The sequence below is a fragment of the Chenopodium album genome, chromosome 19 (assembly GCF_948465745.1).
Source record: "Chenopodium album chromosome 19, dcCheAlbu1.1, whole genome shotgun sequence".
In the NCBI taxonomy this organism is placed as follows: Eukaryota; Viridiplantae; Streptophyta; class Magnoliopsida; order Caryophyllales; family Amaranthaceae; genus Chenopodium; species Chenopodium album.
The window spans coordinates 33,343,309-33,415,397 of NC_137852.1; the positions used below are offsets into that span (position 1 = coordinate 33,343,309).

Genomic DNA, 72,089 nt, shown 5'->3' on the forward strand with positions numbered 1-72,089 from the left:
TTTAACTATTAATAAAAAATAAAAAAATCAGAAAATAAATTAAATTTTTTTATCACGAGATAATTAAATTGATTTTTTTTTTATTAACATTTAATTATGATTCAAAATATTGTGAAAATTTATAAAGTTCTAAATTGTAAACCGTTCTCATTATTACTTATTAGAATATTATAGTATTGATAAACAAAGGAAAAATTAAATGATGAGTAGTGGATTAGTAAGTTAGTAGTATATAAATTGTATGAAAATGTATGAAAATGTTTACCTATAGTTCCCATTCCAAATACGCCAATGACATTAACTTTACAATCATGTAACTTTTTAAGTATTTCCTCCATAAGCACGACTGTACTACTCTGGAACTCAAGCTCGTCATGAATTCGTTAGGGGTGGATTTCAAATCTAATCGTGGTTCCGTGATCATTGAATCATCTGGTTTATCTTTGATTACGGACTCGATTTCATTGACCTTAAGTTGAGCTGTTTTGCTCATCTCATAGCGTCGTTGCAAATTGCAGTTAACACGGCCAAAGCAGCATTGATCCTTGCCTTTTCTAGTCTTCTCGTCAATTAGATGCTGCGAAGTGTCGACGAGGTTCTGCATCTTGGCAAGCCAACTATCAGTGAGCTTTGCACTCTTGTGTTGATTTTCCAATTGTCACTGCTCTACTTTGTTAGTAAAGGTGTCTTTGTGATTGACCAAGTCATTGTACTTGTTTTGAAGCTCTTTCATGAAATCGTGGTAATTCTTTATATAAGAACACCATTCTTTTTGGGTATCGATGATCAAAGACTTGCTAACTCTTTGGCTGGATCTAGGATGGCAATGGATCTGGACCCGACCCGGATCCGTGGATCCAGATCCGTTTTTCACGGATATGGGTCTTCAAATTTTGGACCCGACGGATCCGGGTCGGATCCGGGTCCTGCTGACAAAAAAACGGATCTGGATCCGGGTCTAGCTCCAGACCCGGATGCAGATCCGTTTACCCGTTTTTTATTTTACATATTAAAAAAAAATTTGTTTGTTTCTTTATTTAAAATGTTGATGCTGTTAGTAGTGATAAAGATTAGCCCTTTCAAGAGATGAATTTCGGATGCTCATATTGAATATATCATCGTATATGTAGCATCGTACTTTTTTCCGTTGTTTATAATTTTTATTACAAAATATAAGAGTATTAGTTAGTTACTTTGTGTTTTTACATTAGGTGTATAACAATAATTAAGGTTGAAATTAATAACCCCCAACGGAAGTTTAAAATAAATTTTTTGACCCAAACATTACATTTATTGCAAAAAATTAGGCAAAATATATTGGACCTGTTTTGGACCCGGATCCGTAGACCCGTCGGATCTGGATCCGGGTCTTCATTTTTCAAACCCGACGAATCTGGGTCGGATCTGGATCTTAGATACAAAAACGGATCTAGATCCGGGTCCATCCGGACCCGGTCCAGATCCGACCCGTTGCCATCCCTAGCTGGATCCACAATTGCACTTCCATTCTCAAGCTGGATACATATATTTGACAAGGAAATTTATTAGTCAGGAGACAATCACAGGATCATAAATTATCGAATTATATTACAAACAATGCTCAAATTAAACCCATATAACGGTACAACTAAAAAAAATAAATGTAATTCAAAGAACATAACCAAAATTGAATAATTTTTTATTTACCCTACCTTATAAAAAGTAGAAAACTACTCTTATGAATAGTGTTATGCCAATTATACCCTTCAAAATGTGTATTTACATACATACCTCATTAATATGTACATGCTATTTTTAATGAATAGTATTTTGACAAGTATACCCTCTAAAATATTTATTTACTTTTATGCTTTCATAAATGTTAGTTGTCTTGAACATTTATACCACCTAAAGTTGTTTATATATTTTCTCTTTTTTTTTCCTTTTTTTATTTTTTTGAGGAATATTTCCTCTTATTGTTAATTTAACGAAATTTGTGATTTAAAAGTCAAACCAAAAAACCTTCAAGAGCTAGCAATGACGCGCGCATAACGCGCGCGTTAGCTGCCCTAATTAAAAAAAAGTTCAAATCAAACCCATAAATCACACAACTCAATTAAAAAACTAAATAAAAAATAACTTGCACCTCTAGTTCACTAGATTGCACCATCTAATTTGTGCATCACAAATTTTTTTTTTACATTTACTTTTTCAATAAAACCACAATTAATAACTAGGTAACAATTTATCGCCTAAATTATGTGCCTTAATAAATGTCGAACGAAAATTGAAACGATAACAAGAGACAACTTAAATATGGAGTAACAAAGTTTAAAATAATTTGCATAAAAAAAAAGAAACAAAAAAGGTCCAATTTCGATTATCTCCAATAACACGATCAATTACTAGTAATACAATATGTTTCTTAAAAATGAAGATTGTATTTAATAAGCTCATATATATATATTAAGACTACTGGACTATCAGACTATTATGTTTTGTTTATGCTTGTGCTATACATGTTAAAAGCAGCATCACATGATAACATCCATAATTAAGTTTTTAGCTTAATGACGGTATGCTCTATATTAATTAAATGAACATTTATTTTCCTTCTAATGAAAAGCAATGTAATTTGTTTGAATTGTATAATAAGCTCATAAAAGAGCTAAAACCATAAAAGACATAAGATCATATCACCCAAATCTATTTATCTATTTATTATTACTAAAACAGAAGATGATGACATCTTCACTACCCACATGTCATTTTCTTGATAAAAAATTTCCCGCCTAAATGCAATGATGATGTCATCTCTCTTCTTTTTTTTTTTTTTTTTTTTTTTTTTTTTTTTTTGTAGAGTTATCATATTTAACATTTTTGAAATTTAAATGTTAGAAGCTTCTATCTTACAACTAAAACCTATCATTTATCGTTGGAAATTGAAACAAATTTTAATAACACACTAATAAATGATCTCATACATTGAACAATGAATTAGACGACATTGAATAAATACTATATCAAAGTTTTGAATCTTGATGAAAGTCAATGATTTATAATTTCAAAATATGCGTAATTCTTATTTATATTCATGTATAATAACGATTTACTATTATTAATGTACAAAATAAAAAAAATAGGTTTTATATAAACCGTGCATGGCACGGGTTCTAACCTAGTTAAGTACTATAAATAAAATTACGGGCTAATATGCATGCCTCTTGGGTTGCGTTAGGTTTGGTGGACAAGCGGGTTGATAAGTTGTTAATAAATCTATAGTTGTTCTTTTGTTTGTAATGTGAAATATTTGTACATTGTAACAATATATAACGGCAGCATCAACTAATTTATAGACAAAATCTAGAGGGCGATCCTGAGTCCTCACATTTGGAATGTAATATTTGCTTCATTCACAATTAAATTACTATGCTTTATCCTCCTTCACAAAATTATTACTATGCTTTGTCACTTTTGCCGTGCAATTGCAATTACATACCTTTTTTTCACCTTAAGATAATACTAATAATGATACGTACGGAGTAATATTGTTATAATGTCAAGAATTGAAATTGGAATATGGCGATAGTTCCATTGGGTTTTTGGTATGGAATATGGTATTGATTATATGTCAAGAAATTGCAATCATCTCCAATCCCTGAGGTTAGAATGTTGAATTGATTTTATGTCAAGAAATTGCAATCATCTTTTTGAAAATGGAATATAGAATTGATTTTATGCCAAGAAATTGCAAGCATCTCTATGAAATTGGAATATAGAATTGATTTTATGTTAAGAAATTGCAATAAAAGATTACCAATTGGGAGTATGGTATTGACTCTTAGCAAAAAAATTGGAACATGTAAATATAACATTTTCAAAATTCCATCTTTATAAAGAAGCAACCTAAGCAAGCTAAGCTAATCATCTTATTTTTACAATTTCCCAAAAATTGATACATTTTTTGTTACGCAAAACGAGGCACTTACGTTATTTTTTTTTTTTGCTAATTTTGAGTTTAAATCAGACCCTTAAAACCCTTAGGAGCTACAATGGCCCAAAAACCTTGAGTGAAGATTTTTTTTTGACATTTAAATCGGTGAAAAAGTGAATTAGGCAGCAATTTACAATTTATACGAACTTTTGGGCTGCAATTTGCAAAAATACGAATTTAAATAGCTGAAATTTGCAAATTTTCCTGAAAAGTATCCATAATTCATATCTTGTATAGTAATGCTTTCTTTTAAGATAAATTAATAAATTACATACAAGGAAATTGAACTTACCCACAGCCTCCTCGCCATATATACCAACAAGTTCAACTTGATCATCTTATAACTTCCGCAACACATCATCCACAACCTGCTTTCTAGATTCGCCATATATGGTAAGTTCCAAAGCAGCATTGATCTTTTTGTTTCTTATCTCCTTCATTCATAAGTTTCTTTAGCTTCTTGTCTTTGTTCACCAATTTGTCCATCTTCTGAAGCCAATTATAAGCTACTTCGCTCAATACTTCTCCCTCGAGTTTCCCCTACTTCACTTTCTCATTGGTGTCATTCCAGTGACTAGTTAGTTTATCTACTTCTTCTAGAAGTTTATTCACATTCTCTTCATAGTGTTTTATGTAATTGTAAATAACCTCTTTTATTTTATCTAACAATGGATCACTTAGATTCGTTGCACATTTACCAGCAATATCTGACGACATTTTTTTCCCTGTTACAATAAATCATCTACCATATTAAGAATTAGCAAGTGCATTATTTGTAGAATACACATAGAGGACACCTAATTTACTACATGATACAAGTTTGTTATTATGAATATAAACTTATAACATGAATAACAAACATTTTTTTGACTGAAATTATTAACATTATTGTACTTTAATTTGTAGTACTTTGTACAATTTAAAGATAATGAATGTATACTTTGTATGCTGTGAAAATATAGGAAAAAGAACAAAGGCATGTAAAAAGAAAGCATAATGAAAGTACAACATACGGATTTTATGCAAAGGATTGTCATAATGTACATTATTTTTATATAAAAAAATTAAATAAACATATGATTATAAAAAATAAATTTATATTATGCAGGTATTATAAAAAAGATGTAGAGGAATTCTTACAATAATTATTTTTATAATTATAAATTATGTTATGACATATGTCTAATGTGCTTATAATTAAAGAAAATGCAAGATCTGATTTAAAGTCCGTTATATAAGTTTTGTTAATCAACAATTATAGAACTAAATCATAGACTTGAATTTAATTCCCAATTTTCCAAATTGATGTAGCTAGATTAAGCTCTCAACAATTTCATAATCTAAGATTTAATAATACAAACGATTCCGATAAAGATTATTATGTAGGTGGATATTTAACGATTAACTATCACGAGATGCACATAAATAAATACAAAAGTATATCACATCACATTTTTATACTCTGTGCTAGAATAAATAGTATGTTGAAAAGTTGAAAACTACTACCAAATAATCTAATTATCAATTTATTAATAACCACAAAGGAATAATTAAATAATGAATGGATGAAGATATAAGTTATCTTAAGCTTATTTATCTTTACTCGTGTTATATATGTACTTAAATGTACGTACGTATATATGATACACTACATAAAACATTACATATGAATCTAATGTATTTGAAAAAACAATTAAATTAACGAATTTTCACTTCTATTGTAATGTAAAGAATTTCGTTTGATTCTTATATTATAAGCTTTAAGGGGAAATATAATAGATAAAACTACAAATTAAATTATACGTACATACAAGTACTGGAAATAGTTGACTGTTTTGTTCCTACGGCCGCCTCTACAATCCTCGCAATGGAGGAACCTGATACGACTAAGGAAGACTTCCGGTTCTGGGCGACCACCCCATCTGGAAGCTACTCGGTGAAAACAGGTTATGCAATGCTTCAACTGCAACTTTCTCCTGTTTCCACACCATCTAGTACTTATTCCTTCTGGAAAGTATTGTGGTCTCTCGGTTACAACCTAAATGGAAGCTTTTTTTTATGGAAACTGCTACATCAGACTCTTGCAGTTAAGGTACAGCTCCAGCATAGAGGTGTTCCGATTCAAGTTGTTTTCTATGACCTCTGTCATTCCAAACCGGAAGACTTGCAACATCTTTTCAGAATGTGCACTACTGCACGATTAGTTTGGAGGGGTGGATTCCTTGGTATCCACACAAAATTTAATGGAGACCTTTCTTTATCAGATTGGATCCAAGATTATATTTGACTTTTTATTAGTCTAGATGGTCCTTCTAGTAATCAGTTAGATAACTTTGTCAGTACGCTTTGGAGTTTGTGGCTATGTCGGAATTCCAGAATCTTTAAGGATTCGTCCGCATCTCGCCCGTTTGATTCACAGTTCGCAGAGGTAATGGAATCACATTCCATTTTTGTTGCTTCTAATTATGTGGGGGGTGATGGTCGCTCCCCTCATCCGCCAGGTTTTTAATTACGTTGCTCAGCTAGAAATGAATTCTTAGGGGAGTGCTCTTCTTTCCATGCAATAGATGGGTCTTGGTTCAAAGACTCTCAACATGCCGGTATGGGATGGTGCTTGGATAATGATGACCCGTTGGATGATCGAATCATTGGTGGAAGTAACTTTGGGTTTGTTCTTCGGCTGTACATGCGGAGGCATTGTCATGCTTGTATGGGTTACAATGGACTTTTGATAGTGGGTTTCATTCCATCGCAGTGTTTACGGACTCATGTAATCTGGTTCCCCTCCTACATGGGGATGGCCATGGTAATATAGCTTATATTTGGCTCATCCGCAAGATTCAACGTCTTGGCTCAACTTTCCAGTTTTGTAGTATACACAAGGCTGATCGTCAGTGCGTTCAAAAAGCTCATCTTATAGTAGGAGAAGCGGCGGTTAAATTTATTAGCTTTAGTAATAATATGTAATCGGTTTGTATCCTTTGTCAAAAAAAAAAAAAGTACTGGAGATATAATTAATTGGCGAACCTTTTGGGTTGGGTTGACAAGCTGGTTGCTTTAAATCTCCAAAACCTTTAGGTTTTTTTTTTTTTTTTTTTTTTTGTGATATAAATTAATTAATACTTGTACTTAGTAATAATATAATGGCACCATCAATCAATGTATAGACAAGATATAGAGTGTAAATTGTGATCCTTAGTCCTCACTAGGATTAAAATATTTTCTTTGTTCGCAATTAAATTATTATGCTTTATCACTTTTGCGCTCCAAAAATTTTGTATATACCTTTTCTCAACCATAAGAAATTGCAACTATGAGCCTGTTCACATTAACTTAATTTCAGTTCAGTTCAGCTCCAATCAGTACATTTAAGTTCAGTTCAGCTCTAATCAGTTCAGTTCAGCTCCAATCAGTACATTTCAGTTCAGTTCGGCTCTAATCAGTTCAATTCAATTCAGCTCTTAATTTCCCTCTCACATAAAATATTCATTTCAACTCAATTCAGTTCAGTTTAGTTCATTTCAGCTCCAATCAGTTCAATTTAGTTCAGTTCAGTTCAGCTCCAATCAGTTCAGTTCAGTTTGTACATGTGAACAGGCCCTATGTCCAACAAAATTAGGAATATTGTATTGATTTTATGTCAAGAAATTACAATCATCTCCTTGACATTAGAATATAGAATTGATTTTATGTCAGGGAATTGCAATATTTGCTTTGAAATTGGAATATATTATGCAAAGAAATCGCAATCATCTCTTTGAAATTGGAATATAGAACTGATTTAAATTAAGAAATTGCAATCTTCTCTTTGAAATTGGAATATAGAATTAATTTTATGTTAAGAAATTGCATGAGTTCCTGCAAATTGGATGTGGTATTGATTTCATAACAAGAAAATTAGACCATGCATATGTCAGTCACCTAAAAATATAAGGAAACATGCAAGACAAGCAATTCATCACCCATGAAAACCACTATTATTTCAGTTGCCGGCATCTTTTCTTCGTCGATTCTCAGCGTCGCCGCATATACTAAATGTCGTCGCATGACTTAACCTGATTAAGAATTCAGTAAAGTATATTGGGCTTGTGATGTACTCGGATCTGTCAATTTATGATCCAGCAAACAAAGTTTTGTGACTTGGACCATATAACCGAACTCACTGACCCGTTTATGTAAGGGTTCTTTAATTTTTTTTTTAAATACATTAATTGGAAATGAGAATCTAGTTCTTTGAATTGATTAATTGAGTTCGATAAAAATGCATTTGGTGGTTTTAATTATAAGTGAAGTGATTGAGTTCTGTATTTGGTGGTTCGATAGAAAATGCATTAGGTGGTTTTAAAAAACATAAAAAATAATAGAGTCCAATCCTAGCTAGATCAGAGGCATTGATGTTATGAACAAAGAGTTAAAGACATACGTAAAGTAAAATTGGTTCCAAGCTAAGTGTGCATACATTTCAAGATAAAGTACGATTATAGATTCATGTAACAAAACGTTGATGGCCAAATAGATTTATAATTGACATAGGATCTTATGATCACACTGATAATTGTCTAACCTCATTCTCAATATGTCCAAGAAACAATTCGTTTTCTTATTACATACAAATTTAATATTTACATAATATATACCAAGTATAAAACAAAACAAATAATCAAATAATACATGCCTGCAACTAACATTTCAAGTCCCTAGCTAGAAACCTAGAACAAATTATTGTATATTAATTATACAAAGGAGGAATTAGGTTCTTTGGCAACCATATCAAGTGAAAGCTTTCTACGATCAATGGCATTTGAAACTTGTACCGGAGAGTAATCTCTAGGTTCACATTTAGGCACTTTATGCTTGATAACTCCTACTCGTCTACTCGTTTCTTCGACAATCTCTTCACTGCATGAGCAATGTAACACTTAAAATCCAAAATGTATATTTCAAAACAAATATTTTATTATTAGAGTATTGCTCATCGCACGAACAATAAATATACACAATTATAAGGATGATTGTTATTTATACGTCTCTTACTTTAAGGGTATTGTTCTACACTTCATTACTATGGTAAATTCGTACACAATATATGTATATCGTATAAGTAGTAGAAGTTGGAGTGAAATGAAATCAAATCTATGGTCATTTCTTATTCAAAACGAACAAAATAGTAAACTGATGAAATTTAGATTATATCGGATTGGATGTAATAAAAAAAATAATAGATGAAAATGTATAAAGATAATATAGATAGTGAAATGATGTATGCAAGATGTTATAAGTCAATGCTTTTCTTTTTTGCACACTTTTACAAAAATACAAATTATATTAATAACTAAATGACACCCATTTTTAATTTATCAACTAAAATTGCCGAAGAATTCCATCATGCATTTTGTGCTGCATTTGGCAAAATTTTCAACATAGTACTAATATCACTAATTTACAATTTGCATGATTATGTGATAGAATATAAAACATATTCCTTAGCCTCAACAACCAGCTTAAATTTTTGGTTGAGTTGGTCCTTTAACATGGTATCAGGACAAACATGATATAAAGGTCAAACTAAAACTAATTAGAGTATAAAACATATTCTTGGGCCTCAATTATCAGCTTAATATACCCGAGTATATATTTTTATGATTTACAAAGATTATTTAGATGGTATTTTAGAAATTTTGTTATTTTATTAATAGGAAGTAAAAAGTTAAGCATAGAAATTTACACAGATAAAAAATGATAAACATTCATCAAGAGTAAATTACCTTGGGCTTGTTGTGACTTTGAAGAAAGGAATTAATGTTGTCATTAATCTTATCCTTGGAATACTCAGTCGAATCAAGTATTACTTTAATTAATTTGGGAGTCTTGAAAGAAGGTCCAACTGATGAGAAATAATCCATTTTCGGACAATCTTCAATTTTAAGTTTATGCAAAGATGGCAACTGAAGTATATCCTTAAGCTTTCCTATTGATATAAACATCTTCAATTCGGGGCAGTGTATTAGCTCAACACTTTCAAGGGACGGAAGGATTTTATCAGCAGATATAGGAGGCTTAGGAGCATTTATTTCCTCCTCCTCATTGGAACTTATGACTTCCTTTAGAAGTGGACACCACTTTATGGTCAATGTTTTCAGTTGTACAAGTGCAGTTGCTATGGAGAGGTATCCCAAAGTTTCAAGTTTCTCACATCCACCAATATATAAGCGGTGCAAATTGTTAAAGCTGGAATAGTAACTCATCTCCTTACAATTCACTTCCCATAATTGCACAATTTTATCACACATAATCAATGTGAAGTGTTCCAGCGATGGGAATATTGTCTGCAAGTAGTTGAAATGACATGTACTCCACATTAATTACAAGAATTGAAATTTTTCGAAGATATATATATATATATATATGTATATATATATATATATATATATATATGTATATATATATATATATATATATATATATACATATATATATATATATATATATATGTATATATATATATATGGCGGAGAATTAAAATGGTTGATTTAGTAAAAGGATTATCATATGTTATACCACAAATTAAAACCTGTATTTTACGTTTAAAATAGACATTAAAACAAAGTATACATAAAGACATACTACCTCCGTTTTTTATAAGTTGACACATTTTGACTTTAGCACTATTTACACATTTTGATTTTAGCACTATTTACACATTTTGACTTTAGCACTATTTATACATAATGAAAGATATAGCCATGCGTGGTCTTGTTAGATTTATCATATTGTGTAATTTCAAAATATCAACTTTTTATAATTTTTTATTTATCGTTAATTAAATATATAAACAGTTGAATTTGGATATTACAAACGTGACTAAAGAAACGTGTCAAATAAAAAGAAATAGAGGAAGTAATAAAATGCATATATATTTGGTACCTTGTGATTACCGAAAAGAATATGATGTCCAGGTTGGTGATCATCATTATTGGTGATAGGACCCCGTTTGATTAAGCCAGTTACACTTTCCAGTTCCTTAAGACTAGCAAGCTCCATCCGTTTCAAACAAGGAAATGTAAGAATAATATATGGATCTCCATGCGCATTATTCAGTTGATGATCAACATCATGCTCTATAAATATATATTTCATACTTGAGCATTTATTTATCTTTAAAGAAGTCAAGTTGGGTGCCTTGAAAGGTATAGATGAGAGAGACTGCATCTCTGGACATTCGTCAATTTCCAGGTGTTGTAAAGATGACAACTTAAGAAGTTGATCCTTGAGATATTCTCTTGGTATTGATACGAACATCTTCAATTTAGGGCATCCAAGTAAGCCAACAGTTTCAAGGGACGGAAGGATTTTATCACCAGCTATTGGAGCCTTTATTTCCTCCTCTTCCTCAGAACTTATGACTTCTTTTAGTATTGGACACTCCCGTATGGATAATGTTTTTAGTTGTTTAAGGGCAGTTGCTATCGACAGGGATCCCAAACTTTCAAGTTTCTTACATCCATGAATTTGTAAGTAATGCAAATTGTTAAAGCTGGAATAGTAAGTCATCTCCTTACAATTCACTTCCCACAATTGTACTATTTTATGACAATACGACAATCTCAAGTCTTCCAGCAATGGGAATATCGCCTGCAAGTTGTTGATATAACAAGTACTTAGCTCCACATTTTTGGAAGACATGTATAGGGGAGAATCACCTCAAGAGTAATAAAAGTATGAATATATATGTTATAACACAAATCAAAACAACTTTTTTTGATGGGTTAAATAGACAAAGTATACGATAAAGATATATTAAAATTCATAGTTAATTTGGTACCTTATGATTGAAAAGAATATGATGATCATCATTAGTAGTGGTGGAATGTTTGATTAAACCTGTTACACTTTCCAATTCTGGAAGAGTAGTAAGGGTGATTCGCTTCAAACAAGGAAATGTAATAGTAATATGTGGATCTCCTTGTGCATTATTCAGTTGATGATCAGCATCATCATGCTCCATAAATATGTATTTCATACTTATGCAAAATCCCACACGTAAATAAGTCAAGTTGGTTGCCTTGAAAGGTGTAGATGAGAGAGACTGCATCTTTGGGCATTTCGTAACAACCAGTTGTTGCAAATGTGGAAAGTGAATATTACTCAACTGTAGTTTGGTTTCGTCTTCTTCTTGTTGTTGGATGTCATCATTAATATGTTGGAGCTTCCCCATACGAGATATCCATACAAATTGAGTCTTCTCGAGTAATACCCTAACACCATTATTTTTTACAATTGATGACCAAGAATCATTGTCATTGAAGCTTAAACCACGAAAGTATCCTCTTGATGGAAATTTCCAACTATTTCCAAAAGATATAAGAAAATGATCAAGATTATTGAGAAATTGGAGTTGATCATCATCAATTGGCCAATCATTGTATGCCACTCCTAGCTCAAATAGTTTGAGGAAACTCAAATTATTTAACTCAGCAATACGGGCATAATATGAATATTCACCCTTTTTAGAATCATCATTATTATATCTCCATGGCATGCCATAATTAATAGCGTAAAGTCCTACCAACTGAGAGAGCTTAGAAAGGACATTAGCTGCTATTCCATTTCTCTCAATACTGCACTCTGTCAAATCCAACAAACGAAGATTGCAAAGGTTCCCTATTTCCTCTGGAAATTCCTCCAGTGATGATCCACTTAAACTAAGAACAACAAGGTTGGTCAACTCACCAATTACTGTTATATCTCCCAAGTTACATCTCTCCAAGAGCAATGTTATAAGACTCCTCTTCAATTTTCTTATGGAATTCGGCAAGCCTAGTCTAAATTTCATTCTTTTCAACACTAAAACCTTAAGATTTTTCATCCTTTCAAAAAAACCATCTGAAAATTGATCTTGAGGTAGGGTTCCATCTAATATTAGAATTTGAAGCTTGCGGGAATTCAGTCCGTTCAATCGAGAATGATCAGCTCCTGACATGAGAGAAATTGCATAGTACTTTTGGCAAGTCTCGGATAACAACCATCGAGGTAAAGCTTCTACCATCACCATTTTGCCACCTGCATGCATAATTGTTCCATTTTAATTTTCATATGCTCAATACTTTTTATGTTGTCTGTGCAACTTGCTTGTTCAGTTGTTTTTCAGTTGTTCAGTTGTTGAGATATAGATAAATATATCCTCAGTTCTTTTAATGTTGTATAATAGGGGATTACGTACAAATTTTGAATCGTATGTAGAAAAAAAGAAAAAAGAAAATTGAATAAAATGAATACAAAATTGTCTATATATGCACTACTACTAAAAGAAGAAAAAAAAAAACCCCCTCTTTTGAGTGTCAGTGGATATATGATCTAACGAGTCAGCAACTAAATGTATAGCTTTTTTAAATAGTAGCCTGTTAACTAATCAAATTTAATGTCCTTTGACTTCTCTATAAAAAAAGTCGCTTATTAGCTAGTTGTGAGGCGACTTCATATATATGTTAATCTATTAAGTTGTGTGTACGTTGTACTAAAAGACAACTCCATAATAAGTTAATCTAAAATTTCCACAATATTTTTCCACTAATTGCATATAAGTCATATAGTATCAATTTTATATTGCCTACCATGTTTGATATATATTTGGTTCTTTTGCTTGAAACACTAAATCATGCTATTTAATTAACCAAAGTTACTTTTTACATATGAGATTGTAATTATTTGAAATAAATATTTAATAACTCTAAACCTTTTGAGTGTCGTCATACGTATTAGGTGACATATTACGTGGTAGTCAAGCATGTTAAATTTAGAGTAAAAGACAATAGAGCACCTAACAGTCGCCTAATATGTATGAGACAACTTAATAGGCTTATGAGTTTCACCTCTTACACAAACGACTCCAAAAGTCCAACTTATACGCTAATTTAACTTCCTAACAATTTTGACTTTTAAAGTAAACTATATTAAAGATAGGACTCAGGTACCTATCATGTCACCTTAGGCGACTCATTAGGTGAGTTTCACCTCTTACACAAACGACTCCAAAAGTCCAACTTATACGCTAATTTAACTTCCTAACAATTTTGACTTTTAAAGTAAACTATATTAAAGATAGGACTCAGGTACCTATCATGTCACCTTAGGCGACTCATTAGGTGAGTGTCAAAGTAAAAAAACTACTAGAAAATAGCTTAATTGCAACGGAATTTTTCCGTCAGAAAGACCTAGTTTTTGTCGGAACGAAACCTTTTAACGGAAATTAAAAACAACAAATTCTGACAGAAATACCGTCAGAAGCCATTTTCCGACGGGATTTAAGTTTTCGGAAAAGATTTCTCCCTGCTGAAATTTCCAACGGAAGTCATTTAAAAAAAAGGCCAGCCCGACCCCTAACCCGTACCTCCTCTCCTCTGAACCCACAACCTACCACCACTGATCCCCCCACCAACCCAGATCCACCACCGATCCCCCACTAAAACTCAAATCCACAATTGAAACCCACAACGCCCAGATCCATTTAAACCCACAACCACTACAACCCACCACCGCGGAAACCCCTACAACCCACAACGACCAAGATCCACCACTAGAACCCACAACCCACTAACCAAAACCCTTAACCCATTACTCGAAATCCTTAACCCACTAACCGAAACCCCTAACCTAGAAACCCACTAACCGAAACCCCTAACCTAGTTCCCACTAAGCCCCTAACCCACAAAGACCAACAACCTACCACCACCGAAATCCCTAACCCAAATCCACACCCACCACAACTTAAAGCCCACCTTATTTCACAACCCTTCATCCCTTCCAACCATCGCAAGTTAATCACACCACCATAAAAGTAAAGAAGAAGAAAAAACCCAAACAAAATTAAATGATAGGAAAAAAAAAGTACATCTCACATTCCATCAAAAAACCGTCGATTTTCCGTTTTAAAAGTCAAATTCGACCATCTAGAGTTTTCATGGTCAAATTCGAATTTGACATAAAAAACCTTAAATTGATGGTGTTCAAAATGTAAACCTCAAATTTGGCGTTCGTTAATAGTGAAGCGACCTGGTGGCGAGGAGAGAGAAAGGGTGGTGAAGAGAAGAGGAAAGTAAATAGAAGGAGAAGAGAAGAGGGGAGAACAAAGGAGAAGAGGGAGAACGAATTGGAAGGAGAAGAGGGGAGAGAGAAGGAGAAAGAGCATAATCAGATAAGAGGAGAGAGAAAAAGAGGCTAAAACAAGAAAGAAAGGGGGAAGGGGCTGCATTTTAGGGTTTGTAAAAAATGATATTAATTTTTTTTTACTTAAAATTTCGTCAAAAAATTCCGACGGACCATAAATCCGTCGAAAATTGTAAATTACGACAGAAAATTATGTCAGAAAGAACATATATTCTGACGGAATTGTTGAATTCGTCGAAAATATCCGACGAAACATAACACTGTTGAAAATTTCGCTATTTCCAACGGAATTTCGAGTCCATCGGAACTAGTCCGTCGAAATTTGCTTGTTTTCTAGTAGTGAAAACTCACGTAATAAGTTTCCTCATATGTATAAGGTGACTTGATAGATTTTTGAGTCATACCTTATATACATGCGACTCTAAAAATCCATGATGCGACTTGTAAACCTATCAAGTCGTTCCATGTATATTAGGCGACTCGTTAGATGTTTTGTTAACTTTGACCCTCAACTTAACAGGACACTAATAGGTATGAATAACGGGACGTGATAGATTAATGATTCATACATTTTACACAGGCGACTCTATAAGTAATGACTTATTAGGGGATTTTTTTTAACATAGTAATGATTTGATTGTAAACAATAAACTAAGAGCATCATTATTCATGAACAAAAAAAAAAAATTTCATGTTTACTATTCACAAAAAAAATATTTTCTCTCTCATATACATAAACCAAACAAATAATTTCCAATATCCTCCTCTTAACAATGAACCAATAAAAAAATTTAATCACGTTACTATTTACCTACCCCACCATAATTTATCTTTCACCTTACCATTTTTTTAAAAATAAAAAAAATAAAAAATTCACTTTTGGACCACAAGAAATCAGGAAAAGTCAGATGAACAATTTTCACAAACAGTTTGGAAAACCAAACCATTTACAATTGTTCATGTAACTATTCATCACTCCCTCATTTATTTAACATTATTTTATTCAAATAGTAACATAAATAATTTTAATTGTTCATTATTATGAATACTCTAAATAAACAAGTGGTAAAATTAAAGGCATGGTTATATTTGGTATTTGTAGTGTATACTGAGATACGTAGTATTTGTTTTCCTAATTACTCCATTGCGCCCTTTATTTTCTCTAGTAGGGGTGTGCAATGTTACTTTTCAAATCTTATTTGATAGATATGGACGAGAGAGAAAGTTGGTGGGGTTAGTTAATGGAGTGCTTGTGACAGGAAATGAATGCTCCCTACAATAAAAAGTGGAATGAGGCAAAGTTAAAGAGACAGACAAAAAAAAAAAGGAAAATGGGGAAAATATTAAGGGACATAGGGTGTAAAACACAAATGGTGCACCTATTTTTGTACACGCCCTCTATTACTTTATCTTATATATACCCACTCCCATCATTCAATAACTTCTTAAATTGCATATTTAGCTTGATCTATAATAAAGATCACAACTTTTACCCTTTTTATTGCCTTAAAAATATTAGGGTATAAGTCAAAAAATCCTTTTGAAACTTGTAAGTGGAATTTCCCTTACATGATGAGTACAATTTGACTAATTCCATACTCCTTCCATTCTCAAATGATAGTCCCTTATGGCCTATTTTTAGTCTCAGATTGATAGTCTCATTTACTCTTTTAATATCAATTTATTTTATCAAATTGCAACAATATTTGTGCAAATTTAACTTTCACATGTAAATTTTATTTTTCAATGTACTTTTATTACTTTCTTTCTCTACTATTTTACATATCCAATGTAAATTTATCTTTTCAATGTAATTTTACTATTTTTATTTAAGTTTCTTAATTTTCGTGATTCTTGCCCGTAAGGGACTATCATTTGGGGACGGAGAGTATTATATTTAACGGACAACATGAATCTAAAACTTTCTACTATAACATAATACAAATTAAGGGTATGTTCACTTGAGCTTATTTTTAGTTCGGTTCAATTCAGTTTCTAATTTCCTTCTCTCATAAAAATATTCAGTTCAATTCAGCTTAGTTTAGTAAATAAGAACGGGCCCTAAAGGCTTAACTAATTGATACACTTGACAATAACGTATGTATTATTTTTTACAAAATCCCCCAAAAATTACTTGCATTGCTTTAAAAACATCATTGTTACATATAAATGAATGTTTGTGTCTAAATTATGACATTCACTTCATATAAAATCTAAAGTAAACTTCCTAAATTATTTTAAATGAATGTTTGTGTCTAAATTATGACATGCAATGTTTAAATTATTTTCTTTTGCATGTATTTAAATTTTTATTATTTTAATATATTTCAAATTTTAATAATTAGTGATTGAATTGATTCATTAAATTTAATCCCTTCGTTCCTTAATGATAGTCCATTTTGGTGAAATTTCACGAAAAATTAAGAAACTTAAATAAGAAATAGTAAAAGTATATTTAAAAGATAAATTTACTTTTGGTAAAAAAAAAACTCTTTATATTAGTGGTAGTTGGAAAAGGCTAATGAGGTAAGCATTTTAAGACCAAAATTTCACAAAAAGCGACTATCAGTAGGGGATGGAGGGAGTATAATTTTTTCCATAAAAAAAAATTGTCGTGTTAATAATTCAATAGTTGTGCATTACACAACCTATTTTTATGAAATACAATCAATACTAAAAGGGGTGACATACCTTTTTCTGCCAGAGATATTGTAGATTCCCGAACTAAATCATGTATTTTTGCATAACCTTGTTTATCTTCTAATAACAAAGCTGATGAGATGAGTTCATCAACCCATGTTTTGGCTAGTTCCATGGCTTCAATTAGATTGTTCACATGCTGAAACAACCCCAATCCAATGCCGTATCTCATCATGTCTTCAACAGGTATACTTGCACCAAAGGGGAACAAACAAGCAAGCAAGAAGAACCTCCTTTTCTCCTTACTTTCCATCAACTTGTAACTTGTTTCCAAAATTGAGTATGTTTGACGATGTACACCACTAATTTTGGCTTGACTAATTGACATAGGTTTTTCCAGTTCAGTTGCAAAATGTCCCCAAGCTGACAACTCTTGATTCTTAAGCACGTCAGCTAACGCCACAATAGAAAGAGGCGGTCCTCCACACTTGCTCAACATTTTCTTCACCACCTCTTCTTGATCATCGGCTTTAGCTCCAACGCGTGCTTTGAAAAGTAGCCTCGCTTCATCTTCATCCAATGGGTGTACCTCGAATATGTTAACCGTTGATGCTCCTACAACTTCACACACATCCTTCTTTCTACTTGTCACCAATAGTTTGCAGTTTTCATTAGGTTGAGGTATCCCCACTTTTCCCAAATCAAATTTCCCCCAAATGTTATCCAATATAACGAGTATCTTAGTATCTTCCGTCAGAGTGGTGTACAAACGATTTGCTCTCTGCTCTATACTATGCAAATGCTCCAAGTTTAGCTTAAGTTGCTCTGCAATCTGACCTTGTATGTTTTCCACATTTGGGGATTCCGAAATCTCAACCATCATAGTTTTTTTAAACATATCTTTTGCTCCTTTGTTGGCTATTTCTTTTGCCAACGTTGTCTTGCCTGCCACATAAATAAAAACCATTCCAAAGCTAAAATTTACTATTTTTTTTATTAATGATTAATACAACTTTTACGACTTTTATTATTGGGGTAGTTCATCCCAAGTCCCACATGGAAGAAATAAGTAACAGAGGACTTTGTTATAAATGAGTGCATACTCATAATAGTATGAGGCTTGTTAGAGATATGGAATATCGGAAAATATATGTGTGATATATTTTCCATATTAATCTTATTAGGAGAATAATATATTTACAATATCATACTAATGTGGAGTGGAGTGTGCATGCAACTTGACAAGGTGGGTGACCAGGTTGTAATTTAATGATTTTTAAATTATTTTTGAATGTTAAATTTTAATTTTACTATTTTCTTGTAAAAGAAAAATCATTATTCTAGAAACTCGGCTTAAATTTTGAAAAAATAAATATTCTAAATTCAATTTTTTTTTTTCAAATTATTTTACGAAGTTCAGTTTTAACTATTACGAGTAATGAAAAAATTAAAAAATTAGATTATAGAGTAGAGTATAACTGTGAAATAAATGTTGTGTTTGACAATTATAACATAAGTCTAATTCTAGGAAAAGGTAAATATCAATTAATTTTAGTCTATTTTTTTATAAATTTTTCATGTTTATTATAAATTCATTCATAAATAAGTATTTGCTAATATGACCAGTTGGCCACTAGACTTGATCAAACCAAGCCCCGCCTGAAAAAACTTTAGGGTTTAGAAGCCCAATTTTCCATTTATGTTTAATATTCTGCTTGCCTATTAATCTAGATCATGACATTATAATTTCTATATTTGATGGTATGTTTTATCAAATTTTATCTGTTAGAAATTCATACAAAAATTAGACTTATCGTGCATGACACAGGCCTTAAGCTAGTAAATATTCTAATTTTAAGATTTTCTTTTCAAATTATTTTACGAAGTTCAATTTTAACTATTAATAGAAAATAAAAAAATCAGAAAATAAATTTAATTTTTTTATCATGAGATAATTAAATTAATTTTTTATTTGAATTAAAATATAAATATGATTCAAAATATTTTGATAATGTATAAAGTTATAAATTGTAAATCGTTCTCATTATTAGGAGATAATTAGTATTGAGAAACGAAGTAAATATTAAATTAGGAGTAGTATATAAATTGTAATATATGCATGAATGAAAAATGTATGAAAATGTTTACCTATAGCTCCCATGCCAAATACGCCAACAACATTAACTTGATCATCACGTAACTTTTTGAGTATTTCCTCCATAAGCACTACTCTGGAACTCAAGCTCGTCATGAATTCGTTAGGGGTGGATTTCAAATCTAATCGAGGTTCCGTGATCATTGACTCATCTGGTTTATTTTTGATTACGGACTCGATTTCATTGACTATAAGTTCAGCTGTTTTGCTCATCTCATAGCGTCGTTGCAAATTGCAATTAACATGGCCAAAGCAGCACTGATCCTTGCCTTTTCTAGTCTTCTCGTCAATTAGATGCTGCGAAGTCTCGACGAGGTTCTGCACCTTGGAAAGCCAACTATCAGTGAGCTTTGTACTCTTGTGCAGATTTTTCTGTTTTTGCTGCTCTACTATGCTCGTAAAGGTGTCTTTGAGATTGACTAAGTGATGGTACTTGTTTTGAAGCTCTTTCATGTTATCGTGGTAATTCCTTATGTAAGAAAACCATTCTTTTAGGGTATCGATGATCAAAGACTTGGCTAACTCTTTGGCTACATCCTTTACTCCATTAGCCATGCTCAAACTGGATACATACATACTTATATATATATATATATATATATATATATATATATATATATATATATATATATATATATATATATATATATATATATATATATATATGACAAGGAAAATTAATCAGTCAAGAGGCAAATATAGGATCATAAAATATCAAATCATATCCCTACCGTATAAAAAGTACAAGATTACTCTTATGAATAGTGGTATGCTAATTTACCCTTCAAAATGTGTATCAGGATCATAAAATATCAAATTATATTACAAATAATACTCAAATTAAACCCATACATAGCGTACAACTAAAAAAAAAGTAATTCAAATAACATAACCAGAATTGAATAGAATTTTTTTTTTAAAAAAAAAATAAATTAAACCCATAAATCACACAACTCAATAAAAAAATTAAATAAAAAATAACTTGCAATTCTAGTTCACTAGATTGCACCATCTAATTTGTGCATCACTAATTATTTTTACATTTATTTTTTCAATAAAACCACAATTAATAACTAGGTAACAATTTATCACCTAAAATTATGTGGCTTAATTAATGTCGAACGAAAATTGAAACGATAACTTGAGAAAATTTAAATACGGAGTAACAAAGTTTTAAATAATTTGCATAAAAAAAAAGAAACAAAAGGAACAAAAAAGGTCAAATTCGATTATCTCCAATAAGATCAATTACTAGTAATACAATATGTTTTTTTTTTTTTTTTTTTTTTTGATGAGAAATACAATATGTTTCTTACAAATGAAGATTATATTTAATAAGCTCATATATATAAATATATAAGGACTACTCGACTATCAGAATATTATGTTTTGTTTATGTTTGTGCTATAAGTTCTTTTCTTTCTAAGAGGTGGAATAGAATAACTCGATTGAAGCGTAATGATCATACGTCTGTAATGCCTACATGTCAAAAGTAGCATCACCTGATAACATCCATAATTCAGTTTTTAGCTTAATGACGGTATGCTCTATATTAATTAAATGCACATTTATTTTCCATCTAATGAAAAGCAACGCAATTTGTTGAATTATATAATAAGTTCATAAAAGAGCTAAAACCATAAAACAACTAAGATCATATCACCCGAATAAAGTACTACGGAGTATAAATAAAATTACGGACTAATATGCATACCTCTTGGGTTGCGTTAGGTTGGGTGGACAAGCGGGTTGATAAGTTATAAATAAACCTATAGTCGTTTTTTGTTTGTGATGTGAAATATTTGTACATTGTAACAATATAACGGTAGCATCAACTAATTTATAGACAAAATCTAGAGTGTGATCCTTAGTCCTTACATTTGGAATGTAATATTTGCTTCATTCACAATTAAAGTACTATACTTTATCCTCCTTTACAAAATTATTATGCTTTATCACTTATGCGGTGCAAAATTTTGCAATTACATACCTTGCTTTCACCTTAAGATAATACTAATAATGATACGTACGGAGTAATATTGTTATAATGTTAAAAATTGAAATTGGAATATGGTGATAGTTTCATTGGGTTTTTGGTATGGAATATGGTATTGATTATATGTCAAGAAATTCCAATCCTTGAGGTTAGATATAGAATTGATTTTATGTCAAGAAATTGCAATCATCTTTTTGAAAATGGAATATAGAATTGATTTTACGTCAAGAAATTGCAAGCATCTCTATGAAATTGGACTATAGAATTGATTTTATGTCAAAAAATTGCAATAAAAGCCTACCAATTGGGAATATGGTATTGACTCTTAGCAAGAAAATTGGAAAATGTAAATATAACATTTTCAAAATTCCAAAATTATAAAGAAGCAAGCTAAGCAAGCCAAGCTAATCATCTTATTTTCACAATTTCCCACAAATCGATACATTTTTGTTACGCAAAACGAGACACCTACGTTATTTTTTTCTAATTAATTCTAAACTTAATTCGGGCCCTTAAGAGCTAAAATGACCCTTAAACCTTAACTGTAGATTTTTTGACATGTAAATTGATGATAAAGTTGAATCGGACTGCAATTTACAATTTATACTTACTTTGGGGCTGCAATTTGCAATTTTTTTTAAATGACTGTAATTTGCAAAATATGTTTTTTTTATATGGCTGTAATTTGCAAATTTTCCAGAAAAGTATCTATAATTTATATCTTGTATAGTAATGCTTTATTGTAAGAAAAACTAATAAATTACATACAAGGTAATTGAACTTACCCATAACTCATATACCAACAAGTTTAACTTGATCATCTTGTAACTTCCGTACCACATCATCCACAACCTGCTTTCTAGATTCCAAGTCACTACCACATTTCTTATAGCCATCAATGATAGATTTGACCTCTTCAGGCGACTGAGGTCGAGTCACTGTATCTTTTGGAACATCAGCAACTCGTTCATGAAGTGAGTTAGCCTTAACTTCAGCTTTTTTGCTGCACTTATACCGGTAAAGCGGATTATTATGGCAAGTTCCAAAGCAGCATTGATCTTTTTGTTTCCTATCTCCTTCATTCATAAGCTTCTTTAGCTTCTTATCTTTGTTCACCAATTTATCCACCTTCTGAAGCCAATTATAAGCTACTTCCCTCAATACTTATCCCTTGAGTTTCCCCTGCTTCACTTTCTCATTGATGTCATTCCAGTGACTAGTTAGTCCATCTAATTCTTCTTGAAGTTTGTTCACATTCTCTTCATAGTGTTTTATATAATTGTAAACCTATTTTATTTTATCTAACACTGGATCACTTAGATTCATTGCACATTTACCAACAATATCTGACGACATTTTTTTCCTTGTTACAATAAATCATCTACCATATTAAGAATTTAACAAGTACATTATTTGTACAATACACATAGAGGACACCCAATTTACTCACACGATACAAGTTTGTTAATATGAATATAAACTTATAATATATGAGTAACGAACATTTATTTGACTGAAATTATTAACATTATTGTACTTTAATTTGTAGTACTTTGTATAATTCAAAGATAATGAATACTTTGTATGTTGTGAAAATATAGGAAAAAGAACAAAGGCATGTAAAAAAAAGCATAATGAAAGTACAACATATGGATTTTATGCAAAGGATAGTCATAATGTACATTATATTTATATAAAAAAATTAAATAAACATATGATTATAAAAATAAATTTATATTATGCAGGTATGGTAAAAAAAGATGTAGAGGAATTCTTACAATAATTATTTTATAATTATAAATTATGTTATGACATATGTGTAATGTGCTTATGATTAAAGAAAATGCAAGATCTGATTTGAAGTCCGTTATATAAGTTTTGTTAATCAACAATCCTAGAACTAAATCATACTCTTGAATTTAATTCCCAATTTCCCAAATTGATGTAGCTGGATTAAGCTCTCAACAATCTCATAATCTAAGATTCAATAATGCAAACGATTTTGATAAAGATTACTATCTAGGAGGATATTTAACGATTAACTCTCACGAGACGCACATAAATAAATACAGAAGTATATCATATCACATTTTTATACTCTGTGCTAGAATATATACTATATTGAAAAGTTGAAAACTACTACCAAATAATCTAATTATCAATTTATTAATAATCATAAAGGAATAAATATTGAATGGAAGATGATAAAAGTTATCTTAAGCTTATTTATTTTTACTCATGTTATATACGAACTCAAATGTACATACGTATACGTATAAACGAGATACTACATGAAACATTACATACATATGAATTGAATGTATTTGAAAAACAATTAAATTAACGAATTTTAATGTAATGTAAAACATTTCGTTTGATTCTTATTTATACAATAGGCTTAAAGGGAAGATCTAATGGATAAAACTACAAATTAAATTATACACACAAGTACTGAAAATATAATTAACAGGCAAACCTTTTTGGTTGGGTTGATAAGCTGGTTGTTTTAAATCTCCAAAACCTGTAGTTGGATTTTTGTTTGTGATATGAATTATTTTAAACTTGTACAAAGTAATAATATAATAGCACCACCAATCAATATATAGACAAGATATAGAGTGGAAACTGTGATCCTTACTGTTGGAATAAAATATTTGCTTTGTTCACAATTAAATTATTAAATTATTATGCCTTTTCACTTTAGCGCTCCAAAAATTTTGGATATACCTTTTCCCAACCATAAGAAATTGCAATTATGTCCTACAAAAGTAGGAATATGGTATTGATTTTAAGTCAAGAAATTACAATCATCTCCTTGAAATTGGAATATAAAATTAATTTTATGTCAAGAAATTGCAATATTCGCTTTGATATTGGAATATAGAATTGATTTTATGCTAAAAAATCACAATCATCTCTTTGAAATTGGAATATAGAATTGATTTTAAATTAAAAAATTGCAATCTTCTGTTTGAAATTGTGGTAGAGGGATATTCGGTCGTTGGACGATCACCCTAAAACCAACAATATTTCTACCTAAACCAGCCTAAAACAAGTCTAGGGTAAGTAGAGGATCGTATCCACAGGGAATGGGTAAGTACACCGAGAGTATGAAACGGTTGCAATCTAGTTCGGTCACAAATTGGGTTTTGAATGGTAAGCTACTATATAAAAGAACGCTAGGGGAAACGGGATTCAACACCAACCAAAGCCAAGGAATCAATAACAGGGACAAATCATGAATACACATAGAGGATAGAAAAGGAACTTAACATTGCCTTCTTTCGAAGTCACAACATAAGTACTCCCTAGATTAAGCACTAACACGATAAGGATTAAGTCTCAAGGATAGGAAGTGGGTTTCTAGCTCGAGTTTGTCTCTCGATCGCTCCGAACTAGCATGAAGCTCGGATAATTGGGATTTCTCACCTAATTACCATACTAAAGCAACCTAGTCAATGAAACCAAACATCCAAAATCATGAAAGTAGCATAATCTAATTACACAAGAAAAGACTCACTCCGAAGCCCCATCTTTCGATGTGAGAAAAGGGATGAACACATGGGCATAATGTGGCCAACAAAATACACATGCAATTATCAATTCAAGCATAAACAACTATCAATCCAAGGTAGCACATGAATAATTCCAAGTCAATTAACCATAGCTTGGTTGGGTCTTCACCCAACCCCTAACTAAAAGACTACTCACTAAACATGGTGGAAATTACTCTAACAATTAAATCTAGGGTTTTCATGAATTCAAATAAGCTAGGAAAGAGATGAAACAAGGATGGATTAAACATGCAAGAACAAATAAACAAGATTAAGGGAGAAATTATCAACTCAAAGCAATTAAAATTAAAAATTAAGAGCAAGAGATAGAGGAAAGAGATTACTTAATAAACTTCAAAGTTGGGAAAATTGTTGAAATTGATGGAACAAACTTCCAATAATTCTACTACAATGATTGAGTTTGAGAAGATCTAAGCTAATTAATGAGGGTTGAGAAGAACTAAGGGCCTAGGAAAACTAAGAGGGCCAAAGAAGATCCAAAACTGAAGCTAAGTCGTCCTATTTATATGCCCAGAAATTACATCGTAAAATCCGTCAAAATTAGTCTTCAGAACAGGAGGAGCGCCCGCTCCAGTAAGTAGGAGCGCCAGCTCCTGGGTGTGGAGCGCCCGCTCCTGGGCTCTCTGCACGCCCTCTCCTCTTGCACCAGTTTGAGGCAGTTTGTAGAGGATCGGGGAGGAGCGCCCGCTCCTTGGAGGCTGCACGCCCGCTCCTATATGTGCAGGGGGAGGCAGAATGTGGTGCTGGGATGTGGAGCGGCCGCTCCTCTAAGGGTGCACGCCCGCTCCTGCCTGATATTGCTCCCTCGAGAAAGTCTTCATGCTCACGCTACTTAACCATAATCTCATTGAACCTACAAACACGAGCACACACATAAAAAGAAACGGGAAACCCAAAAGATGCAAGTATGCACAGAAAGAGTTAGAAAAAGGGATTGAAGTAGGGGAAAGAGTACAAAATTGTGTTTTAAAAAGCCATGATAAGTGGACAAATAAAACACTTATCAAATTCCCCCAAGCTAGCCAATTGCTTGTCCCTAAGCAATTCACTTGGCGCAAAAGAAACCAATAGATTAGTCCGCTCAAAGAAAAGCACATGTACAGATAAAAGAATCCTTAAGCAATAAAAACTCGAGTATGAGGTATATGCCTAAGATCAACCACGGTCATGACTAGCCAAGGCCTAGCTAACCTTCCCGAATGTACTCAACTTTGGTCCATTCAACCAATCTTACCGCGTCCCCAACACAAAGTTCAAATTCCCCCTAATGGTAGTGTCTCATGACTCCTCGAAGGAGCCGGAAGAAAAATAAACAAAAGAAGGTTTAGAACACTCGACATCTCAATGATAAGTACCCTCTCCATATGCTTGTGAACCAACTCCCTCCACCGACTATGGCTTCAACTACTCTACTAACATTACAAGACTCAAGGATTACGGCACAAAGTTAAGGCATAGAGAAAACTAGAAGTGCTTTGCAATTAAAGTCAAGCTAAGATATATAACACTAAGAGCAAACCTAAAGAGGTTCCTAACTTTGACCCAAATTACAAACTATGAATAAACTTGAAACAAAAATGCACCCCCAAGCTTGTTTAATTGCTAGGGTGGTGGCTATTCATCACTTCTTTTTCTTTCTTTCTTTCTCTATTTTTTTTTTCTTTTTCTCTTTTTTTTTTTTTTTTTTTTTTTTTTTTTTTTTTTTTTTTTCAAACTTGGCATTTACATCACAAACTATTATTTATAACAACTTAAAGATTGAACTAATGAAACAAGAATGACATGCCTTAACTTTGTGCGAATGAACAATACATAACAATCTTCATGATCACTAAGAGTGGTTTAGGCCGCGATCTTGGGAGTTAAGACTCAAGTTCTCGATCTAGGTACTAAATCAAAGAGGATCCTTGCCACTCATTCAAAATGTAGTAGGCTTGAAAAATATTACAACCTCACTTTTGGGAACAATGTGGGATCAATTACTACCTTTCGGGGTTCAAATTCCTTCGATATGGGCGACACCTTCTTACCACAATCCTAGACTTTTGGTTTCGTACATTCGGTAAGGTTATCCTCACACTAGCCTAAACTAGCCAATTCTATGTTCAACCAAGGGCATCTAAACCATACTCGAAATTTTATTACCAAAAGAAGGCAAATATCCATCACATGCAATCCAATATCATCATTGAGGACTATTCTAAAAGCAAAAAATGTTTTTTTTTTTTTTTTTTTTTTTTTTTTTTTTTTTTTTTTGGGAAAAAGGGGTAAAGGGACTAAAAGGAAAATATAAACAAGAAAAGAAGGGAAGGAGTTACCATTGATCTTGATGTAGTAGTGTCTCTTATATACAAGGTGATAAAAGAGTAGTGATTAGTAGCAAAGCAAACAAGGACTATTATGAGTGGATCATACACATACGAGTTAAACAATCATTCCACAATTCATAAATAAATCGTCATTTGCAAAACTAGGACAATTATAACACAAGCTCACTTGAATTCATTTTACCATCAAAGACACTAGTCGAACCATCAAGCCAAATGACTACAAGCAAAGATAATATATACAAAGTCTAAACTAATTAAAGGAAACACAATTTTTTTTTTTTTTTTTTTTTTTTTTTTTTTTTTTTTTTTTTAGAGGAGGGGAAAGAGGTACTAGTTAAAGAATTTGGATTAAGGGCTTTGGATTTTTGGGTTTTGGATTTTTGGGAAGGAGAGGAGGCTCATCAACGAATATCATCATCAAAAATGAAGCACATAAACCAAACCAAGCTCATCAAAATGCAAACATTCAACCATTAACTAACCTATCAAGACAAACGGAGCATAATCAAATTAAGCACAAAACTAGCAACATCAAATCCCAACTCTATGCAAGGCCTAAATACTCCCCCAAGCTAGACATTTAGTCACCGTTTCAATGAAACAAAATAGGTAATGAAGTAACCTCCCCCCAAGCTTGGGATTGGCACCGTCCTCGGTGTCCCAAGAAGTGAAAAGGGGCAATGAAACGGTGACTAGAATGCCTAGACCATCTAATTATGTCGGCGTCCCGGCGAATAGTGATAATTGTAGTTAATATCTACATCACTAGAAGTGGCCGGGGCGTCTACATAAGGAGGTAGATCATAGTTGGGGCAAGTGCGGTAATGGCCAAAGTCCGGCACACCTTGCTCACCCCAACCACCATCATAGCCGGGTGGAAACCCGTAATGCCCCCTTAGGGGGGGATCGAGCACCTCCGAAGATGAACTATCTCCACTAACCTCGGGGACATAGTAATAGCTAGGGTCGCCCCTATAATCACTTCCCCCGGGTTGTGTGTAGTCATAAGGGGGAAAGGAGCGAAGCTCCTCAATTGAACTACGCGGGCCTTGCCAAAAGGGGTAGGTGGGTTGGCCATTGTTCCAACCCGCTACCGGCCCTTCTTGAACGGGACGGTTGGGATAGTTGAGGTAAGGGAGAAAGTCTCCCCTTTCAACTTGATGTTGGTAGCTTCTCTCCGCTACAAAACTTTGGTACTCATTTTGTTCAAGAAGTCTTTGATTGGTTAGATTTAATTGGTTGAAAGCAATTTCCACATCAAAGAGAGAAGAGGAGGAAGAGGAACCATCTACCCTAGATTGGGGAATGGAGGATGTACTCATACGACGGGGTACGGGTACATTCTCGCCACCACCGGCCATACCTCGTGGGAGTTGATCTCTTGGCACTTGCCATGTGTCCCCCACCGAGTTATTAACCGCCGGATTTGGGAGAGTGCAATAATGCACCCCATTGACCTTCCAACTAAAGCGAAGATTTCGGCCCGGAATTTCACTAAGGAACTTCATATCACTAAGTGCCTTAAGATCAAGCATGTTAGAACTTTGGACCGGGGTCATTTGGTCTAGAAAAGACCCAAACCCTAACTTCCTCGCAATAATTGAAATCATTCCCCCGCATCTAATCTCTCCGCTCATCTCTCCACTTTCTCTTATTTCAATACATCTCTTGATGAACAAGTATCCCATGTTCACATTCCCTTCCACATTTCCTTCGAATCTTGAAGCTAGAAAGAGGCATTTGATCTCCTCTTTAGTTAGCTTCCCTAAGTCTTGTTTAGAAAAACAAGCATAGCTCATGATTCGCATGAAGATTCGAAGGACGGGGTGGATAATGTGGCTAGCATGGCTAGACCGGGTTGTGAAATTGGGATACCCCGCAATGGTATTCCACCACACTTGCTCCTCATAACTTGAGAAGTAAGTACCATTGGGGTCATAGACTTGGTTGAGGGTGGGCCATTCAAAAATTTCGTTCAATCTCGTCAAAGTTAAGGTTTTTTCGACATTGAACATTCTAAATTTTATTTCGCATTCCAATGGCTCATCCTCAAGGTTTATGCGCTTCATAGAAACCGATGAGAGGAATTCAAGAGTTAGGGAAGAAAAGGTTTCTTCCGCAAGGTCCAAGAAGTCTAGCCAACCGAAGTTTTCGGCTACTCTTCTAATTCCCTCATCGACCCCTAGAAGTCGCATTGAATGTTGATGATAGAATCGGGTTGGAATAATTTTTCGTTTGGAAAGGTCATCGAAAGGCTTTTTAAATCGTTTATCGATTTTTAAAGTTGGTGGTGGGTTAGGGTTTTCTCGTTGTGAAGGGGATGAAGATGTTTGAGGTTCACTTGTTTTTCTTTTCTTAATCCCTCCAATGAATTTCTTCATTTTTTTTTCTTTTAGTTCGGAAAAAGGTAATTAGGAATAACACTCAACAACAAACAACTCCACACACACCCTTAACTTCAAACCCCCTTTAAAAATCCAAATGTACCTGTTCCACAACACAACCAACAATATATTCCAACACACAAATTCCCAACAACAATGTACTTCACTAATTTCACACAAATCACATTTACAAGATCACAATGTTTAAGCAATTTTCAATCACAATTTCAACTATTCTAAAAATCATTCACAATTTTCTCCAACAATTCTCCATAAACAACAATAATTGTTCAATTCCAACCAATCATGCAATCAACTACACAATTTATATGAAATAAACAATAATTATGAAAATTTGAAAAAGAAAGTTAAGTAGAGAAGTGGATTATACCAAATAGAGTATGAAAATACTCTAAAATCCTCCAAGGCTACCCAAATTTGCTCCTCCTTCAAGCTTTCACCTTTTTGCTCTTGTTCTTCAATGGAGATTTTGTGGGTTTTCGAATTTTTGACCAAATTTGTGAATTTTTGTGATTTTTAGAAAGAGAATTGGAAGGAGAGTAAGAATTTGTAAATTTTGAGTGAAAAAAAATGAAGGATTGATGATGATTTTGATGAGAGAAGGTAGAGAAGATGGGGTTTTTAGAGTGAGAAAGAGGTGGGTAAAGAGGAGAGAGAAGATGAATATGGGTAAATGAGAGGTGGAAAATGAGAGAAGGTAAAAAGAGATAAGGGGAAATCTCTTTTTTTTTTACACGGCAGGGGTGGAGCGCCCGCTCCTGCCTTCGGAGGGACCTACTGCCTCCATTTCGTCAGTAGGAGCGGGCGTGCAGGGTGTTAGGAGCGCCCGCTCCTACAATTTCTGGAGTTCCTGTCACTTTTTTTTCAAAACTCAATTTTTTATTTTTTTATTATTTTTTTTTTTTTTTTTTTTTTTCGAGAGCTGAATATAGGAGCGGGCGTGCAGGGTGTTAGGAGCGCCCGCTCCTATAATTTCAAGAGTTCCTGCCCAGTTTTGAGTATACAGGAGCGGGCGTGCACTCCTTCAGGAGCGCCCGCTCCTACATTTTCTGTAGTTCCTGCTTATTTCTTGATATAGAGGAGCGGGCGTGCAGGGTGTTAGGAGCGCCCGCTCCTACAATTTCTGGAGTTCCTACCTGTTTGCTGCTAGTAGGAGCGGGCGTGCACTCGGGTAGGAGCGCCCGCTCCTAACTGGAGTTTCCAAATCTGCCTCATTTTCTTTTCTCCAAGCAAATTACCTATATCAAAACAAAACACTAAACAAAACATTCAAAATGTTAAGTGTTAGTTTAAGCTCTTTCATCTCTCTCTCTCGCTTTAAATTTTTTTTTTTTTTTTTATTTTTTTTTTTGTAAAAGCAAAAATACTCGGGTTGCCTCCCGGGAGCGCTTCTTTAACGTCACTAGCTTGACGCCCTTCCGTTCACATTAAATGGAGACATTGAATTCCTTGACCTTGATGGAGTGAACCACACCTTTCTTGTCACCCTCATAATAAATCTTGAGGCGTTGACCATTCACTTTGAATGCTCCGGTGCTATCACTCCAAACTTCAATTGAGCCATAGGGAAATACCTTTACAACTTGAAAAGGACCACTCCACCTTGATTTAAGCTTTCCGGGGAAGAGCTTTAACCTTGAGTTGTAGAGAAGGACCTTATCACCTTCCTTGAAGTCCCTCTTGATAATGTACTTGTCATGAAACTCCTTAGACTTTGCCTTGTAAGAGCTTGCATTATCGTATGCGTTCATTCTCAATTCCTCTAGCTCATGCAAGTCTAGCATTCTTTTCTCTCCGGCAGTTTTGAGGTCAAAATTCAAGGCTTTAATTGCCCATTGAGCCTTGTGCTCCAATTCCACGGGCAAATGGCAAGACTTCCCATAGACCAACTTGTAAGGAGTGGTCCCTATGGGTGTCTTAAAAGCTGTACGGTATGCCCATAAGGCATCATCAAGTTTTGCCGCCCAATCCTTCTTACTTCTAGCCACGGTCTTCTCCAAAATGAGCTTGATTTCTCTATTTGAAACCTCCGTTTGGCCGCTTGTCTGAGGATGATAGGACAAACCCACCTTATGGTGTACTCCGTACTTGGCCAATAAAGCTTTGAATGTTCGATGAGAAAAATGAGACCCTCCATCACTTATCACAGCCCGTGGAACGCCAAATCTTGGGAATATGATCTTTCTAAACATCTTCATCACCACCTTGGAGTCATTCTTTGGTGATGCAAGAGCTTCCACCCATTTTGACACATAGTCCACCGCTACTAGAATGTAGAGATTACCGTAAGATGAAGGAAAGGGACCCATGAAGTCGATCCCCCAAACATCAAATACCTCCAATTCCAAGATCGGATTTTGAGGCATCTCATTTCTTTTTGATATGTTCCCGGTTCTTTGGCATTTGTCACAAGTCTTCACAAAGACCCATGCATCCTTGAAGAGAGTAGGCCAAAATAACAAACATTGCAACACTTTTTCCGCCGTTTTGTTTGCTCCCATATGACCACCACATTGTGATGAGTGGCACATATGAAGCACACTTTGAATTTCATCGTCGGGAACACATCTTCTCAAAAGATCATCTACCCCTATCTTGTACAAAATAGGATCATCCCATATGTACCTTTTCGACTCGTGCTTCAATTTTCTTCTTTGTTGAGGGGTGAACTCCGGTGGAATTGCCTCACAAGACAAGTAGTTCACTATATCGGCATACCAAGGCAATGACTTTGCTTGGATAGCATACAAAACATCATCTTTGAGATCATCATTGATTGGAAGTTGATCAACATCTTCATCTCGGATTTCCAACCTTGACAAATGATCCGCTACCGAATTTTCCGTCCCCTTTTTGTCTTTAACCTCTATATCAAAATCTTGTAAAGCAAGCACCCATCTCATCAACCTAGGCTTTGAATGCTTCTTGGACATGAGATATTTGATTGCCGAATGGTCGGTGTAGACAATGGTTTTTGAACCCAAAAGGTAGGAACGGAACTTGTCAAAGGCGTAGATTACCGCAAGAAGCTCCTTCTCGGTCGTGGTGTAGTTCTTTTGTGCATCATTCAGTGTCTTGCTTGCATAGTGGATCACGTGCACCCTCTTTTCTTTCTTTTGCCCCAACACGGCACCAACCGCCGTGTCACTTGCATCACACATTAGTTCAAAGGGGAGGCTCCAATCCGGAGCTTGCACTATTGGTGCCGAGATCAATGCTTCCTTCAACCTACAAAACGCATCTAGACAAGCACCATCAAATACAAAATCACACTCCTTTTGAAGAAGTGTAGTAAGAGGTTTGGCTATTTGAGAGAAGTCCTTGATGAAACGCCGATAGAAACCGGCATGTCCCAAGAAAGATCTCACCCCTTTCACATTAGTAGGGGGTGGGAGCTTCTCTATTACATCCACCTTAGCCCTATCAACCTCAATCCCCTCATGGGAGATCTTATGGCCAAGAACAATGCCTTCTTGAACCATAAAATGACATTTCTCCCAATTAAGGACAAGGTTGACCTCTTCACACTTTTTCAAACATCGCGTGAGATTAATTAAACAATCATCAAAAGAACTTCCCCCAACCGAGAAGTCATCCATAAAAACTTCCATTTCTTTTTCAATCATATCCGCAAAAATTGCCATCATACATCTTTGGAAGGTAGCGGGGGCATTGCATAAGCCAAATGGCATCCTACGGTAAGCATAGGTGCCATATGGACAAGTGAATGTTGTTTTCTCTTGGTCATCCGGGTGAATTGGGATTTGAAAGAACCCGGAATAACCATCAAGATAACAAAAATACTTGTGAGATGCTAGCCTTTCCAACATTTGATCAATAAAAGGCAATGGGAAGTGGTCTTTCTTGGTGGATGTGTTTAGCCTACGATAGTCTATACACATCCTCCAACCGGTAATAGTTCTAGTAGGGATGAGTTCACTTTTTTCATTTTTAATAACCGTCATCCCCCCCTTTTTAGGGACTACTTGCACCGGTGCCACCCATCTACTATTAGAAATAGGATAAATGATACCGGTGGCAAGTAGTTTAAGAACTTCCTTCTTGACCACTTCAAGCATTGGAGGATTAAGCTTTCTTTGTCTTTCAATTGATGGTTTAGCATCATCCTCCAATGAAATTCGATGCATACAAAGCGTTGGGCTTATACCTTTCAAATCATCCATTTTATATCCCAAAGCTTTGCGATGCATCCTCAATACATTCAACAATTTCGAGGTTTGAACCTCATCCAATGAAGCATTAACAATAACCGGAAATGTAGAAGATGGACCAAGAAACTCATACCTCAAGTTGGATGGTAGAGGTTTTAGCTCTACACTTGGGCATTCCTTACCATTGCCGTTCATGAGTTGCTTCTTCACTTCTTCTTTCCCAATTACTAGGTTTGCTTCTTCCTTGTCCATGGGGGTGGAGTCAAGAATCTCCACAATTGGCTCCATCTCCATGTTTTCATTGCAAAACCTATCTTTGCTTTCAAGTTCATACTCAAGAGAATCATTAGTGTTATGCAAATGCAATTGTATGGATTCATTAATAACATTCTCAACAATATCAATACTCATACAATCATCCATGTTGGAAGGACATTTCATAACTTGGTTCAATTTGAATTCCACTTTCTCTTTTCCAACAAGCAAAGACAATTTACCATGTTTCACATCAATAATAGCCCCCGCCGTGGCTAAGAAAGGCCTACCTAGAATTATGGGGACATTCAAGTCCTCATCCATATCAAGCACAATAAAATCCACCGGAATGTAAAGTTTGCCCACCCTAAGGGGGACATCCTCTAATTTTCCCAAAGGCATCTTAACCGAACGATCGGCTAATTGAAGGGAAATGTTGGTGGGCTTTAACTCTCCTAGGCCAAGTCTTTTGCACATAGAAAGAGGCATCAAGCTTATGCTAGCACCAAGATCACATAAAGCACGATCAATTACCATTTCACCAATAGCACATGGAATAGAAAAACTACCGGGATCTTCAAGCTTAGTGGGCAACTTATTTTGAATAATTGCACTACAATTTTCCGGCATATTAATCGTTTCCACAAAATCAACTTCTCTTTTATTACTCAAAATGTCTTTAAGAAATTTAGCATAAGTTGGCATTTGTTTAATAGCATCGGTGAATGGAATGTTAACATAAAGCTTCCTCAAGACTTCCAAAAACTTAGCAAATTGTTCATCAAGTCTAGACCCGGCAAACCTTCCCGGAAAAGGAAGCTTTGCCACATGTAGTGGGATTTCACTCTCTTTTTTTTCTTTTTCAACTTCTTTCTTTTTGTTTTTCTCTTCTTCTTCTTCTTCTACTCTCAACTCTCCATGGGAATCACTCATTTCAATCACTCTTTCCTTTGACTTCTCACCTTCTAAGTCATGTTGCATTCCCTTCCCTAGAACTTCCCCCAAGCTTTTTCCACTTCTAGTTACAATGGCATTGGCTTGCTCTCTAGGATCTAGACCTTGGCTAGGCAATGAGGTACTAGACTTGCCTTTAAGGGCACTAGCTATTTGGGCCATTTGATTTTCCAACATTTTATTGTGGGTTTGCATTTGCTTTAAGCTTTCCTCTAAGTCATTTGTCTTTTTAGTTTGGGAGTTCATGAATTGTTCCAACATGCTTTCTAGATTAGACTTAGGAGGAGGAGGAGCTTGAATTTGAAGTGGTGGTCGAGGGACAGGAGCTATGGTTGGTCTTACTCCTCCATTAAAACCGGGTGGGTTGTGAGTGGAAGAGTATTGGCCTTTTTGTTGGTATCTATTGTCATTTCTATAATTCCGTTGATTATTAGACACATAATTACCACTACCACTAGCTTGACCTTGACCACTACCTTGCCCTTGGTTTTGGCCACTTCTCCAACCAAAATTAGGGTGATGTTTCCATCCCTCGTTGTAGGTGTTGGAATAGGGGTCAAACCTAGGATTAGCATTCACGTTATTGACTTGTTCCATGGAAGGGGAAGGGGAACATTGCTCATTCAACAAATAACAATCGGAAGACGCATGGTCTTCACCACCACATACATCACAAGACATCAATTGCATAGACACATTATCATTCGAAGAATTAGATGCACGTGAATTAGGGAGGGGGGAGATAGGAGGGGGAGAAGATTGCATTTGGTCAAATTTAGAAGACAAGGCATCCAATTTTGAACTAAGCATGTTAATAGCATTTACCTCATACTTTCCCCCTCTCCTAGAGGTGCTTCTCTCATCGGGGCTCCAATCGGTGTAGTTTTGGACTACATCTTCTATGATCTTTAATGCCTCCGCGGGTGGTTTGTTCATGAGTGGCCCACCCGAAGCTCCATCTAAGAGTATGCGGTCCGATCTCAAGAGACCTCTATAGAATCCATGAAGCAAGAGCCAATCTTCCATCCCATGGTGGGGACATTGTTGTTGATAGCTTTTGAATCTCTCCCAAGCATCGTAGAGAGACTCATCGGGCTCTTGTTGGAAGTTTGAAATCTTGGACCTCAACTCCGCCGTTTTTCCAAGAGGAATGAACCTCCCAAGGAATGCTGAAGTTACCTCATTCCAGGTTGTCAATGAATTCGGAGTCAACCTATCGAGCCAATCACTTGCACTCCCCGAAAGAGAAAATTTGAACATGCTTAGAAGAATGTACTCCGGAGTCACCCCATTTGCCTTCACGGTGCTACAATACCGTGTGAATTGCTTTAAATGCGCAATGGGGTCCTCATGCTTTGCCCCGGAGAATTGATGACCCTCAATCAAGGTGATAAGGGCGGGCCTTATCTCGAAATTATTTGCTTCGGTAGTGGGAGTAACAATCCCACTTGCTTCTTGATACGGAGGAGGAACACCAAATTCTCTCAAAGTCTTATTTGGAAGAGCCATCTCAAATTGGTGAAGAGGTGGAGAAGTTGGAGAATTTGTCCTTGGTGACTCTAGTGGAATGGTTTCTCCACTAGTCTCACTAGAACTAGATTGATCGGACTCAACTACCAATTGTGGCTCACTTGATGTGGCACCACTAGCCCTCGCCCTCTTTTCCCTTCGATTTGCCCTTACTACCTTTTCAAGCTCGAGATTCAACGGCACAAGAGGAAGTGTCCTATTGCTGCGTTTGGGCATAAACAAAGAAGACTAGAAGGGAGATTAGTAGGTTAGTCAAAGAAAACAGAGAAAAATAAAACTATACAAATGAACTAGTCTCACATATCTCATAAGTAACTCAATGCTTAACGCCATTCCCCGGCAACGACGCCATTTTGGTAGAGGGATATTCGGTTGTTGGACGATCACCCTAAAACCAACAATATTTCTACCTAAACCAGCCTAAAACAAGTCTAGGGTAAGTAGAGGATCGTATCCACAGGGAATGGGTAAGTACACCGAGAGTATGAAACGGTTGCAATCTAGTTCGGTCACAAATTGGGTTTTGAATGGTAAGCTACTATATAAAAGAACGCTAGGGGAAACGGGATTCAACACCAACCAAAGCCAAGGAATCAATAACAGGGACAAATCATGAATACACATAGAGGATAGAAAAGGAACTTAACATTGCCTTCTTTCGAAGTCACAACATAAGTACTCCCTAGATTAAGCACTAACACGATAAGGATTAAGTCTCAAGGATAGGAAGTGGGTTTCTAGCTCGAGTTTGTCTCTCGATCGCTCCGAACTAGCATGAAGCTCGGATAATTGGGATTTCTCACCTAATTACCATACTAAAGCAACCTAGTCAATGAAACCAAACATCCAAAATCATGAAAGTAGCATAATCTAATTACACAAGAAAAGACTCACTCCGAAGCCCCATCTTTCGATGTGAGAAAAGGGATGAACACATGGGCATAATGTGGCCAACAAAATACACATGCAATTATCAATTCAAGCATAAACAACTATCAATCCAAGGTAGCACATGAATAATTCCAAGTCAATTAACCATAGCTTGGTTGGGTCTTCACCCAACCCCTAACTAAAAGACTACTCACTAAACATGGTGGAAATTACTCTAACAATTAAATCTAGGGTTTTCATGAATTCAAATAAGCTAGGAAAGAGATGAAACAAGGATGGATTAAACATGCAAGAACAAATAAACAAGATTAAGGGAGAAATTATCAACTCAAAGCAATTAAAATTAAAAATTAAGAGCAAGAGATAGAGGAAAGAGATTACTTAATAAACTTCAAAGTTGGGAAAATTGTTGAAATTGATGGAACAAACTTCCAATAATTCTACTACAATGATTGAGTTTGAGAAGATCTAAGCTAATTAATGAGGGTTGAGAAGAACTAAGGGCCTAGGAAAACTAAGAGGGCCAAAGAAGATCCAAAACTGAAGCTAAGTCGTCCTATTTATATGCCCAGAAATTACATCGTAAAATCCGTCAAAATTAGTCTTCAGAACAGGAGGAGCGCCCGCTCCAGTAAGTAGGAGCGCCAGCTCCTGGGTGTGGAGCGCCCGCTCCTGGGCTCTCTGCACGCCCTCTCCTCTTGCACCAGTTTGAGGCAGTTTGTAGAGGATCGGGGAGGAGCGCCCGCTCCTTGGAGGCTGCACGCCCGCTCCTATATGTGCAGGGGGAGGCAGAATGTGGTGCTGGGATGAGGAGCGGCCGCTCCTCTAAGGGTGCACGCCCGCTCCTGCCTGATATTGCTCCCTCGAGAAAGTCTTCATGCTCACGCTACTTAACCATAATCTCATTGAACCTACAAACACGAGCACACACATAAAAAGAAACGGGAAACACAAAAGATGCAAGTATGCACAGAAAGAGTTAGAAAAAGGGATTGAAGTAGGGGAAAGAGTACAAAATTGTGTTTTAAAAAGCCATGATAAGTGGACAAATAAAACACTTATCAAATTGGAATATAGAATTGAGTTTATGTTAAGAAATTGCAATATGTTCTTACAAATTGGATGTGGTTTTTATTTCATAGCAAGTTAAGAAAAGTAGACCATGCATATGTCAGTCACCTAAAAATATACGGAAACATGCAAGATAAGCAAATCATCACCATGCAAACCTCTATTATTTTAGTTGTCGGCATCTTTTCTTCGTCGATTCTCAGCGTCGCCGGCTCGCCGGTCGAATAACATTTTTTTTTGTTTAGAACTCAGTAAAGTACTTTGGGCTTGTGATGTATTCGGATTTGTCAATGTTTTACCCGGCCCATAGGTTTTGAACAAAGTTTTGTGACCTGAACCAGATTACCGAACTCACTACTCGTTTATGTTTGGGTTCCTTTTTTTTTAATACAAAAAAATACATTTATTGGAAATGAGAATCTAGATATTTATCCCTTCTAGTAGTTGGAGTATGCGCAATGCGCATGCTTCCCCAAGGATATGATTAGTAAAGTTCATGGTTATGTCCGATTTTAAAGATATTCTTGGCTATGTTCGGGCTTTGTAATAGCAAGGATTCATGAATTCATAAGTACTATCGAGGAATAGTGATAACTAATCTATGGGGAAAATATCTACGCAAAAACAATAATTATTAGTGAAGTTATCTAGAATTTGTTAGAATTAACGATTTCAAAAAAGAATTATACTATTGTTTTAAATATTATTTTAGAACGCAATATGGTTTCTTATTGAGTACCTAAATATCTTTAGAATAGCTTTGTTTAAAAATGATCGTGACAATAAGCAGTAGTAATAAGGAAATGCAATACTCAATGTTGAAGTTATGTAAAATGGATTAAATGTAAATATATGTTAGAAGTTTATATTAGTTTGTTTAAAGTAGAAAATTTTCGAATGGTTCTTCTACTGAAATTATTGTAGTGAGGGTTTGTAATCGATACAAACTGCATAAAATGAATGAGAAATATCATGTGTATGTACTAAATACAGTTTATTGGCTGATTATTTATCTATAAATTATTTTATGTACTATTTTTAGATAATACGGTTAGAGGGAATACCTTTATACTTTTACACATGTTATTAATATTTGTATGATTAGTGGTTGCGATCGTGTTTCGTAGTTTGGGGTGTTATTCACATGATGATTAGGGGATCTTATTTGTGTGGTAATCACTAATTATTTATTTTAATTATTCCTATCTCTTCTTCCTTCATATATACTCTCTCTCTCTTAAATTTCTTCCTCGTCTTATCTCATTTCACTTTTCTATTCATCCTTGTTTTCTTTCACCTTGTTCCTTTTTTCTCCTTCCTATCCACTCTTCTTGTATAGTTTGAGCAGTTTAGTAAGCCTTCCTCTCTCTATCTCTTTCTCTCTCTCTCGACCCTTCTCTCTCCAGACCCATCTCTTTCTTTATCACTCTTGTCTTTCTCTGACTACTCTTACAAAAGAAAGAACTAAATTAGCTAGAAGAAAGCGACGTAACTAAGACAAATTTTAAGAAACCATATACTCCCTCCGCCCACAATTATCTACAACATTTGCCATAAATTGGTGTGCTCGAAATTTGTGTAAACAGGGTGCTTTCGATTATGCGCAACAATTTTTTATCCTTCCTCTTTTAGTAAATTTTAAAGTGTAAAAAGACCATCTTACCAAACTTAAACATATGGGATCACTTTCTCTCTCCTATTTCCCACTCACTTTAACCCACTAACAAACTTAAACATATGGAACCACTTTCTCTCTCCTTTTTCCCTCCTTTTTACAACTTAATTAAACCCACCTAAACTTAATTAAACTACACTAAAAGTTTTGCCTAGGAGTCCGCGTAAAGGACGTTTGGTGCAGATAATCGTGGGCGAAGGGAGTACGTAGCTTTATTAATACGCAAGTATTTGTAAACCCTCAAATGCTCAAATCCATGAACAAACTGTACACTAATACGGAGTACTTTATTTTTAAACGCTCAAATGCTCAATATTCCTCAATCTAACTTTAAATATAGTCTTAAAGGTGTTATATATTTCGAATTACAATTTCTCTCATTTTTTTTTTAATAAAATTTCCTACTTGTATAAAGCAAATTTTGAACTTATATCTATCATCACCCTTACCATCCCTTTAACTCTTAATGGATAGAACAATTTAGGGTATGAGTCATATTTTAAAACGCAAATTAAAGTGTTTTGTTATTGTTATGTCAATTTTTACTATAATGTAAACTCTAGACAGCAAATATGAATCCCAAAATCTTTACCGAGTAACTTATTCAGAGCGTAATCAAAATGCCATTATGTAAGTAGAGTCCATGGTTAGATTACACTTTAGCATTTAGTATGCCCCAAGTAGTTAGAAAAAGAATTAGATTTAGAAATCGTGACAGACTAATGTAAGATCAACAATATTTTTTGAGGTACAAATGAGTTCTTCAATGACTCATTATGATATTTTAGATAATCTAGCAAAGGAGCTTATATAGAAAACATCTTAGAAATCTGATCTAGAATAGCACTATCTATCTATTGCTTGTTCCTTGGATAGTTTTCAGCTTTGGACATCTCTACAACAATGTTTCCTAACTTGTAAAAATGTAGCATACCACATCTCATCAAAAATTGCATTATAGTAATAAAAAAATAAAAAATAAAACACACATACCATATATTTGCATCCTTAACAGGTGAAAGCAATTAAATACAGTTGGTTTACTTATTTTCTCCTAAATATTTAAGGTTGCCATCAACTCTAGAGGAATATTATTTTTAAAACTGAGCACATAAAGACAATTAGACTAATATATGTAGATTAATTGCTTGATTATGAAATATGAATAGATCCATAGGAAAATGTACAACCCTCAGATCATAGAACAACAAGGGTTGTACAATGAACCTTCAGCAGGTTCATACCAACTTGAATGCTAGAAAACACTACTATTTATTTCAAAACAGATTTTCCATGGATTCTGAATTTCAGATGAGGTACAGTAGGGTTTAAAAGTTACTCAACTTAGCAATCTTTACATAAACACATCAGCAATTCAGGCTTCCAAGTAACAAATAGGGCTCTTTTTTTTGTAGGTCAGTTATCTCTAGTCCATAGGTATAATACAAATATTAAAACTACTACGACTTAACTACTATAACTTAAACATTCAAACTATCAGTTTCTTCATCTAACATCTAAGAAAGTTGAGTTGGTCCATGGTTTAAGGCACCAAGGTTGGTTAAACATGAAACTCGTTAATCTATCCCTACATACACTAATAAAGTATTAAGGTAATTTATTTTATACCTTTTACCTTCTTAGGATAATTTTCACTATAAAACATCACGTCTTAATTAATCTAGAAAGGTTTATAGGGTATCATAACCTTTATTCTTATATTAGATTGTTGAAGTTTCAACTCCAAGAGGCCAAAATCAAAGGCCTTAACTAATCTTACAACTTCCATTCCAAGATTAAAGAAAATCAGTTTAAATCCAAACAAATATTGAAGAGAAAAAGGAGAATTTCGGTGGAAAAATGACACACCTAGCAGAAAAAGCACCAATACCAACAAAGTTCAATTCCCATGCCCCACCCTACCCTGACACTCAGGCTGATCTAGTTACCTATGAAAGAAACAAAATACAACCATCATATATGACACACCAAATGTACATATGCAGTTACCTCAGCATTTGAACCATAACCCCTCATATCAAGCCAGTCTCCGAATGAGCTTCTTTATCACTTATATTGGCCTTTAGAACCTCTATATGCTTTTTGGCACAAATTAACAAAAGAAGTAATATGAAAACAAATTTTAAATGTCAAAGAACCCAATATCAATACTAATTACTCCGTACCTATTTGAGAAACTTGATGAATTTTATAGTTTAAATGATCAGCTATGCAAAAAAGGCACAATGACGATTTCTCACAATTAATACCTGATTACCTGAATTAAAATACATGGAATTAATACAAATTTTTTGAGATAAATAATAATTTGGTACAACTCAACTTTATTTTGGGGAGAGGGGGAGCTAATTGAAAATATTCATTACAAACAAAAAAAATCAAGTTATGTGCCATTTCATTTACCACTCAAACAAAAAAATCAATGTGTAAAATTACCACTAAAAGCTCTCACCAATTCATTTACCAATTTACTAAAAACATTTCAAATTCCATAAAAAATTTCCTAACTTGAACTGAGCTTGTTTCTTAATCAATCAAATTAAAATTCCATCAATTCCACAAAACACAAACATCAACCAAAACACACAAAACACAACCACATCATAAATTAATCATTACATTCTAGAATTTTTTTTTTTTACAAAAAAACACAGATCGACCATGCAATATTACCTGAGTTTCTTCGCCTTAAACTCGAATCCACCAAATCTTGCTGAGTCTTCCTCCTTCCGCCTATTTTGAGAGAAGCCAGAGAACTGGTAGACGAGGAAAAAAAAGGAAAACATAGGAGGAATTGTAGGGAATATTTCAAGCATTAAGATCCCAAACTTGAACCCCACTGTGATCATACTCTAAAGTATGGTGGCGTTCCAAAACGAAAGAAAAGAGAGCAAAAGAGTCGCCAACAAGTTTTAGGAACTTGTAAACCCAAAAGACAATCTAAAAGGACCATCAACTCCATAAGGTCTTGAACCAAATAGGGTTCGGGGATGAGGGTACGAATCCAATCTACAAATTGAAAGAAAGGACCCGCCCTATAAAATAGGCCTGCACTTTGTTCTGCTCGTATTCATGTGCGCTTTTCGAATAACATACAAACATTATATTAAACCTAACCTGTTTATCTATGTTGGTTGAATATTAATGCACAAATAAAACTATTATTGGCGACCACTTGAATTAAAATCATATTAGCCTAAACAAGATTATTAATTATCTTATCAAGCGTGATTTCAAGTACAAATTCCCTTTAACATGCATAAAAGGCGTGATCAAGCAATAACAATAAATAAATCAAGCAACATAAGCATAATCATCAATAGTAATAATCATAATATAATGATAATCATGATAAAGTATAATAAAGCTTAATAATAATAGCAAGATTCTAGGCATGATATTAACAAGATTAATAACAAATCCTAGAATGTCACTAAGCAATAAAGATCAAAGCTTTAAACCTAAATGGTACTAACATGATATCATGATATTAGAAAAGAGTAAAAGGCACCTAAACATGATACTAGAAAGCATAAAATAACATTTTAACATGATACTAAGAATTAAACATCCTAACATGATACTAGGAATCATAAAACAATAATAAACATGCTTTCTACATTGTGAAAGAAATAGAGAGTAAGCTAATCTACTTACTTTGAAGCCTCATACCTCTTTCTAATAACAAAATACACAAGTTAGTAAACTTTAATGAAAATAATAAACCAAAGAATTAAATTAAATAATTGAAAGAAAGAGTTAAAAGGTTTAAATTGGATTTGGGACCAAACCCTCAGAAAAGTATAAACCTTCTACGTCTAGGGCGAAGGCAATTTCGAACTTGGCTAGGTGCTTCTAGATCTTGTGTATGCGGTATTGTGTTTGTAAAAATCTAGTTTAGAAAAAGGGAGAGAAAGAAAGAACTAAGTAATTCTTGATGAGAGTTTATTGTAGATGAGAATTGATGAAAGTTGATGAATAAAAACAGAGATCGAGGACCCTATTTATAAGAAAACAGTCCGGAAAATCATAGAATTTGATAAGGAATAAAACTCCACTCTATCGCCAGAAAACTAGACCTGTCGCCAGAAATTTATCTTGTCGCGAAGCGACAGGCTGTCGCCTCGCGACCTCGCGACAAGACAGTTTTTTGCAGATTTTGTTTTTATCATATCTTTTGATCTAGAATTCCAAATAAGTCATATAATATGTCGTTTGAAATCTCTTGAAGTCTACTTTCTAATGCAATTAGAATCAGATTAAAATCTATGCACAAGCAAATAATGCACAAGTAGTTCACATAGTCACAATATGATGCAATGAGTTTGCAACCTAACCATGACTCTAGTTCTCTAAAGTTCGAGGATATGGGTTAAGTCAAAAAGGGTCCATGGTTATGAGTCCGGATTCATTGCGCACAAGCCTAACCGTGAAGGGTTGGCGCGGATGGATGGGACCCCGCGAGTTCGTGATGAAATCGAACTCGACTCCATGGTTTGGTGGATTCACAAACTTGCATGTACCCGTTGTTGCACATATAGTGGATTCGATTGGGCAGATGAAGCGTAAACCCCTACAGGGTTATGTCCATATGTAGAACACATATGGGTTCAGAAAAGTGAGAAAAGAACTCAATCAATAAGTAGAATCGAGCCAACAATACTAGAAATGGTCAAAACAAGAAGGCAGATCCCTGGCTCGGTATAGGAAGAACTTGGTGCCAGACTACAGGGACTATCGCCGCAAAAGAACAGGCGACAGAAGCTCTTTACAAGCGACAAGCCCTGTTTTCTAGACGCTAGTTCTTACATGCCTTGGCAGGTATCTGTGTTATTAGGATTTTCCAGATTTCGCAGCGTTATTTCAATTCTAGTCGTGAAAGAAATTTCTCAAATTTCCTACGTGTAAAAATCCTATGCTTTGACTCATTGGTCTCCCCCAATTAGAATCTTTTAATGCATATGACAATAATGTTAATCAAATTACGCACATGAAATACTTAGAATTTATCGAGTCTCATCCGCTCTATCTAAGTAATTACCAAAATAAATTTCAGGAATATAAATAGAAATCCTCCCCAGTGTAATCGCCAAAAAACTGTAGGTGTAGACACCTAAAAATGTCTCCCCAAAACCAAACCCGATGATGAACACCTTTCACCGCTGTTATTGGTCGGGTTGAGTATTTAATCTTTGGAGTGCTTAAATCCATGTTCATTCCCAATACATTCCTAGCCCATTTTACCAAACCATAACTTATTTTCCTCATTTCGTGCCTTTAAACCCAAAATAATTCATTTCGTGTCCATTAAAATCATTCATTTCGTGTCCTTTTTATAAAAACGTTTAGACCAGTTTATTTTGTTCCAAATCTGGGTCCAATGATTAAATATTTGGATGGGGCTTTAAAATAGATTTCCAACGATATATTATAAGCCCAAATCCGAGTTATAACGAATAAGTTATGGCAAAAATACTAAATCGAGTCCAAACCGAACCTAAGCCCACCTTATCTACGACCCAATGATCATGTGGAGGGTCCAAATGATTTAATCTCACTAATAATCCAATTAGGATTAATTTGAAGCTTCTATAAGTTTCTAAAATATCTTAATTATCCTTTTTGAAAAGATAAGATTAAAGAGTTTGATATAGAATAAAACTCCTCTAGTAATTTAATTCGAATTGAAAGACGTTCAAAGATTGACAGATAATATTTTCGTTCCTCACTGATTTTATCTGATTCTTAAATGGTTGGATAGCTCTTGAAATTATCTTTCCAATGATATATTATAATATTAATTCCGAGCTATAACGAAAAAGATATAAAAGAAATACAAAACTCTATCCAAAACTGACACCGTCTCACTATTTTGGCCATATCTTTTGTTCTGAAGAATATTTTTATCTGATTTATATTGGTTTAGAAATTAGACTTCAAGAGCTTTCCAATGAAATCTTATTCATCTTATTTCGATTTATGGATCAAAAGATATGATAAAAACAAAAACCGCAAAAACTGCTGTCTATCGCAAGAGTTTTATCCGATTCGAATTCTTATCTTTTTTTTATTCGACCCCCTCTTTTTTCCCTATAAATAGAGATCATATCTCCCCTTTTTCAATCATCAACAAGCTTGATCATCAAATCCTTCTCTCTTCCTCTCTTCTACACCAAAAATAATCTCTCTCCCTACACCAAAAAAAATCATTCTCTTGCTTTAGCTTAAACTCTAGCCACCCTATTCTCTCTCATTTTATATCCCTTAAGCACTCTAAGGAGTCCATACAATACCCGAAGTTCTATACTTAAACCAAGGCGTGAAAGGTAGAATCAACTGAGGGTTTGGACCAAATCAACTCTACCTTTTATTTAATTTAATTTCAATTTGATTTATATTTTTATTGAAGTTACTAACAGCTTATTCATGATGTAGCAATTTCAAGAAAACGCGGAAAGTGAGTAATTAATCACTTAATTACTCTTGTTATTATTTCTTATTGCTAATATCATGATGAGGATTATTATTTGATTTCAATAACGTTATTATTGTTAGATTGCTTCCAATATTAATGTTTGTTCTATTATTATTATGATCACCATATTGCATGTTTAAAGGGAATATGTAATTGAATATCACGACTAATAAGATAATTTGGACAACCGGTTTAGGCTCCTTTTAATCTTACTATTAAATCGAAGTGATCACTAATAATTAGAATTATGTGTTGCATTAATATTCAACCAATTTAGCATAATAATAGTTTGGAGCAAATTGAATATTTTGTTTGTATGCCTTTGAGATCACAGGAATGCTTTTCATAATAAGAATCGAGTAGAGGCCAATACGGGCGAATGTGACTCCATGACTCACTTCGTACCATCAACCCCGATCCTCCTTTCGTGGTTCCGAACCATATGGAGTTAGTAATTATCTCATGGATTATGAATGGGGTGTAACCTTCACGGGTCAATCGTTGTTGCCTTCGTTGTCCCTTAATCGTGGTTGCCTTATAATGATCCGTGAACGGTTTACAAGTTCCTTAAAAACTTGCTGACGGCTCCCTACTTTCCTTGTCCCTAATCGTGTCCCTAATCGTATATGTCAATTCCCACTTCCTATGAGTGCCAAGCATATTCACTACTATGCTTTAACGTAGGCGCACTTCGAGCGACGCCTACAATTTGACGACTCCACTGGGGAGGATTCTTGGTTATTTATCGATTTGAGTGATAGGTATTTAATTGAGATGAGTGGATGAGACTTGAAAGATTCTTGAATTGTATTCCTGCGATTTAATTGGCATTGTCACATATGCATATGCATATTAGGTACCTATTTTTCCACAATAGTACGTGTTCTACATACGTGGCTAGCCCGGGGGATTTAAGCTCTATCAACCCAAAAACGTTCATGACAATAAGGGTTCATCCGAGTTTTTAAATCCACCCAAACCATGGAGTCGAGTTCGATTTCATCACGAATTCGCGGAGCCGCCCGTTGGCATACACCCTCAAGGGAGGCTGCCTTGCTAACGCGTCCAAACTCTTAACCATGGTACCCTTTGACACCAAAAAGCTTGACCATAGTGGAACATAGATCTTGACTTTAGGTTGCGAACTTCATTGCATCATTCATGACAATGTGCTTATGTGTGCATATTTTTATTCTATTTTTTCTTCTTTTTTTTTTCTCTTATCAAACCTTTTTTTTGTTAGAGACGAGTCATAGGATTTGTTTTAATTTATCTTGAGTCAACCCGGATTTTTATTCCCGTATCCTGCATAAGAGTCAACTTGTTTTGGTCATAGCCGGAGTTCTAGAAAGAGTTACATGTCGTGCCACCTATGGATCTGTAGCCCCGAGTTTTATCTTTTTTTTAGAGTTGGTTTCGCCGCAATCAGAGTCACAGAATAAAAGTTATAACCGATATACTACATCCTGTCCAGTTTAGGTGTCTTTTTATTAGTGTGCAACCTCTTATTTTTATTTATTCGTGTCAAGCTAGTTTTAGCCAAGTCCTTTAATCCGTGTCAACTCATATAACATAGGATTATAGATTTTTATTTTTATTTATTTATTTATACCCATGAGTCCTAACTCTTTATTTTTATCCTCCGTTCACAGTGGGGTTCAAGTTTGGGATATTTTTTTAGTAAGATTAAAAAGGAACCTAAACCGGTTGTCCAAATTATAGGCGTCGTTCGAAGTGCGCCTACGTTAAAGCATAGTGGTGAATATGCTTGGCACTCATAGGAAGTGGGAATTGACATATACGATTAGGGACACGATTAGGGACAAGGAAAGTAGGGAGCCGACAACAAGTTTTTAAGGAACTTGTAAACCGTTCACGGATCATTATAAGGCAATCACGATTAAGGGACAACGAAGGCAACAACGATTGACCCGTGAAGGTTACACCCCATTCATAATCCATGAGATAATTACTAACTCCATATGGTTCGGAACCACGAAAGGAGGATCGGGGTTGATGGTACGAAGTGAGTCATGGAGTCACATTCGCCCGTATTGGCCTCTACTCGATTCTTATTGTGAAAAGCATTCCTGTGATCTCAAAGGCATACAAACAAAATATTCAATTTGCTCCAAACTATTATTATGCTAAATTGGTTGAATATTAATGCAACACATAATTCTAATTATTAGTGATCACTTCGATTTAATAGTAAGATTAAAAGGAGCTTAAACCGGTTGTCCAAATTATCTTATTAGTCGTGATATTCAATTACATATTCCCTTTAAACATGCAATATGGTGATCATAATAATAATAGAACAAACATTAATATTGGAAGCAATCTAACAATAATAACGTTATTGAAATCAAATAATAATCCTCATCATGATATTAGCAATAAGAAATAATAATAAGAGTAATTAAGTGATTAATTACTCACTTTCCGCGTTTTCTTGAAATTTCTACATCATAAATAAGCTGTTAGTAACTTCAATAAAAATATAAATCAAATTGAAATTAAATTAAATGAAAGGTAGAGTTGATTTGATCCAAACCCTCAGTTAATTCTACCTTTCACGCCTTGGTTTAAGTATAGAACTTCGGGTATTGTATGGACTCCTCAGAGTGCTTAAGGGATATAAAATGAGAGAGAATAGGGTGGCTAGAGTTTAAGCTAAAGTAAGAGAATGATTTTTTTGGTGTAGGGAGAGAGATTATTTTTTGGTGTAGAAGAGAGGAAGAGAGAAGGATTTGATGATCTAGCTTGTTGATGATTGAAAAAGGGGAGATATGACCTCTATTTATAGGGAAAAAAAGAGAGGTCGAATCAAGAAAAGATAAGAATTCGAATCGGATAAAACTCTTGCGATAGACAGCAGTTTTTACGATTTTTGTTTTTATCATATCTTTTGATTCAGAAATTGGAATAAGATGAATAAGATATCGTTGGAAAGCTCTTGAAGTCTACTTTCTAACCCAATTAGAATAAAATTAAAATATTTTGTAGAATAAAAGATATAGCCGAAATAGTGGGACGGTGTCAGTTTTGGATAGAGTTTCGTATTTCTTTTATATCTTTTTTGTTATAGCTCGAAATTAATATTATAATATATCATTGGAAATATAATTTCAAGAGCTATCCAACCATCTAAGAATCAGATAAAAACTTTTGATGATATTATCTTATCGTATCAAAAAGGATAATTAAGATCTTTTAAAAACTTATAGAAGCTTCCAATTAATCCTAATTGGTTTAGGAATGAGATTAAATCCTTTGGACCCTCCATATGATCATTGGGTCGTAGGTAAGGTGGGCTTAGGTTCGGTTTAGACCCAGTTTAGTATTTTGGCCATAACTTATTCGTTATAACTCGGATTTGGGCTTATAATACATCGTTGGAAAGCTCCTTTCAAGCTCTATCCAAAAATTTAATCATTGGACCCATATTATGGACCAAAATAAACTGGTCTAAACGTTTTTATAAAAAGGACACGAAATGAATGATTTTAATGGACACGAAATGAATTATTTGGGCTTAAAGGCACAAAAAGATGAAAATAAGTTATGATTTGGGCAAATGGGCTATGAATTGGATTGGTTTATGAGATGTATTGAATGGAACATGGATTTAAGCACTCGAAAGATTAAATACTCAACTCGACCAATAATGGCGGTAAAAGGTTGTTCATCATCGGGTTTGGTTTTGGAGAGACATTTTTAGGTGTCTACAGAAGCCCCCACTTTGACTGAGTTTGTAGAAACGTCAGTTTCGAAAACGATAGTCAAAGTAGTCGATAGGGACGGAGAATGATTTAAGACGTTCTGCGATCCTAAATCACTCTGTATACGCCGATACCTGCAGAAAAATGTAAGTTCCACAGACAAAAGAGTGAAGGGATAGAATGCATATCTGACCCCAGTGTATCGGTGACAAATGAGTTTGGTAGCTTTCTATGCTTGAAGGAATCCACCGGATGATACTTTCCATGCTTGAGGAAAGTCGACAGACGATGTTGGCAGTTTTCTATGCTTGAAGAAACCCACCGGTTGAGATACTTTCCATGCCTGAGGAAAGTCGATAGATGACAATTTTCCATGCCTGAGGAAAAACTTGTCTAATGATGAAATTGCAAGTCTCTGTGTATCGAGAACCTTGCATCATGAATCGTCTTTACTTGGGAGATGATCACTAAAATGATGATGGTTTGATTGTCCCCGAACGTGGGCTATAGTTGGTTTTCTTGTCCCCGAACGTGGGATGTAATTGGTTCTCTTGTCCCCGAACGTGGGCTGTAGATGGTCCGCTTGTCCCCGGACATGGGCTGTAAATGGTCCGCTTGTCCCCGAACGTGGGATGTAATTGGTTCGCTTGTCCCCGAATGTGGGCTGTAGATGATCCGCTTGTCCCCGGACGTGGGCTGTAAATGGTCCGCTTGTCCCCGGACGTGGGCTGTAGATGGTCCGCTTGTCCCCGGACATGGGCTGTAGTTGGTCCGCTTATCCCCGGACGTGGGCTGTAGATGGTCCGCTTATCCCCGGACGTGGGCTGTAGATGGTCTGCTTGTCCCCGAACGTGGGCTGTAATTGAGACCTGCAAAATAAAAATTGCCAAGGGACTCGTATAGACCATAATTGACTTGACCAACTAACTTGACCAAGTTTGACTTGACACGACACGACATGACATGTGTATGACTTGTGATTGTGTGTGTGTATGATTTGAGTGTGTGTGCAGACACAAGCAAACGAAGATGCAAAAGCAAAAATTTTCCGTCATTTTTGTCATGAGTGGAGGGTACCGACTTTCTCCCGAAAAAGATTGAATCTTTGTATTTTTTTTTTATGCTTGAGTTTTCTCATTTTTGAGCTCGTTTTCTTTTTTGTTTTTGCTCTTTTTTTTTTTTTTTTTTTTTTTTGCTTTCGCATTTTTTATTTTATAAGTGTGGGCAATCCCGATCATGCGGTCCATCACTCACTTGGCATTCCTGTTTCTCAGGCACATTACCGAGCACTCGATAAGAAATGCAATATGAGACATGTTCTTATTAAAGATATTTTCATATCATATATATTGGAACACTTGCCCTTTTGTACACTTTTATTATTTTTATATTTTTTTTATTCCTGTGAGATCACTCAAGCTTTTGTATTTTGAAAATTGCATAAGTTACATACCATCCCTATCCCAAGGTTAAGTAGATGTGGGTTGAACAATGAAAGGTCTATCGTTAGACGAGGCTCAAAGTGGTTTATCAAAAAAGGATTGTATATTTGAAGTGTGATGAAAGGTGATATAACATGGCTACAAGGGGTGCCTCCCATCATTGATATACCTCGTGCTTAATTCGGCGTTTTTTTTTTAAATTATGCAATGCAATGATCATATGCAAGAAATTAAAATGCTCATTTTATTAAAAAGGGAAAAAGAAAAACCTACAAAGTAAATCTAATGAAAATGCAAGGTGCCTATGCTAGACTTATGGGGGAAAGGTTTGAAAAAAAAAGAATAAAGCATGAAATCTTAGTGAGAAGCTTGCCTTGTATTTTGTCTCATCATTACTTTTTTTCTTGTCAATCATATGACTCAAACTCAATTCAACATGCATAGATGGAGAAAGATCATGGAAGAATGAAGGGAATAATACTTATGGAGAAAGTATGTAGAGAGTGGGAAGAAGATGGAGATAAAGAAATATGGAAGAATTAGGAATAGAATGGACCCTAACTCAAATGACCGAAAAATCGACTCATGCATGAACCTAAGACATGGTCATGGTGACATGTACAAAGTGTGTGCTAAGACTAATGAGTTTAGGTGACATGTTAAGACTTGTGTCATGACCATGTGGCTAGACTATGTGACTAGACTTAAACAAAGACTAAATTAAGACTTCATGTATATGCATTAAACTGGACACGCTGTAGTATTTTAGTCATAACTTTTAATCTGTGACTCTGATTGGGACGAAACCAACGCCAAATTAAAGATAAAACTCGGGGCTACAGATCCATAGGTTATACGACTTGCGTTTCTTCCTAGAACTTCGGTTATGACCAAAACAAGTTGACGCATGTGCAGTATACGGGAATAAAATCCGGGTTGACTAAAAGGAACTATGACTCGATTTTAGGCTTGTTCATTAGTTTAAATTAATTAATTAATTAATTAAACAAAGTCCTTTATTCATTGGTTAATTTATTTAGACTTATTTACAAACACAAGTCAAACCAAACGATTAGTTTAGTCACATATAAGCTATGCACAAGCAAATAATGCACAAGTAGTTCACATAGTCACAATATGATGCAATGAGTTTGCAACCTAATCATGGCTCTAGTTCTCTAAATTTCGAGGATGTGGGTGAAGTCAAAAAGGGTCCACGGTTATGAGTTCGGATGCATCGCGCACAAGCCTAACCGTGAAGGGTTGGCGCGGATGGATGGGACCCCGCGAGTTCGTGATGAAATCGAACTCAACTCCATGGTTTGGTGGATTCACAAAGTTGCATGTACCCTTTGTTGCACATATAGTGGATTCAATTGGGAAGATGAAGCGTGAACCCCCAGAGGGTTATGTCCATATGTAGAACACATATGGGTTCAGAAAAGTGAGAAAAGAACTCAATCAATAAGTAGAATCGAGCCAACAGTACTAGAAATGGTCAAAACAAGAAGGCAGATCCCTGGCTCGGTATTGGAAGAACTTGGCGCCAGACTACAGGGACTGTCGCCGCAAAAGAACCCCTGTCGCCAAGCGACAGAACTGTCGCCAGGCGATCGAAGCTCTTTACAGGAAACAAGCCCTGTTTTCTAGGCGCTAGTTCCTACATGACTTGGCAGGTATCTGTGCTATTAGGATTTTCCAGATTTCGCATCGTTATTTCGATTCTATTCGTGAAAGAAATTTCTCAAATTTCCTACGTGTAAAAATCCTATGTTTTGACTCATTGGTCTCCCCCAATGAGAACCTTTTAATGCATATGACAATAATGTTAATCAAATTACGTACATGAAATACTTAGAATTTATCGAGTCTCATGCGCTCATTCTAAATAATTGCCAAAATAAATTTCAGGAATATAAATAGAAATCCTCCCCAGTGGAGTTTCCAAAAAACTGTAGGGAATATTTCAAGCATTAAGATCCCAAACTTGAATCCCACTGTGATCATACACTAAAGTATGGTGTTGTTCCAAAGGGAAAGAAAAGAGAGCAAAAGAGTCGCCAACATGTTTTAGGAACTTGTAAACCCAAAAGACAATCCAAAAGGACCATCAACTCCATAAGAACATGAACCAAATAGCGTTCGGGGATGAGGGTACGAATCCAATCTACAAATTGAAAGAAAGGACCCGCCCTATAAAATAGGCCTCTACTTTGTTTTGCTCGTATTCATGTGCGGTTTTCGAATAACATACAAACATTATATTAAACCTAACCTGTTTACCTATGTTGGTTGAATATTAATGCACAAATAAAACTATTATTGGTGATCACTTGAATTAAAATCATATTAGCCTAAACAAGATTATTAATTATCTTATTAAGCGTGATTTCAAGTACAAATTCCCTTTAACATGCATAAAAGGCGTGATCAAGCAATAACAATAAATAAATCAAGCAACATAAGCATAATCATCAATAATAATAATCATAATATAATGATAATCATGATAAGGTATAATAAATCTTAATAATAATAGCAAGATCCTAGGGATGATACTAACTAGACTAATAACAAATTCTAGCATGTCACTAAGCAATAAAGATCAAAGCTTTAAACCTAACATGGTACTAAAATGATATCATGATATTAGAAAAGAGTAAAAGGCACCTAAATTAAACATGATACTAGAAAGCATAAAATAACATCCTAACATGATACTAGGAATCATAAAACAATAATAAACATGCTTTCTACATTGTGAAAGAAATAGAGAGTAAGCTAATCTACTTACTTTGAAGCCTCTTACCACTTTCTAATAACAAAATACACTAGTTAGTAAACTTCAATGACCAAAGAATTAAATTAAATAATTGAAAAGAGTTAAAAGGTTTAAACTGGATTTGAGACCAAACCCTAAAAAAAGTATAAACCTTCCACGTCTAGGGCGAAGGCAACTTCGAACTTGGCTAGGTGCTTCTAAATCTTGTGTATGCAATATTGTGTTTGTAAAAATCTAGTTTAGAAAGAGGGAGAGAAAGAAAGAATTAAGTAATTCTTGATGAGAGTTTATTGTAGATGAGAATTGATGAAAGTTGATTGAAAAAAACAGAGGTCGAGGACCCTATTTATAAGAAAACAGTCCGGAAAATCATAGAATTTGATAAGGAATCAAAATCCACTCTGTCGTCAGAAAACTAGACCTGTCGCCAGAAATTTATCTTGTCGCGAGGCGACAGGCTTGTCGTTTCGTGACAAAACAGTTTTTTGCGGATTTTGTTTTTGTCGTATCTTTTGATCTAGAAGTGAAAATAAGTCATATAATATGTCGTTGGAAAGATCTTAAAATTTAATTTTTGATGCAATTCGAATCAGATTAAAATCTTTTGTAGATAAAAAGATATGGCTGAAATTGTGAAAGGGTGTCAGTTTTGGATGGAGTTTCGTATTTCTTTCATATCTTTTGCGTTATAGCTCAAATTTAATATTATAATATATCATTTGAAAGATAATTTCAAGATCTATCCAACCATATAAAATTTGGATTAAAAATATGAGGCACGAAAATAATATCTTACTATCTTTGAACATCTTTAAATCCGAATAGAATTAGGAAAGTTTTAAAAAAGGAAAGTTTATATTCAAATCAGATTCCATGATCTTATCTTTTCAAAAAAGGATAATTAAGATATTTTAGAAACTTATAGAAGATTATAATCAATCCTAATTAGTTTAGGAATAGGATTAAACCTTTGGACCCTTCTCATGATCATTGGGTCGTGGGTAAAATCCGGTCTGGGCCCAGTTTAATATTTTGGCTATAACGTCCTCATTATTCATCGGAATAGGACTTATAATATACCATTGGAAAGGTCTTTTAAAGCCCCATCCAACTACACCTTTATTGGACCCTTATCATGGACCAAACTAAATTGGATTGGACGTTTTTATAAAATAGAGTGGGTTTTCGAAAACAGAACGAAAGATTTTAATAAAAACTAACCGCAACACTTGACTTTTCCACACTTTCACCTCATTCGATTATGGTTCGACGCAAAAGGTATTCATCACTTGGTTTGGTTTTGGGGAGACACAAATGGGTGTTTACATGAATAAACAAAAAAAAAACACACAATCATATTCATATAAAAGGTTAAATTACTTAAATCAAATCGAAGAGATGAAAATTGCACCAATTAGAACAAGAAAGTGAAAGAGAGAGAATTGTACCTGGAGATCAACAATTCAGCTACAAATCAGACAATAACGCTACTAACAACATAAAAAATCAGCCCAAAAAACCAAAAAAAAAAAATCAAACAGGGCAGATAAATTCAACCCAGATAAATTCAACCCTAAAAGCGAAAAAAAATAGAACAAATAAACCCTAAAAAAAATCGAAAACCAATCGAACAAATAAACCCAAAAAATCGATCAAATAAACCCATTAAAAACATAACGATTCGCACAAATACATCCACAGAGATTCAACGCAGAAAATTCAAAAAAAATAGGAACATATATACAAAAACCCACGACAATCAAACATTAAAACACCAAAAATTTGAAACTAAATCGAGAGAGAAACGAGATCGAACCTAATAACCGTGACGACCAGAAAATCATCTTTCACATCCCAAGACTCAACGGTAACCTTATCAACTGCGGCGCCGAAACCAGAGCAATGGAAACGATGAGAAGAATCGAAGGTCCATCGTTGATCAAGGCGTGGAAGGAAGACATCTTTTCTCTCTCTAAGTTTCTCTATCCTTATTTCCCCTGACCCTTTTTCCTTTCTCAGATCAACAGAGAAAGAGGAAAGTCAGTGAGAAGCGGGGGCCACTCTTTTTTTTTTTACGGGAGGGGCCACTCTCAATTACAACAATCACACATATTACAATAGGCAAATAAAGGGCATTTTCGGAATTCCACAAAAAACAAGGGTGTCCATGTAATAGAACCACAAGTTACTATTCATAAGCTACAGTTGTTTGGTTTACATTTTTATAAAGGTTAAAGGGAAATAATTATTTGAATTCATAAATTGAATTTGATAGAACATGCATTTGATGGTTTCAACTCTTGTTTTAAGGAATATGTTACCAGAGGTGTCAAAACTGAACCGACCTAAAAAAAAATCATCTATTTTGAATTGTTATCGATCTGATTTGCACTTAACCTGACACCAAGTTGACCCGACTTGAACTCGATCCAAAACTGATTTGACCCCACTTAAACCCAACCGAACATATTTAATTTGACATGAACAACAAAAATTGACCCGACAGATACCCGATTCAATATGATATGTTTATCATCCGAACTGATTTAACATAACTGTAGAGAATATTTCAAGCATTACCCCAAAGTTGAACCCCACTGTGATCATACACTTCAGCATGGTGGCGTCCAAAGGGAAAGAAAAGAGAGAAAAAGAGTCTCCAAAAAGTTTTAGGAACTTGTTAACCGTTCATGAGATCTTCAACTCCTTAACGATCCATGAGATCTTCAACTCCAATGGGTCTAGAACCAAGACTGGTGTTCGGAGATGAAGGTACGAATCCAATCTACAACAGAGAGGACCCGCCCTATAAAATAGGCGTCTACTTTATTCTACTCGTATTCATGTACACTATTTGACTAACATACAATCATTAGATTAATCCTAAACTTGTTTAATCAATGTTGGTTGAATATTAATGCACAAACAAATCTATTGTTGGCGATCACTTAAACTAAAATCATATTAGCCTAAACCAAATTTTAAATTATCTTATTAAGCGTGATTTCAAGTACAAATTCCCTTTAAACATGCATAAAAGGCGTGATCAAGCAATAACAATAATATAAATCAAACAACATAATAACAACAATACTAATCATTATCATAATAATTATCATATCATAATTATAATAATAATAAGGCATAACAAAACTTGATAACAATAGCAAGATCCTAGGCATAATACTAACAAGATTAATAGCAAACTGTAGACACCCATTTGTGTTTCCCCAAAACCAAACGTCCAAACCCAGTGATGAATGCCTTTCGCGTCGAACCAAAATCGAATGAGGTGAAAGTATGGAAAAGTCAAGTGTTGCGGTTTAGTTTTATTTTAAATTCTCTTCTCTCTGTTTTTGAAAATAACTCTATTTATTAAAAATAGCCAATCCAGTTTATTTTGATCCATAATTAAGGTCCAATAATAGTGTAGTTGGATGGGGTTCGAAGAGACCTTTCCAACGATATATTATAAGCCCAATTCCAATGAATATTGAGGAAGTTATGGCCAAAATACTAAACTGGGCCCGGTTAATTATTTACATACGGCCCAATGATCTAGAGGAGGGCCCAATGCTAATTATTATTTCTAAAAATATTAGGATTAATATAACTTTCTAGAAGTTTCTAGAAGGTTTCTTTTAATTCTAATATTATTAGATTTAATAATTATTTTAAGATGGATTTTTATTTGGAATAAAATATTATTATTTTATTATTATTATTACTTTTGAAAATACGTTTTATCTTCTGTACGGGTTCCGTAGATCAATTTGGTTAAAGATCGGATTCCGCGTGGAAAAGCGCGTCCAAGTCAGACCGTCGCCAAACGACAAGTCTGTAGTTTTATTCCTAATTGACGTGGAGAAAACTATGTCGTTGAACTAATCCTCCCTACGGTCAAACAAATTTATAATCACTTAACTACCTAAATACAAGTATAGAGGTAAGTCAAGGGTCGAACCACTAGGAACGGTTATGTTCAAGTATTTCTAATTAACGCCTAAGCTAGGTCGAAGTCTAAGGTGAAAGGTAGCGCTATTCTACTTCCTAAATCAAGAATCAAACAAATGAAACACTAGGGATTGGGGATCAACATGCATTCATGATAACCAAGATAATTAGGGAGTCAAGCAATCCAAGCAATGCAAAGACAAATAGTAGGAGCAATTAGGGGCATTCAACTAATCATCCTCACACTCTCTAACATAGATTTCTCTAGTGCTAAACAATATGAAGAAACATAATCAAATACTCAACTAATTATGATCAAATCGATATTAAGTGGTCATGTCAATCAATTCAATCATGCAATCAATGCTAGCAATCATGGTTAGCTACTCCAATCAAACTTATTATGCAACATGCAAACCTCCATGAATCAATTTAATCACAACACAAGAACTACTCAAATTCCCAAATCAAACTCAATCCATCAATCACACATGTTTACCCAAACCCTAGAAAGTAAACTACTCAAGAAACATCATCATCAAATCTACTATCAACTATAGAAAACAAGAATTAACAAAATATCAAGAACAATTACTCTAATCAAACATCAAATATCAAAATCAAACCAAACAAACATCAAATTACACAAAACAATTGAATGAGATAGAGTTTAGAAATGCTCATTGATAATTAGGAAGATCTCCAACACAATTGTCACACTTGCATCTTCAATCTCTCAATCACCATTGAAATTCCTCACTTTCTCTCTCTAAAACTACTCCTAATCTAGAGAGAGAAGCTCCCAACCTAAGAGAGAGAGAGAAAACTATTCTAAAACTAAGGAATTACATGCCTCATAATAAAGAAAACCAAAAACTATATAAACAAAAGGAGAAAAGAAGCTTAAAATCGTAAAACCCAGAAACCCGCGCCCGCGGAGAACTCGGCCGCGCCCGCGGAGGAAGATGGAAACCCCGATAGCCGCGCCCGCGGCAAGCCCGTGCCCGCGGGGCCAAGTCCCGCGCCCTCGGGGAGCCCTCGGGACAACCGCGGGTGCTTACTGCCCAAAAACGGCAGTTTTGGAGCTGCAGCAACCCCGCGCCCGCGGGTACTGTAGCCCGCGCCCGCGGCAGAATTTCAGGGGTAACTTCGGAAGGCTGTAACTCTCAATCTATAAATCGTATGAGGACGTGCGACCTATCATTGGAAAGCTCTTTAAGTCTAGTTTTCAACCCAACTTGAATCACATCAATCCGAGTTTTAGAACTTGAGATATGGCTAAAACAATGAACAAAGGTCCTATTTGAAACTTTGCAATCCTTCGTTTTCCTTTGTTTCAAACTCAAATTCAATTCCGAAAAGTGCATATTGATGCTAGTGGGTGCTATTTTCAATTTCCATGCATATGGCCCGCGACGTACCTACAAAACAACACAAAGAAACGGAGAAGCGAGAGAAATAGCCGAGAAATGAATAAAATGATAAGAAAACCATCAAAAGCATGCATTTCTCTAAACTAACACAAAATAACACAAATCGAGCATTATTCTCTATAAACACAACACAAACGACTAAAAACGAGCATAGAAATATAAAGAAAACACAGCCTAAAGGTGCCATAAATGGCACGGATCAAATTCCCCCAAGCTAAACTTTTGCTCGTCCTCGAGCAAAACAAAATCAAACCCAAGGGAAAAATGATGACATTATTCAAGCAAAGAAAGAAACAAGAGAACTAGAGAAGATGGGAATATACACTAACTCACTTTCGTAGGAATCACGGTCAATTTTAGCAACTAAAGACAAGCCATTTAAACCCCTAGATCGCCCTAGAGGACGAGTGATGCTCTCGTAAGGGTATCCTAAGAGTTTACCCATAACTCTCATAATAATACAAACAAGGCAAAGCATGAAAAAGAAAACGAAATACAAGAAAAGCAAACAAATGTTCATGAGAGGACTTTTGCAAATGTACAAGCACAAGTGAATGCAAATTTTTCTAAACAAGTAAGGGAGTGCACGATATAAGATACCCAAGGTTGATTAAAACATAAATATGCTAAGCATAGGAACTAGGTTTCACAATCCACTTTCATCCCAAACGATCTTACCGCGTTCTCCCTCATAGCTTCAAATCGACCTCTAATGAGCATCCCAATGATTCCACGAAGGAACCGGAAAAAGAGAATTTTTAGGCTACTCGACATCTTGACTTTTGCATTCCCTCTCCCTATTCCTAAAACTCACATTCCTCTCCACCGATGAATGACTCACCCATTTAGGTCAAAAGGTCTTTCCCCAAGGTTGTAACATAAGGCAATAAGGGTGAAGGTAGGCTAAAAATTTAAAATTTGGTGGTTTTCCTAAAAGTGAAGCAAAGAACGGCCAATTCTTAGAATCACAATCAAGTAGTCACCAAACAAAAACAAACTAACACCCCTAAGCTTATTCAAAGCTATAAATCACAAACATATACACAAAAAGCGTGAGAACGCTTCCCCCCAAGCTTAAATGGAGCATTGTCCTCAATGCTCAAAAAGGGAGAAAACTCACATCAAAATATTTTTTTTTTGAATTTTTTCATTTTTCACTTTTGTTTTCTTTTCTTTTAGTGCTTTGTCCTCGCCTCTTTCTACTTTGGACGGTTTTTTCAATTTTGCACTTATTTGTCCATGCCTTTTATAATGTAGGACGACTTTTACTCATACTCATTTGCCATTATTCACAAGGAAATCATAACACAATCTTGCTATCATAAAAACTTACCATTCCAACTTCTCCACCACAAACTTCATCAAGATGATCAATTGCTTCACAAAAACCAAGAAAAGAAAGAAAATGAAACCAAAGGCCAAAGATCTAAAGATGTGGCTTGAAAAGAAGGGATAAGGCTCAAATGGTTGCAAGGAGGCAAATGTAAACCCAAAAATAAAGAAAATGAATAAAACTATCCTAAAAATAGAAAAATACCACCCCGAAAAAGGTGCCTTTGTCCTCCCTAAATGGTTCGGTCTCGGATTCAAGATCTATGAGTCAAGTTTCAAGATTAGGTTTGCAAGAAGTCAAGGATCCATGCCGCTCATACAAGTAAGGTAGAAGGCTTGAAAAACATAGAACTAACATGGTTGTAGCAAAAACTCACTATTGGTGTCAAATCGACTATAGGAAGCAACTATCAAACATGCCACAATCAAGTAGAATCCGGCTTCATGTTCCCACTAGTTCTAACCAACTACCTTAGCATGCTTTATCCTAGAATCAACCAAGCGTACTCTCAAACCGTGCACACCATTACCATTTAGGAAGAAAAGCATTCAATTATACAAGTCCAAATGTCATTATGTCCAAAACAAGAACAAAACAAAACACATTGCAAATTTGCCTTGATAGAAACAAAAATCTTTTTGGAGTTTTTCAAAATATAAGAAACATGGAAAAGCATATACAAAGGTGCATAACACATATGGATCAACATCCCACCAAATATGATAGAATACCCTCCCCCAAGCTTGAATGAGACAATACACTCAAACATAAATCATATAATCCATGGGAGGGGAAAACAAGGAGATCAATCCAACAAACCAACATATGTCCAACAAGTCATCATCCACTAGAGAAAGAGCAAGGAAAGATATTACCGGATATTAGGTGGGTGTAAATACCCGCAAATGACCCAATTTAAATCAAAGCTAATTTCTCAAGAATTAAACCTTGTCTCCATATGCTCGCAAAGATAGGAGTCAACTTTCCTTGATTCTTGATCCAAATCGAAGCACCAAAGTATATCAAGTCATGTACCTAGCAAAAGGCACACAAAAATTTCCATGAGAGAAAATCTATTCTAAAGAGAAAATAAAATGAAAGCAATAAACCACGGGTTACTTCCCGAGAAAGGCTTGCTTAAGGTCCAAGCTTGACCGCTCTAGAAAATAATAATTCAACGCACGCAAGAGCTTGTCAAATGCACTACTACACATTTCATATGATAGAAGGTAGGCAAATGACGGAAGAAAAACGTGCAACAAGATCATTGCACGCAAGTGAGAAGGGAGGTGCCAAAAGAAAGAAGAAGAAGGATCAAAAGGAAAAACAAGAAAATAAGAAGAAGAAGGGGGAAAAGAAAAAGAAAAAGGCAAAGCCTCCTCACTAAAATATTTTTGGGTGGCAACATCACCCTCTTCCTCAATTTGAGACAAATGACCCACATGCAAATCCTCATAGACAAAAGGGTCCCCAATGGGCTTACCAACAAAGGAAGGGAGAAAAATAGGGCAATAGGGGATGTGGTCAAACTTTGGAGAGAAAGGGGTATGAGAAATAGGTAAAGGGTTCGCGACTCCCTCAACACAAGGTCTCTCATCGCCAATGAGGGCATGCAAATCAATCATAGAATCCTCAAAAGAAGAACACTCATGATCACCATCTCCCTCAAACATCCAACTCCCAAGAGGAACCACATAATCTCCTCCACTACCTTCATGAACAATAGCTCCCTCAACTTCCTTGAAGCCTAGAGTCTCAAAACCATGCATGAATGGAGGCAAATTCACTTCAAATTCATCTCTCTCCCATGAAGCTTTCTTAATCAACTTGTTTAAAAGGCTATGGCTATTCCTTATGCACTCAATAAACACATTTGACATAACCTCAAACGAGTCCAAATACTCATGGATAGAAGAGTCACATTCACACACTTGAGACTCATCACAAAGGGTGGGAGGATTGGAAATTTCAAATTCAACACTCTCTTCTCTCTTAACTCCTTCACCATCACTCATATGCTCACCAATGGTATCCTTACACACTCTTGGTTGCTCAAAATCACCATCATCATCCTCAACACACACATTGGGTTTGTTATTTTCACATACAAGCATCAAAGATGACAATTGGCTTTTTAGCTCTTCATTTCTCCTTCTTTCCTCCTCAAAACGCTCCTCACTCTTTTTCATCATCTCCAATTGACTTCTCAAACAATTAAGAGTAGACTCCATTTTAGGCCCAAGATCATCACTAAGCTCAACATGCCTAATTCGAGTTTCCAAGGTAGCAATAAGAGATTCAAAAGATGTAGGAGATTGAGGTCCAACAAAAGAAAAAGAAGTACAACCAAGATTGGAAGAATCAACATTGAAATCATGAGAATGTACATCACATTGGGGGGTGGGGGAAAAATCAAGAACATGAGATTCATTATCAAGGGAACGAAGCACATCACAAGAAGGCATGGTAAATAATGAAGAATATTGAAACACACCATTAGCATCAACTTGAGCATGTACTCCATTATCATGAACAAAAGGGGAAATAGAGTTGAAATCATGTGTTCTAGGTTCACTAATGGGATCATGTGACAAATCATGGGAAATCATGCTAATATTAGAAGAATCAACACATTGCATATCAATATTAGGATCATGATTACCCCTATTATAAACATCCCTAGCAAACCAAACATAGAAATCCCAAGCATCATCAATTGACAATGCTCTAAATTCACCATTATACATGCATTCAACTTCTTCCCTAGTTTGTTCATTCAAACCAAAATAACAAATCTCACAAGCTTCCCAAAGGCTACAACAATTACAATCAAGAAATCCCTCTAGTCTATTAAAATATTCACAAAAGGGCTCATTGTCAAATTGAGGAAATGAGAGACATGCCATTTTTATAAAGCAAACAAAAAGAAATAAAAGAAAAATATACACAAAGACCTAGACTCAAGCAATCAAAAACACTCAAACATAGACACCGTTCCCCGGCAACGGCGCCATTTTGACGTGGAGAAAACTATGTCGTTGAACTAATCCTCCCTACGGTCAAACAAATTTATAATCACTTAACTACCTAAATACAAGTATAGAGGTAAGTCAAGGGTCGAACCACTAGGAACGGTTATGTTCAAGTATTTCTAATTAACGCCTAAGCTAGGTCGAAGTCTAAGGTGAAAGGTAGCGCTATTCTACTTCCTAAATCAAGAATCAAACAAATGAAACACTAGGGAATGGGGATCAACATGCATTCATGATAACCAAGATAATTAGGGAGTCAAGCAATCCAAGCAATGCAAAGACAAATAGTAGGAGCAATTAGGGGCATTCAACTAATCATCCTCACACTCTCTAACATAGATTTCTCTAGTGCTAAACAATATGAAGAAACATAATCAAATACTCAACTAATTATGATCAAATCGATATCAAGTGGTCATGTCAATCAATTCAATCATGCAATCAATGCTAGCAATCATGGTTAGCTACTCCAATCAAACTTATTATGCAACATGCAAACCTCCATGAATCAATTTAATCACAACACAAGAACTACTCAAATTCCCAAATCAAACTCAATCCATCAATCACACATGTTTACCCAAACCCTAGAAAGTAAACTACTCAAGAAACATCATCATCAAATCTACTATCAACTATAGAAAACAAGAATTAACAAAATATCAAGAACAATTACTCTAATCAAACATCAAATATCAAAATCAAACCAAACAAACATCAAATTACACAAAACAATTGAATGAGATAGAGTTTAGAAATGCTCATTGATAATTAGGAAGATCTCCAACACAATTGTCACACTTGCATCTTCAATCTCTCAATCACCATTGAAATTCCTCACTTTCTCTCTCTAAAACTACTCCTAATCTAGAGAGAGAAGCTCTCAACCTAAGAGAGAGAGAGAAAACTATTCTAAAACTAAGGAATTACATGCCTCATAATAAAGAAAACCAAAAACTATATAAACAAAAGGAGAAAAGAAGCTTAAAATCGTAAAACCCAGAAACCCGCGCCCGCGGAGAACTCGGCCGCGCCCGCGGAGGAAGACGGAAACCCCGATAGCCGCGCCCGCGGCAAGCCCGTGCCCGCGGGGCCAAGGCCCGCGCCCTCGGGGAGCCCTCGGGACAACCGCGGGTGCTTACTGCCCAAAAACGGCAGTTTTGGAGCTGCAGCAACCCCGCGCCCGCGGGTACTGTAGCCCGCGCCCGCGGCAGAATTTCAGGGCTAACTTCGGAAGGCTGTAACTCTCAATCTATAAATCGTATGAGGACGTGCGACCTATCATTGGAAAGCTCTTTAAGTCTAGTTTCCAACCCAACTTGAATCACATCAATCGGAGTTTTATAACTTGAGATATGGCTAAAATAATGAACAAAGGTCCTATTTGAAACTTTGCAATCCTTCGTTTTCCTTTGTTTCAAACTCAAATTCAATTCCGAAAAGTGCATATTGATGCTAGTGGGTGCTATTTTCAATTTCCATGCATATGGCCCGCGACGTACCTACAAAACAACACAAAGAAACGGAGAAGCGAGAGAAATAGCCGAGAAATGAATAAAATGATAAGAAAACCATCAAAAGCATGCATTTCTCTAAACTAACACAAAATAACACAAATCGAGCAATATTCTCTATAAACACAACACAAACGACTAGAAACGAGCATAGAAATATAAAGAAAACACAGCCTAAAGGTGTCATAAATGGCACGGATCACTAATCAAATTCTATACTTTTTCCGGATTATTTTCCTTATAAATAGGGTCCTAAAACTCCGTTTTCATTCATTCACAATCACCCAATTCTCTCTATTCTCTCTTGAGCAATATATGCTTTCTGTCTCTCTCTCTTTCTAAACTATCTTTTCACAAACAATATTCCGCATACACAAGATTTAGAATCATCTAGCCAAGTTTGAAGTTTCCTTCGCCCTAGACGTGCAAGGTTTAATATTTTCTGAGGGTTTGGTCCAAATCTAGTCAAAACTTTATTTAATTTGATTTTAATTTAATTCCTTTAATTCTTTGATTTAATATTTCATTGAAGTTTACTAACTTGTGTATTTCGTTATTAGAAAGTGGTACGAGGCTTCAAAGTAAGTAGATTAGCTTACTCTCTATTTCTTTCACAATGTAGAAAGCATGTTTATTATTGTTTAATGCATCCTAGTATCATGTTAGGATGTTTTTAATGCTTTCTAATACCATGTTTAGGGTGCCTCTTATTATTTCTAATATTCTAATATCATGTTAGTACCATGTTAGGATTAAAGTAAAGCTTTGATCTTTAATGCTTAGTGACATGCTAGGATTTGTTATTAATCTTGTTAGTATCATGCCTAGGATCTTGCTATTATTATTAAGCTTTATTACGCCTTAACATGATTTTGATTATGATTATTATTAGGATTATTATTATGTTGCTTGATACTATTGATATTTTTTTATTGTTATTGCTTGATCACACCTTTTATGCTTGTTAAAGAGAATTAGTACTTGAAATCAAGCTTAATAATATAATTAATAATTTTGTTTAGGCTAATGTGATTTTAATTCAAGTGATCGCCAATAATAGATTTATTTGTGCATTAAAATTCAACCAACATAGATAAACAGGTTTAGGATTAATATAATGTTTGCATGTTAGTTAGAAAGCGCGCATGATTACGAGTAGAATAAAGTAGAGGCCTTTTTTTATAGGGCGGGTCCTTTCTTTTGTAGATAGGATTCGTACCCTCATCCCCGAACCCTAATTGGTTCTTGACCTTATGGAGTTGACGATCTCCTGGATCATTTATGGGTTTACAAGTTCCTAAAACTTGTTGGCGACTCTTTTGCTCTTGCTTTCCGCCCTTTGGAACGCCACCATACTTAAGTGTATGATCACAGTGGGGTTCAAGCTTGGGGTTATAGTGCTTGAAATATTCCCTACACAAACCCTAGCATGTCACTAAACATCAAAGATCAAAGCTTTAACCCTAACATGATACTAACATGCTATTAGAAAGAGTAAAAGGCACCCTAAACATGATTCTAGAAAGCAATAAATAACATCCTAACATGACACTAGGAATATTAAAACAATATAAGCATGCTTTCTACATTGAAATAAAATGGGGAGTAAGCTAATTACTTACTTCGAAGCCTCGTACCTCTTTCTTTCACGTCTAGAGCGAAGGTAACTTCGAACTTTGCTAGGTGTTTCTAGATATAATGAGTGTGGTATGGTGTTTGTAAAAGCTAGTTTAGAAGAGAGAGAGGGAGAGAGAGAGAGAGAGAGAGAGAGAAGGAGAGAGAGAGAGAGAGAGAGAGAGAGAGAGAGAGGGAGAGAGAGAGAGAGAGAGAGAGAGAGAGAGACAAGGAATCCTTGATGAGAGTTGATGATTGTAATTGTAGATTGTGGATGATTAAAAGCGGAGGTCCATGACCCTATTTATAGGAAAACAGTCCGGAAATTGATTGAAAAATAATTAGAATTTGAAAAGGAATAAAACTGCACGTTGTCGCTAGGAATTCAACCTTGAAAGGAATGGTGTCCTTCAAACAAGTGTATTACTCTGATAGCGGGTTCAGAATTATTAGAAAGCTAATATATTCAGTAAGGTCAAGTGAATGAAATGCCTGGGTAGAGGCCGCTTCCGATCAGTAATATTAATACAATTAATATTACAGCTTAATCTTGACAGAACCCTTCAGGTCACACCCAAGCAAATATACGAAACGACTCGACGAATTAATTCGGAAGAAATTAATTCATCGCCCGAGTGTTAAATATTTAGACGTCAGAAATTCAAGCTTAGAGCGTCGAAACCGAGCGTCAAAAGTCGAGTCAAAAATAGTAAAAGACGAGACGTCAAATTATTAATAAATCAACAATGACTAAAATACCCCTATCATCGGAATCCTGAGTGCTAGGGGATTAGCCGAGTTAGTAGCCCGGACCATGTGCGAGGCGTGCTAGCAAGGCACAGCCAGCAGCCCGCAAGCAAATGAGGCGTGGGCGTGCTGGGTTAGCTAGCAGCGCCACTCGACTAGTGCGTGGCTAGCTAGCGCCACTCGGCAGCAGTAGCCCGCACTCTTGTGCGTGAGTGTGCTGGGCGAGCTGGCAGCAGCTAGAAGGTCCGCACGGGGCGGGGCTAGTTGGGTCGTGGCATAGGGTCGGGTGAAAGGGGAGAGCTAGTAAGGAAGCTTTCTTTTGTGTGGACAAGTGTCACAAGGAGAGGAAGGAGTGGGGAGAAAGTATAGTTCCCTCCTCTCCAAGTGGTTCATGCTCCTCTTTACATATGACAAGGACACTTGATTTATTACTTGCTTACATATTTAATTTATTTTAGCTGTAAATTAAATTGAGGAATTTCATCATCCCACATTGATGGGACTTAAATTCTCACTCCCACGTTTCTCTATAAATACCAATCTTGGGATTTGGAGAAAACTGCTTGAGTGGGAGTTAGAAAGAGCATTGCATTTTGGCAAAAACTCTTAAACTCCATTAACACTTGTGTTTTGGTCGGAAATTGCTAACTCCAAGGTAACGGACCTAAAAAGTCGTGTTCGTCCTTTGTGGGGGGATACCGTTGGAGGCTCGGCATTTGCGAAACTAAAGACTTTCAAGTAAGAGCCCGTATTTGAGGATGAAGCACGCGTCGAAGGTTAATTCCGGTTTTACCCTTCTTTATGTTTTGTTATGCTTTATGGTTTTATTAATTGCGGGTTGTTCTTGGGTCAGGGTTGTTTCCGCGGTGAGTCGGACTCACCAAACCCCAACAGCGGTATCGGAGCCCCGCTCATTTATATTTATAATCATGTTTTTCAAGGTTTATTTTTGGCTTATTTTCTGGTTTAAGTTGCTAATTAGATTAGTAGCTCGGTTTTATTAATTTTAATCACATTTTAATGTCGAATTTAGCCCAGGACCCAGATATTTGCCAAAAAATAGTGAATTTTGGGTGGAAAAGGCATTCTGGAAATGGTTTTACCCCGTTCGGACTGTGATTTTAGCCAAATTCTAACTAGAAGTGCCTTTTTCGAGGGATTTTTCGTTTTGACGAAGAATTTTAAGTCTTTTCTAACCTTGAAATTATGGCATAACTCGGTGATTATGTGGTTGTATATTTGCATTTTTTTTCTGCATTTTTTTTGTCCACACTTACTTGGTAGTATTTGATGCTTAATTAAAGGTTGATTTATTTTCACATAATTGCAAACTATTTGCTTTTTAGTGTGAAAATTTTTGTTTTGAGGCTTCTTAAGTGTTAAAGATTCAATCTTTATTTGTGATAAGTGATTGAAACTTTAAAAACAACTATATTCCATAACTTTTGCATTGAACTTTGTTGTTTTAAATCATTATGGTTGTTTGGAAACATAAAGTTTCAAACTTTGTGATAGAAATTTGGTTATCTTCATATTGGAAGATATAGATTTCAAGGATTCACAAAATTTAGACATTGGATTTTTCATTTGAACATTAAAGTTCATATTTTTCCAACTTCCCCTTACTTTGTTAAATTCTCATGTTTAACGTAAATTGATTAAATTAAAAGTGAGAAATTGCCTCAATTTTGATGTTGCACCAAGCAAAACCAATTTAATTAAGAATGGTTCTTGGAATTATTTTGGTTAGTTGCACTTTGAAATTTTTTATTTTAAGTTAGACTTGTTTAAAATTTTCATTTTGCTCATTAAATTAGTTCTAAAATTAATTGTAAAAGTCAAGCAAAAGAGGATCAAAATCCCGAGGCCATGGCACGCAAAACCAGGCAAAAACCTCATTTGGCTAGCCGGGCTGCATAGCAGCCCGCAGGTGGTTGTCAAGGAGGTTGCCCTCGCCTTGCGTGCGGCTATGTGCGCGGCAGCAGCACACGAGCACAACAGCCACGCAGCAGCAGCCTTGGTTGTGCGTGCGCGTGTGTGCGGCAGTGGCAGTAGCTCAAGGCTGCTTGCCGCGACCATGTGTGCGGAGCATTTGTGTGTGTCTGTGTGTGTGCTTGGTGCGGGGAGGCAAATGGCAGTAGTGTGTTTGGCTTGCACAAGCCACAATTATTCGAGTTTCTTTGGCAAGCGCTTAATGCAAAAGCCACTTGAAGTGCGGTTGGCTTAATGTTTGCTTATTTTGCCGTTTTATTTATTTTAATTAATTTTGTTTATTAAATTTTTGGGAGGCTAGGCCTCGGTTTTGAGCGGCATTGGCAAAATTTTATTATGACAAGTTTGGCTACCGGCTTAATTAATTGGATTAATTAAGTTGGATGCGGAATTAAGTGGGAGCTTCAATTATTCATGACGTCAGTTACATAATCGATTAAATAACTTTGACTAGTTTTAATTAGGCAAGTTAATCGGATTAACCACCTGGATTAGTTACTAGTGCGCGCGTTTGTTTAATGCACTTTTACTTGCTTGATTAATGCATGGGCCATTCACAAATAGTGAATGGATGAATGAAATGTGTATTTTCTCTCACAGGTTTTATAAAATGGCAACTAGTGGGACCCGATTAGGATAGAATATACGGACTACGTGCCATTATGTATTTTTGTAAATCTAAATACGGTCTACGCACCGTTGAGTAGTTTTGTACCTTAATATTTAGATTAATCCTAGTCTTAGACACTAGTATTTGCATAGTTTGGTTAAGTTTTAAAGACAGAGTTTCTTGGAAGACGAAACCTAGAATTGCAAGTGAAGACTTTTTGAAGACTTGAAGAATTCAAGGGGTTATGCTAGTTACAAATATGCATCTATTATTTCGCTTTATATTTTATGCTTATATACATGTGTATAATACTTTAGATGCATGTTTAGGTTTTCTTTATGTTGCGATGATTAATTAAGTTCACTAAAATCAACCAACATAGAAATCCTAGGTCCTTAATAATATTGAGTCAAATATTGCCTTTTCAAAACAATACTTATTAACCGGAAGAGGGTGATGGTAGGCTACGCCAAAGAGAGGTGCCATCGCTACTCCAAGGGGCATAAGGCACACCGGGTGTGCATGTTGGTTTTGGTTGAACTCATCAGTATGAGCTGAGTGAGGAGTCCTCACATACCGTGGCAAAAGAGATACATCGTCAAGATGCATTAAAAGCGACGATTATCTAAC

The 72,089-nt window shown here is 35.1% G+C and overlaps 1 protein-coding gene and 1 non-coding gene across 2 annotated transcripts; one reads left to right on the plus strand and one right to left on the minus strand.

The window, feature by feature from the left end:
- Window positions 1–8,706: 8,706 nt before the first annotated feature.
- On the minus strand, window positions 8,707–20,486 carry LOC145594256 (disease resistance protein RPS5-like). Its single transcript, XM_081650591.1, has 7 exons — window positions 19,925–20,486; window positions 17,828–18,721; window positions 11,796–13,033; window positions 10,898–11,605; window positions 9,739–10,299; window positions 9,345–9,370; window positions 8,707–8,872 (listed from the first exon to the last, which is right to left on the minus strand). The coding sequence occupies exons 1-7, from the start codon at window positions 20,484–20,486 to the stop codon at window positions 8,707–8,709; spliced, it is 4,155 nt and encodes a 1,384-aa protein (XP_081506717.1).
- Window positions 20,487–36,642: 16,156 nt separating this feature from the next.
- LOC145596241 (small nucleolar RNA R71) lies at window positions 36,643–36,749 on the plus strand. The gene has a single exon (XR_014103105.1). It is a non-coding gene; the product is annotated as a small nucleolar RNA R71 (small nucleolar RNA).
- Window positions 36,750–72,089: the final 35,340 nt, after the last annotated feature.

What these genes read in the sequence shown, in the direction of transcription:
- LOC145594256 (XM_081650591.1), bottom strand. Translation starts at nt 20,486, where the DNA reads ATGGCTAATGGAGTAAAGGATGTAGCCAAAGAGTTAGCCAAGTCTTTG. An exon ending in ATTTGGCATGGGAGCTATAG is followed by an intron (nt 18,722 to 19,924) that starts GTAAACATTTTC and finishes TTTATGTGGCAG; the next exon opens with GCAAGACAACGTTGGCAAAA. An exon ending in ATATTCTTTTCAATCATAAG is followed by an intron (nt 11,606 to 11,795) that starts GTACCAAATTAA and finishes AACAACTTGCAG; the next exon opens with GCGATATTCCCATTGCTGGA.